The sequence below is a fragment of the Nilaparvata lugens genome, chromosome 6 (assembly GCF_014356525.2).
Source record: "Nilaparvata lugens isolate BPH chromosome 6, ASM1435652v1, whole genome shotgun sequence".
In the NCBI taxonomy this organism is placed as follows: Eukaryota; Metazoa; Arthropoda; class Insecta; order Hemiptera; family Delphacidae; genus Nilaparvata; species Nilaparvata lugens.
Genome location: NC_052509.1, coordinates 27,639,132 through 27,700,260, shown reverse-complemented (window position 1 = coordinate 27,700,260; position 61,129 = coordinate 27,639,132). Strand labels below are relative to the sequence as shown.

Sequence of the window (61,129 nt, the reverse complement as noted above, 5' to 3'; positions counted from 1 at the left end):
TCTGGAACATGGTTTTTCAGTTGCCTAATGAGATAAATCACTCTTGCTCGATATATAATTAATATGAGCTTCCCAAGTCAAATATCTGTCAATGAATATCCCCAGAAATTTTACATCGCTTATTGCATCCACACAATCTAAGCCACCTCTAAGGGTGAAGTGCATGGTCTGAGTTTTATTCTCGTTGAGCATGAAGTCGTTAGCCTTAAACCATGTCGCTGCTTGCATCAGAGTGGACTCAGTTTTAAGACTTTGAAGGTCAGTACATTTATTGAGAAATGTTGTATCATCAGTATACACTATTGAACGGCAATTTAGAACAGCAGGAAGATCATTAATCATAAGAATGAAAAGCAATGGTCCGAGAACTGATCCCTGTGGGACACCGAATTTTACACATGCTACATCTGATCTCTTATCTCCAATACACACCACTTGTCTACGTACCACAAGATAAGTTTTGAATAAGCTAAGATCTGCTCCACAAACGCCATAAAATTTCAATTTATTCAGTAAGAGAGAGTGCACAACACAATCAAAAGCTTTGCTCAGGTCACAAAAGGTCACCTGAGCATATTCTCTATTTTACTGGTAATTAAACTGAGATAATAAACTGAATATTGTTTCAAATACATCAGCGATCACACAAACCACTATTTTGATGATAAAAAACATTGTCTATCACCTTTATCAGCCCATTCGAGTTGCTTCAAGTGGTATTTGAGCATACCACTATCCCATCCCAGTTCAGCAGCCAACTCGATTATTGGAAAACTCAGGGAACCCAGCTTTTCTTTCTTAATTCCTTTGGAGAGTTGTTTGGACACAGCTACAGCTAGAGGCGGACACTGAAAAAAAATCAAGTTAAGTATGAAGGTGGATTAAAAGTTTGAAAATAGTTTCAGGTAGAATAATAGTATATATCTTCATATATTTTTGAGATACTCGACTCGAAGATTTTATCGAATCAACATTTAACTCAAAATATCAATATGGGAATCGGTTGGCTCTTGGCTGATGAGCTATCTCTGGAGTAAGTTCATTCATGCACCTGCTACTTCTGTTGTTAACAGTGACTTCTTGAAGAGCAGACTCCTCTAAATATCATTTATGACATAAAAATAGTTGTTTCCCGGTGGTTTGGAACCCACCTGAAGATGTACGGTTAATTTATTCATCAAATCGTTGATAAAATGATTGCCTGTCATCATTATGTTTAGTAGGACATCTAGAGGCGTACTAAGAACAGAACGAGTTTTGAAATTAGGCAAAAAAATAGCCTACACATAAAATCGTCTTTTTCTAGTGTTCAATGCGTTCTTTCTACAATCAAGTAAATTGAAAATAAAAGGGATGTATATGCTTTGTGAGTTCTCTACATCGTTTATATCTCAAATTTCAAAGAACTACGCTACTAGACTTAAATACGATAATTCTCGAAAATATCTTAATCATGTTAGGATTGATTTTATATTTTAATCCTTATCATAGAAATAGAAAATGTAGCAGCCTTGAGCTACATAATTTGGTCCTAAATCAACCTGTTGAATCGAGCCTGAATGTCTGTATTTGAAAGTAGGGAAAAATCTCTGATTGAAAATGGTGGTCTCATTTGCGCATGATTCAGCCGGGGGTCCAGGGGGAGGAGGCGAGGAGCCCCTGGCTAGATGTAAGGTGAGATTCACCTTGAAATGTTACTTACACTTCTTTCTCTGAAGCCAAGTCTAAACATTAATTCAACTGCCTTCTTCTGCAATTTGAAGATTTGATTGCATAGTGCAGAGCTATCCCAGGATTGAACACCTTGGAACTGTCTGAGGGTAGTCCTATATAGAACTTCCTAGATAGCCTCTCACAAAGAACAATGGATTTCTCCTTGCATTTAAATCTATCATCCACACATATACCTAGGCACCTCTGTTGTTCTGGCTTTAAAAAAAATTGAAACCGGGACCTAAATCTATTTTTTTAAATACTTGAATGCCATTGAGGCCATGGTATTGAAGAGAATTCCCTATCAAGATTCAAGCCCAGCCCATTTGCTGCTAACCAACCAATCAAATGCCGGCGGGTTTGGTCTAGTTGTAAGGAGCATTACAAACTTCGGCCTGCTCGCTCCGCCTGTTTCGTGGGTTCGAATCGGAGAGCAACCGGTCCAAAACTTTTAAATACATCAAAATCGAATCAAATAATTTTATTCACTCCAATCAAATATTAAATAAGTTAATCACTATATTCATTACTATTAAATCAAAAATAATATTACATTAATTATTAGTATGTTTGAACAAATATTACATTTATGCATGATGAGCATTGAGTACTTACCTTCAAGGCGGCCCTACACAGATCCCGTCCACCCTTGTAGGACTGGACCTTGCAGATGGTGTAGCTGTTGGGCAGAGTGGTGATCCACCGCTTGGGATGCAGCTCGAGGTAGCAGAGCAGAGTGGCGATGCTCTCCTCCTTGAGGTCGAGTGCCTCGACCGTGTCGGCGACGGGGAAGGCCACCTCGTGGCGAGTGCAGGCTACGTCGGCACGACAGCGACACGGTACGAACACGCGCTGTAGCAGCTTGCGGATCGTGTGCCGGTCCATCGAGTCCCCAAACACGTGGCGACGCAGTTCGTTCAGGTCGCCGCCCTATGCAGTAGCAACACGTTTCGGTTAACGGCTTTCATATATCCGTACAGACCACAACTGACCCTGAGTTCTGTATTGATGCATGCAATCGTCATATAAAAGGCGTATGATGTACACACTACAACCTGCCCAATAATTCTGTGCCTTCTCAAAAGTGTATGATAATAATATCGAGTGACCTGGCTGGCTCAGGTCTAGTGTAAGAGTTTTTAGGTCGCTCCTGATCAATATCAGGGCCTCTGACATGACCTAACGACTTTTATTAGGCAGTCGGGACCGATGTTATATCGTATCCATCAGAAACACAGAATTGACCCGAAAAAAATATCTTGCCGGGCCGGGATTTTTACCTGGGAACGCTATGATCGTCCTCAATGTACAGAGTCTTTCTAAATGATGGACCCATTTACAAAAATTAGTATATTTATTACAGTAAAAATGCAAAATAGACAACCTTTATACCAATGGAAAGAGAAAGTTTCAAAGTTTTTTTAATACCTTACAAGTGTTCAATGTGGTCTCCGGCTGCTGCACGGCAAACATCTATGCGGTAGCAAACTCGTTCCCTGAAAACTGGAAGTTTGCTCTGGTTCGCCCTCTAAATAAAGTTCCATCACCCAATAAAGTTGAGGATTTTAGACCAATCAGTATTTTACCTGCATTGTCCAAAGTGCTAGAAAGACTCATTCATGCTCAAGTTGTAAAATTTCTAGACAACAATAGTAAGCTTCATAACTTTCAATCAGGCTTCAGAAAATTCCATTCAACTAAGACAGCTCTGCTTCGTGTCACTGATGATATAAGGTTAGCTATGGACCAAAGAAAATGCACCATCCTCACCCTATTTGATTTTTCTAAAGCATTCGATACTGTTGATCATACAGTCCTTCTGAATAAGTTGGCTATTCTTGGTTTCAGTCACAACTCGTTAGTTTGGTTAAAATCCTATCTATTAGGTAGGAAACAATGTCTATCTGTCGGTGACAAAAAGTCAACTTGGAAAAACGTTATGCATGGAGTACCACAAGGTTCAATTTTGGGCCCTCTCCTCTTCACTTTGTATGCTAATGACCTTTCTTCCATTATCCATACAATGGATATAATTCCATATAATTCTCCAGTTTCCATACTTATGCAGACGACCTTCAAATCTATTTAAGCTGTCCCATAACAAAAATTAATGAAACAGTTGGAATAATGAATCAGGATATCAATTCGATAGTGGAATGGACAAAGAAAAATGACCTTAAGCTTAATCCCATCAAAACACAACCCATTATAATTGGATATTCTCGTCTTATAAACAATATTGACCTTGAATCGATTCACAAAATTAGTGTAGACGGTAATGACATTCCTTACTGTAGCTCAGTTAAAAATTTAGGCATTATTATGAATAATACTCTTGACTGGTCAGAACAAGTGGACAAAACTTGTAAAAAGGTATTCTCAGCCATGCATGCATTGAAGAAAATGCACGATATCCTCCCTAGAAACATTAAATTATTATTGGTTCAATCTCTCATCTTCCCACATTTAATGTATTGTAATTCTGTTCTTAACGATATGCAAGTCACTCTGAATGATAAACTACAGCGTTGCCAAAATTATTGTTTACGTTTCGTCTACTCTCTCCAACGCCATGATCATATCACCCCAGCCCACATTGCTAGTTCAACATTAAAGCTTCCCGATCAGAGGTTTTTTCGAATAGTCAAGCTTGTTAGAGATATCTTGAAATACGGTAATCCGAACTATTTTAAAGATGATTTCAAATTTGTCTCTGAAGGTAGGAGGATAGATGCTTCACATACTAGAACCGGAGAAAGTACTTTAAGGATACCCAATCATCGAACTACTATTTTCACAAAATCCTTCTTAGTCAGTGCCTGTCGTGCATGGAATGCACTTCCTGTTTCTATCAGGTCCATCGAGAGCCGAGCGAGCTTCATCCTAACTTTAAAAAAACATCTTTTGGAACAAATGACTGAAACTGTCCGGCCCTAGAACGATCACATGACATCCATCCCCCACCCATCCCACAAATACAAACCTTTACACCATGTTATAGAACGAATTGTATATATATATAAACTCATGTTATTTCAATTATCCACTGCATACTGCTGTATATTACTGAAAGTTGATACCCCTGATCTACTTTCAGCCTACTTCATTTTATTAATCAATTATTTGATCTTATCTACCTATATAATTATTTTACTCTATCAATTTTCTGTTTTTTTCTCTTTAATATTCATATTGATTAAAACTTTTACAATATTTCCATTAATAAATAAATCCTTAGTTTAAATAACGAAATAAACGTTTTGGTAGAGAGTTAGTGGGGAGGATATTTTTAATATTCTTTCCGAAGAATGGACATTGATTTGTCCAAAGCTCCGCCAATTTATGTAGATGCATAACAATATGATTATTATCTATAGTTATTATATTACAAACTGCTTTTTCATATCATATACAGTTCAATAATTATTTTCTTAGTCTATATTATGTAAATTCATCTATAATTTTGCTGTATTGTAAGCTATTGTATATAAGTGTATAAGCCAGTATATATTGTAATCTACATAAATAAAGTACTCAATCAATCCCACACGCGAGAAAGCGTATCTGGTGTTATTGAGTGCACGGCAGCAGTGATACGGTTCCGCAGATCGTGCAGCAGCCGGAGACCATATTGAACACTTGTAAGGTTTAAAAAAAAAACTGAAACTTTCTTTCCATTGGTATAAAATTTGTCCATTTTGCTTTTTTACTTTAATAAATACCAATTTTTGAAAATGGGTCCATCATTTAGAAAGACCCTGTATTAAATGAACCCTATACTATTAAACGAGCAACTTCTGTTTATATGTTTAGATGTTTGGATGTTTAGATGTTTATATGTTTGTATTTCACCGGATCTCGAAAACGGCTCTAACGATTCTCACGAAATTCAGAGCATAGTAGGTTTATTATCATTATAAAGATTCGATTGCACTAAGTCTCATCCCTGGGAAAACTCGCTGAAGGACATTAAAAAAGGATAATTACTATTCATCCTTGGAAAAACAGCTGAATAATAATTATTTCGTCGTCTGTTGGTGATGGAAGTGAGTGAGCGAGTTCATGTGTGTGGGACTGTGTCAAAATTATGACTCAGCTGTTGAACTTTTGTAATCATTCAATTAGGTACTTAGTGCCGGTTGAAAAAAGCCGGGTTATTTTTAATCCTGATTAATTCCAGTAGAACCATCTTTTTGAAATAGTCTTCTCTGATTTGGTTCACGTGAAGTTGGATTGGCTATAAGTTCAGGATAAAGCCCGTTCCACACGTATGTACGAACAAACTTTAGGTCAGTCTGGCATGATAATGCCAAATTTGACAGAGACTGAATTGGACGGTTGCGTCAACACGATTCAAGTTAGTTTGAAAAAATGGTACAGCTATCTTTTTCACAGTTTTGTTGTAGAATGATCTTGAAAACTACTGGAAGCAGATTATTAGCAGAACTGTTGGGTGGGGGAAATTTTAAAAATACCGATTTCATTTTACTAGCTTATATCCCGGGAACTATCAAACCTACGGCAAAACTGTAAGTGATCAAAGTTGTAGGAAATTTACTCATCTAGGCTGTATGAAAAGCAAGGTAATTATCTGAAAAAATTGATTGATCATTGCTGCTTCAATAATTGCTATCTACAGTTGTCAAGTTATTTAGCTCAGTGCTACAAAGGGATTATTTCGAGATATTTGTTTTCAATGACTTGCCTGATGATCGAGAAATAGATGACAGTAAGCTGGCTCGCCATCACGCCCGGCTCTGCCCACTTCTTGCACGTATCTCTCGAATGAGTTCGGAATGTTGTAATGAATGATGCCTCTGATGTCCTGCTTATTGATACCCATGCCAAACGCTATTGTAGCCACTACAATTCTTAGCTTACCTGAAATTAAATCATTTAATATAATCATAAATGCCATAAAAATGCATAATTTGAAAGATATAATATTTTTAGATATATTTAATTAATTTGGATTATATTCAATACTAGCTGGCAGGCTTCCTTCACTCGTTCTATCCGTCTAGCCAGGGGACTTCTCCCCTGGACCCCCGGCTGAAACATCTGGAGATGAGAACAGCAGACTCGCTTCGCTCGCCTGCATTCCATTCAATCACCAGTTGACTGAGACCACTCACGCCGATTTTGGTCGTATCACTGGCGAAATTCTGAATTTTCTTCAATAACATTTTTTCGACTCAAACCTAGCTGAGCCTCTTTACCGAATATCAATGTTTCTTATCCATCAGTTCTCGAAAAACGCAGATTTTGGGCGTATTTTTTTCGTGTAATTTTCAAGTATTTTAACAACAACACATTTTATAACATTGTACACCTTTGCTGAACCTATGTACTAAATTTAAACATTTTCTCCCAATTAGTTATTAAAAATATGAGAAAAGGCAGGTAAAACGTCTGGGGAAGTTGGGGAACGCTAGGAACCGCCGTAAATCTGCCTATCTTGGGCGTAATTTTGAAGTCCTCTGAATTTCTAGACCCTAGCTGAAGTGTTGATTAACTTATGAATCAGTGAGTGAGTGAATGAATGAATCAGTGCTAATTATATATATAAAAATGAATGTCTGTGTGTTTGTTTGTTTAGACTTGGAAACTACTTGACAGAACGGCATGAAACTTTGGGAATATGTTGTGTGAATATTGGGGATGGTTTCTGTCCAGAAATTTTAATAGGGGGGCTAATACTAATAATTTATCGATCCATTTTACAGACCTGTCTTCGTACTTGCCGACAAAGGGGCTAACGTAGAATGGGAAGATGATCATGATTCAAGATCATGTTGTGATAGTATGATTTAGTATCTAAAGTTAGCAGCTGTAATAAACAGGTCACCCGTACTTAGTACTGTAGTTTGGAGTTGAAGTGTAGTTGATTGGTACCAGCTGTAGATAAGCTCTAGATTCTAGAGAAACTAGAAAATGTTGGAAAAATTATTCACCTTATGAAAGAGAGTTGTTCATATTGCATCATTAATTACTGAAGAATGACAGAATAATTTAATTTTTATTTAAATTAGCTTAGCTGACATTCATCCTAAAATGGAAGATGGAAAGGATAAGGAATTCTGGGTGATTCATCGTATATCGCATATTCCCTGTACTATCTATTGGCAATCAACAACTATGAACGCATTAAATTCATCTTTGAAAAACTGACTTAACCCATATTTTTTTTAATTCAACATTTTACTGATAGATTGATTGATTGATAGATTGGAGGGAACATAGAACACTCTTATACTACACCATCCCCCCCCTGTGGGTTGGGGGAGCCCTGAGTTGACCACCTGACTCAGCAATTTGTCACACCAGAATAGGCCCAAGGTATCCCGGCTTGTCGTAGGAGGCGACTAAAGGGACCCCCTTTCCAAAGCTCTTCTTCCCTCTCCCTTCTTCTCTTCTATATGCTTTGGAACTTTCAAATTTCTAGAATGGCACTATTTCCATTGACTTAGCTTTGTGCCATTCTTACTTTATTCTCTCTGTCGGACTCCCTTGGTCATATTCTTCTTCTTTTGCTTTTCCTTTTTTGGTCCTCCAAATTTATTTATTTACTTGAAAATTTACATATTTGAGGGCACCAGGAACTGAACCCCATTATTGCCCTCATAACACACATTGAGCATACAATTTGGTAAACAATACATTAAAATGAAAATAAAATAACTTGACTAATATACTATTGAATTTTTTACAAATTGGGGGTTGGTCGTAGAACTTGAGACTCAACACTGTAAAAAACAAATTTTAAAGAAGCCAAACGGCGATCCTAAGAATGACAGGTCCTGAAGCAACAAATATTCCTGGAGGTAGAACAGTCCCCTATTCGGATCTCCAGGAGGGGACAGTATTGGGAGATGGCATTGTAAGATGCGCAGGGAGGGCAAAAAAGGCAGCCAAAAAAGATCTGAAGCTGGCAACCTGGAATGTTCAGACTATGCTTAGACCAGGTAAAATGATGGAAATCGCAGAGGAAATGACTAAATTTGACTTGGATATTGTGACTCTGCAAGAGATTAGATGGCAGGGCCAAGGCAGAATTGACAAACAGAATTTTACAATGTACTATAGTGGACCAGAAACTAGAACAGGACTGTTCGGAACAGGCTTCATAATAAACAAAAAACTAAAAAAGCACATTTTAGCATTTGACCCTGTATCTGATAGAATTTGTAAATTGAGAATTAAATTTCGCCTCAGAAACATCACAATAATATCTGTACATGCACCCACTGAAGAAAAAAGTAATGATGATAAGGAAGAGTTCTATGACATCCTGAAGAAAACTGTAGAAGAGTCTCCAAAATATGATATGAAACTGATATTAGGAGACTTCAATGCTAAGGTCGGCCAAGAAACTTTCATGGCGGATGTGGCCGGAAAATTTTCATTGCATGAGGTAACAAGTGATAATGGCAGAATGCTGGGACAGTTTGCAGCCTCCTGTAATATGATCATTGAAAGTACTTGCTTCAAACACAAAAGAATCCACCTTGGAACTTGGTCTGTACCGGGAAGTGATCAGGTAAATCAGATTGACCATGTACTAGTTGATAAAAGACATGCATCATCGGTGATTGACGTTAGAACACTAAGAGGACCAAATTGTGAGACAGACCACTTCTTAGTTAGAGTTAAGGTGAGAGAAAGACTGTCTAACCAACAAAGATGTCAGAACAAAAGAAGAGTCCGATGGAATTCTGAAAAATTGAAGGTTACTCAGGAAAGTGAGAGGTACAGACAGAGGTTGGAGGAGAAGCTTGATCAGGGTACTTGGAGACATTCTGTGGAAGATCACTGGAGGGGCATGGAAAGGGCGATAGTGGAAGCTGCTAAAGAAACAATTGGTGAAGAGCCTAAAACGAGAAATGGAGAGTGGTATGATGAGGAGTGCCGAAGGAGAATTGAAAGAAGAAATGAAGACAGGCAAAGAATGCTACAGAGAAGGACAAGACAGAACTATGAAAATTATAGGGACAGCCGACGAGAAGCCAGCAAAACATGTAAACGAAAGAAAAGAGAATCATTAAAAAGACAGCTGGGAAACATTGAAGCCTTGCAAGAGAAGAGAGATGACAGAGCCTTCCATAAGGAAGTGAGAAGCATGACCAAAAGTTACCAGCCAAGATTGAATATTTGCAATGGCAGGGATGGAAATGCTTTGACAGAGGAAGATAGAGGTGTTGGATAGATGGGCGGAATATTTTGAGATTGCACTGAATGAACAACAGAGAAATGAGGATGAAGAAAATAGAACCTTTCTTGGACCGGAAATTAATGTGGAAGAGCCTACTCATGATGAAGTAAAGCGTGCTATTGGACGACTCAATAACAATAGAGCTCCAGGAAATGACCAGATAATAGCTGAGCTGATAAAACATGGTGGAGAACGGCTGAGCAGGGAGCTGCATCAACTGATTTGCCAAGTCTGGAAAGAGGAAGTGATGCCAGGTGATTGGAATGTTGGAATCATTGTCCCCATATATAAGAAAGGAAACAAGAAGGAGTGCTGCAACTACAGAGCCATAACCCTACTGAATCTGGCCTACAAGATATTCCCAATCATATTAATGGACAGAATTTCAATATATGCAGAGGAAATAATAGGTGAATATCAGTGCGGATTAAGAAGAGGGAGGGGAACCTCTGATCAGATATTTACCATGCGACAAGCGTTAGAACGATGTATAGAGTATAACAGGGATGTACATCTGCTGTTTGTGGACTTCAAACAGGCATTTGATTCAATAAATAGAGGACAGCTTGTCAATGCGCTTGAATCATTTGGCATTCCTAAAAAGCTTGTGCGACTGGTGAAGATGAGTCTGGAAGGGTCTACGGCAAGGATAGCAATTGGAGGAAGGAAGAGCAGAGAGATACGCATCACAAATGGAGTAAAGCAAGGCGATGCGCTAGTGGCGGTATTATTCAACCTTGCCTTGCATCATGCTATACAGAACCTGAACCTGGGTGGAAATATATATTTTAGAATGAGCCAGGTAGGAGCATATTCAGATGACGTGGTTTTAATGGCGCGAAATGCTAACTGCATAAGGGAATGCTTTTCCAGCTTAGAAAGCGAGGCACAAAAAATGGGGTTGCAGGTCAATGATGTACAAAATACATGAGAATGTCCGCAGTGAACGCTAGAAGAAGAACAATTGACTTGGAGGTGGGAGAGAGAGTATTTGAAGGGGTGAATGAGTTCAAGTACCTTGACACTATCCTCAATGCTGGAAACAATATGACAGATGAAATTCAGAAACGTATTATGAGTGGGAACAGAGCATACTATATAAATAAGAGACTAATGACATCAGAAGTATTAGGTAAAAAAAGTAAAATGAGGCTTTACAAAACTCTGATCAGACCTATTGTATGCTATGGTTCTGAGTCATGGACAATGACTAAGAAAGACGAAGGGCATTGAGGGTATTTGAGAGGGAATTGTCAGGAAAATTTTGGTGCGGTAAGGGTAGCAGCGGATACATGGAGGAGAAGGAGCAATGCAGAGGTAGAGGAAGCACTGCAGGGTGAGAATATTGTTAGATTTGTCAAGGCCCAGAGAATAAGATGGCTTGGCCATGTGTGGAGAATCGATAATGAGAGGCTTCCAAGAGCGACACTGAATGGAAAAATAGATGGACCTAGAAGGAGAAGTCGTCCAAGAAAGAGATGGATAGATGGTGTGGAGGAGGACCTTAGAGTGATGGGAGTGAGAAACTGGAGAGAGTTGTGTCAGGATCGACCGAGATGGGGGAGAATCGTGGCGGAGGCCAAGGCCCACAGAGGGCTGTAGCGCCATAGGGTATGGTATGTATACTACACCATCATAAACTTGATGCTCCTGTGAATAATTTTATGTGAAATTGGTTTGTTTGCATAGTTTTTTAAATAATATTTTTGTTGTAATTTTTCTCAAATTACATACAGAGTGTTCTGAAAAAAGGTTCCCATAAGTCAGGGCGTGATTCCTCTCATCAAAAGAAGGAAAACGTTCTAATTAACATAGGTCCGAAAAAGATTAGTTCCCAAGTTATACAGGGTGAAAGATTTCGTCTGAATTTCTATGCCCCTGCTGAAATGAAGCCCTACGGGTATTTCGTCACATATCTTGAAAATTACTTTAGCTAAAGGTCTGGAAACGGTTTTATTCAATTTCTTAGTTCATTTTACATAAAGTACGCTGAATTGTAGAACTTAATTAACAGCCAACAAATACCCGTAGGGCTTCATTTCAGCAGGGGCACAGAAATTCAGACGAAATCTTCCACTAACTTAGTAACTAAGCATTTTCGGACCTATTAGAGCTTTTTTTCTTCTTTTGATGTGAGGAATCACGCCCTGACTTATGGGCACCTTCTTTCAGAACATTCTGTATATGATAGATTTTACAAATTGAAGTAATCATTATACATATCTTTATACAATAAGTAAGAATCTATTTAGATTTTCATAATAATCGTATGGCTTTTATTGGTGGGGAGTTCCTGACGGAAGTTCCAATTCGCCTGAATATATTATTTAATACGTCAATGGGCCTCACGACTGTCATACTTAGGCCGGGACCAATAGTTTAGGGTGCCCATCCGATAAAAGTTTTTTTTTTAATAAATATGATATTTTAAATTGAAACGATTATGCAGTTGAAAAGATTATGGTGCCTCAACAAGATTTTAAATAAGGACATGACCGAATTTTTTATTGTTTACTGTATTTTTATATAGACCCTTTATACTTCTATAAATTGATGTGTGATTAAATTGAATTGACGATATTTATCAACTTGGAAAAACTACTTACTTGAACTATTTGAAAGAACTTACCAGTCATGAATGATTCCTGCACCTTCTTCCTTTTGGCGGCTGTTAAACCAGCGTGATAAGGTTCGGCTACCACTGAGATTCTGCCTCTCATTTTATGTGATTCTCTTGCAGCTTCTTCAAACTAAAAAAGGAAGTAGAACTGATTTAGTATGTGTTTATGATACTAAAAATTGGAATTATGATATTTCACATTGGAAAAAATATTCATATGGATAAAAATATTTATTTGACGGTAATAAACCGACACCAGCTTAACTTATTATGATGTTTGTCGCTAGTAATAGTAGATTGATAAGTTAACAGATAAATTGATGAATAAATGAAATAATAATCATCAAATGAATGGATTGAATACCTGTAAACGAGTTCTGATGTAAACAGCGACCCTCTCGCAGTCTTCCCGTCTGGTGCAGTAGATAATAACCGAGTTGGGTACTCCGAACCGATTGCTCTGTAACAGGTCAATAAGTGCGTGGTCTTTGTCCTCGTCATGAGAAATTGTCAGAACCAAATTTTCGGGCAGAGGTTCGTCAGAGATGATTCCGTTGTGACCGTCGAGTACGCCGAGCTCACTAGTCATGCCCGATACCGTTATCTGTGTAGCGGTTGCTGTCAGACCCAGAAACGTTTTCACTCCAAATCGCTCCTTCAGTACCTACACAGAACATTCAATTTGGTAAACTTGAGTCTTAATTTACATCAATAAAACTTCACTTCAAGACGTCCTCTAAGAATGTATAGAAACACAAATCACCTGACATACTAGATATTTTCAAAATATTCAAACTAAAATGATGATCTACCTGTTATTGTATGACAAGAATATACCTGAAATTGCCTGAATTGTATTAAACTCTTACCTTAGTGATAATTTTTAGAGATGTGTCTTCAATCTACTATTGCTTGATAGAAAAGAAAGAAGATTGCAAGAATGAATGGAGAGAAGTTATACTTCTGTAATACTATGTAGGTTTAATAAAAAGTTTGAGAAATATATATGCTTCAATAATATCATCAAAACAAGCTCTCGAGGTGTGAGTTTTTTTCTAGATTACTAAGTATGAAATATGAAGTAAACTATCTCTTCTTTCAGACTAGAGCAGAAGAGCAGATTTAGCGACTCTTACCTTACACAGCATGAGATAGGAAGGTCTGAAGTTGCTCGACCATTGTGAGATACAGTGCGCCTCGTCAATGCAGACAAACGCAATCGGTGGCAAATCCTGGAGCACCTTTCCCAGTCCGCCCGGAAGTCGGTCGTTCGACACTATCATTTCCGGCGAAACGAGAAGCACGTCCATGTCACCGGTTTTCAGCAAGTCTAGAAAGCTCTGTCGTTGCTTAGTTGTCTGATTCATGTGGAAACAGCCGATTTTTATTGGAGCTTTTGACATTGTCACAATCTGAAATGAATTGCAATAACAAATTACTCTCTTGTATCTACTATTACAACCTACTCAATTATTATACGTACATGTAATTTGAAAAATTGAAAGTCAATAACATTCTTGAATGTTTCAATTGTTTGTGTTGGTCGTTTTCGATGTCATTCGACCTTTTAGATTCTAGATTATGTGACCTTCCTGCGAGCAATTTAGCTGAGATAATCGAGTTTCTACAGTACAATACTTGCAAATGCTCAGTGCCAAGCCTCAGGCAAATACATATCTGTAAGATTTCGAGCTATTAACACTGAATTTGATTGATCGATGATGAATTATAATTAACACTTAAATTCACACTCAAACTAGACAAAAGCAAGCCAATTATAATACTGGGTCTTTCTAAATGATGGACCCATTTTCAAAAATTGGTATTTATTAACACGCGAGTGGTCGCACGGACTTGAAGAACGTCAGTGGTCGCGCGTGAGCATTTTGCTCACACTCACCCTTTTGGCTCCCTTGACTATAAACAGTTGGTTTTGACAATGCTCTTTCAATATTTATTAATTTCAAATCTTTTTCAACGTGTTTTATGTTATTATATACTATTTAATAGTATATAATAACATAATACATGGAGGAGATTCCAAAAATAAATACTGCATATTTATTGTTAGAATTTATCATTTTTATGGGATAAAATAATCTACTCATGAATGGAATGGATATACCTTCTTTATTTGACTCATTTTTCGACATCTAGATAGAATAAAAAGATAATGAAAGTTTAAATCAGAAGATGGGATATAAAATAGGAAGATAATACCTATATATTGAAATTAGTCAACGTTCATTCTGTCATCCACAAACTGTTCAAGGTTGTCTTCAGGACAGTCACAGCGAGGATTACATGAGCTGCCAACCTTGGAAAACGAAAATTCCCAAAGATACATACAAAAGTTACAATTGTGCGGCAATTTGCCGCGGGCGCGACTACTCGCGTGTTAAAGTAATAATGCAAAATGGACAACCTTTATACCAATGGAAAGAGAAAGTTTTGTGGCGAATCATCTGATATTTTCCACCTGTTTTCAACTTGCATTAGTTTGTTCATTAATTGTATCAGTTTATTTAATATTTTCTCAGTTCAATTTTGTCATCTCCAAATTAAAACATCTAATCATTCATCCAGTTTTATTTTATCATAAGAAATTCACAAACCAAATTTCCTATAGTTTCAAAGTTTTTTAATACCTTACAAGTGTTCAATGTGGCCTCCGGCTGCTGCACGGCAAACATCAACGCGGTAGCCAAACTCGCCCCACACACACGAGAAAGCGAGGGTCTTCCTAAATGATGAACCCATTTTCAATAATTTTGTAATCATTAAAGTAAAAATGCGAAATGGACAACCTTTATACCAATGGAAAGAGAAAGTTTCAACGTTTTTTTAATACCTTACAAGAGTTCAATATGGTCTCCGGCTGCTGCACGATCTGCGGAACCGTATCACTGCTGCCGTGCACTCAATAACACCAGATACGCTTTCTCCATTGGTATAAAGGTTGACCATTTTTTACTTTAATAAATACCAATTTTTGAAAATGGGTCCATCATTTAGAAAAATCCTGTATTCTATTCCCTTATTCATATCCTAGGCTCGAGATAATAGGTTCAACCATAGCCACTCTATATCCATAAAAGCTTGAAGGCATTACAGTATTCACCTTGAAACATTCTAATTGACCCCTTACATTGTCTGTAAGCTTCGGTACGTGGAAAACATAGAATAAATATAAAAACACCAACTAACCTGATCCTCCATGAGAGAAATAAGAGGTGATATGACAAGCGTTATACACGGTTCTTTCGAGTATTTTCTGAACAGATAAGCGGGCAGCTGATAGCAGAGACTCTTGCCGGAGCCTGTAGACAGGGTGACCAGCGTTGAGAGGCCACACATGATGCGCATCACTGCCTCCTCTTGTCCTCTGCGGAAGCTGCTATGGCCAAACTGCTCAAGTCCTTGCATTACAGACAATGGAGTATCTAAAAATTAATAACATGTTTGAAAAAATAAATCTCATCAATTCCAAAAACATAATAATTAATTTGAAATACAAATAAGGAAATTGAAAACCTTATACTTAAAATAAATTGGAGAAATACTGTAATTAAAAATATAATACATTGCGACATTTCTTCTTCCTTTGACTTTGTTACAATCTCACTTAAAGAACGGTCGGCTTTCCCGTAACACAATATTTTGTGTATAACACCCTGTTCTTTCCATCCTCTTTCCTCCAGCCTCTTTCTCTCAATAATCAGATTTCATTTTATACGTCCATCTCATCCTTTGTCTCCCTTGTCCTTTCATACCAACTAAATTCCTGGAATTCTTTCCATCCTCTTTCCTCCAGCCTCTTTCTCTCAATAATCAGATTTCATTTTATACGTCCATCTCATCCTTTGTCTTCCTTGTCCTTTCATACCAACTAAATTCCTGCGCCCTCCATCTCAGACTTTTCTCCTCACATCTACACACATGAGTGTGACCAAAACACCTCATTCTTTTCTTACATTACCTTACCAGACGAGTAAATTTCACCGTGCCTCTGAAAATGCATTTTTAACCGAACACGTCTTGCTAAACTGCACACCCATCTCAGCCTTCCCATCCATCCCATATTTTGTAACTTTCACTTCATATCACAGTCTCTATGGAATGAGCCAGATTCCAGACCCATAAAACCATTCTTAGGTTATTCATTCATGTTTTTGTGAATTTTTCAAGTTTCTTAATATTTTTGTAAAATACAATCTAATACTTGATACAATACATTAATTAAAATGCATTGTATCAAGTATCAGATATGTATTTTCAAGCATTAGGAAACTTTATTTTGCAATCGACCCTCCATTCATAAAGCATTCTCCCTTTTACAGCACTCACCAGCACTAAACACTGAATCACAGAGCACTAAACCACTCATCCTTCTACAATTCAGTGATCCATTATTACATCATGGTGTGACAAAATAATTGAGACGGGAAACAAAAGCACACAAAACAAATAGATCGAAAACAAAACATCGATTATAAAACAAGTAGTATAAAAATATAATTTAAGTTACCTGGAATGGTTCCATCGTCATTGAGTTTGAAAAGAGGTGGTGCGCTTTGTTTAACATCAGGTTTGCCAACTGGTTTCTTCTCAATATTTTCGGCATTCTCTTCAGTAACAGGTTCTTGAGGCGCCTCATCGTCTATACCCTCTTGGGAAGCAGAAGAAGTTCCTTGATCCTAAAGGAAATTACAATGAATATGTAGTGAAACTAAATCGCACTTCAATTGCTTCAAATAGATATTTACAATACATAGAAATTTAATTGAAATTCAATCAATTCAGTACATTGAAATTCATGGCACAAATAACAGTGCAAGTCTTCCTTAAACGTTGAGAAAGTGAAACAATCAAATAAATTAAAGTTGCTCAGTAATTTTAGCAGTGATATGCGATTGAAAATAATTGAGTTAAAAAAACGTTCTTACAAACTAAACTGTTTTACTCGCATATACTCTAATTATCTGATAACGCTCTTAATTGTCGAAATCTTAGTAAACAGTATACTGTGAGGCGGCGTTCACATCAGCACAATATGCGATATATTGCAGAGAAAAGAGAAATATTTATCTTGAAGATAAATAGAAAGGAAGGATCATACTGCATTCGATTTGTCGTGTACTCTGCGATAAGAATGTGGAGAACAAAGAGTCATTATTCATTTATGAATCTAAACAGTTCAATGTGAACTCGCTCCAGTATAGTATGCAAATTATCACGTGTACCGCTAGCATGCAGCACTCGGTGCGAGCTCTTCTGTACTCTTGAGTCTGAATGAACCGCGTTCCTCTACATTTCGAGTATCTGTATGTGCGTGTTGCGAAAGATATATTGCGTATCGCGCCGATGTAAACCCTGCCTTAGATATATTTTTCTACAATAAATGATCTGATTTATTGTTTGCATTAAAAATTGATAAGACTAAATGATTGTCTCATTATTGAATAATTAACTCTTATTTCATATTTTTAATTACATGAATACAAGTTTCATAAATCATATACAAACAATGTTATGTAGGCTATGCAATAGTCAGCGTTTGCTGGGGTATCCTTCATTAGTCCAGTCAATATAGACATAAAAAGGGGGTGTGTTTGTGATATACATATTGTGCTTGTATATTGTAGTTCTGATTTTTTAAAATATTATTTGGATACATCAGAGAAGTCCAGAACCAATTTCTTCAAGCTAAATTTCCTTGTGCTAGATACAGGATGACCAAAAAGCTCGTATTTTCAATTCATTTTCACAATTCATATTGACATTGATATTTCGCACAATGATATAAGTTTATTAGATTATGTTCTATGAGAATCACCCGTTAGATGCACTTTATCTCAGTATTTCCTAGAGGAGAGGCGCGCATAAGGACACCTCAAGGATCAAAATTTCAAACATTCATAACTTTTGACACAATACTCGGATCTCATTGTACTACACTTCATTCTTTTTGGCCTGTCGAGGCGGTTCAAAATTATGTATCAGTGAAATTTGGTCGAAAAATGGAAAATTTATTGTTGAGAGTACTTCAACCCGCATTTCATTATACAGAAAAATGACCTTTTTCTATATTCAAAGCTATCTCGGTAACCAGTTATGTGATTCAAGATGGATTTTAGGCAGCTAAACTCGTAGAGCATGAATTTATCTACAATTTGGAATCAATCTTGAGTTTATATGATATATCAGACTCGTTTTAGAAACTCTTAATTAACAGTGGAATCACGAAAAAAAAATCGCCATTTTAAAAATCTACTGTAACTTTCAAATGATATTGGAATCGAAAGTATTATTAATTTATTGGAGTGGGAAGAGGAGGAAGATTTTTATATCCTCCCAAGATTTGGAAATTTTATCTTAGGTATTTCACAAGATATGCAGCTTTGAATATAGAAATTGGCCATTTTTCTGTATTGGAATATGGGCTTGAGTGCACTCAACAAAACATTTTTCATTTTTGGACCGAATTTGACTTATGCAGGGTGTCCACTGAATTAGGCTCAGAAAATTCCCGTATATTTCACGATTTTCCCCGTTTTCCTCACTGGTTAAAACACATGATTAATATGTAAAAATATAGGTTGTTGTTTTATGGGGTTACTTAGAAGTGGGGTCAATTTGGAAAAATATATATTTAAAAAAAGATTTGTACTGGTGTTTATGAGAAACAATAAATTCTATTCTATTCTATATAATATTCTTAAATAACAATTTCAAAAGTGCACAATTATGTTTTTCATCAAAATGTAGCACCATTATATGATTATAACTATTTCGAATAATAAAAAAGGCAATTTAGATTCAATTCATTTTATTCAAAAAACTTTATACATTACATAGTATGTAAAAACAAAGACGATACATTAGTTTGTAACATTAATATGAAAAACAAGTAAAAAGTAAATGAATAACTCCATGCTTGGACGACAAGTCCGTGTGCATGGAGGAGTCTTCTGACAATCGATAAGAAAAATTATAACTATACTTTAATGACACTAGATACAATAAAAAATCTAGTAACTAAAAACTTAATAATAGAATAAGAAATTGAAAATTATTTGATGTATCGATTAAATGGTTTATTAATAATGTAAGTTAAGATTTCTAAGATTGATACTCGTTGCAGCACACAAACCTCTGGTTTTGCTGGCAACGCCTATAAGCTAATTTTGAGAAGAATTATTATTTATTTCATGTTAATGTTTAAATTAAGTTTTTAATTGTGTTTTGTTTTGAAAAAATTGTATTGTATTATGGCAAATAAAGAATTTGAATTGAATAAGCAAAAAATAAGGTTCAACTAAGTGACGAACGAAAAAAAAAAATTAAATTAATTTGCGGCATTTAAGGTATCATACAATCAAAATATAAGTAAAAAGTACAGTATCTGTGGTTGAAGGAGAAGAAAAAACTGAACAACCCCAATTATAGGTAAGGACGAACTATTAGGACGGGCTATTACAGCTAGACATAAGGAGACCGCAACAGAGCCTCTGCAGCCGCCGGGCCAATACTGAGAAGCCACCTGCTCACTCCACGCTTATAGATGGCGATGCTACACCCCTCACCAATTTATAGAATTTCTGGAGGAGCATTACGATAAAGCCAATGGGCCAAATGGAAACAGTTTGATAATTGCATTGAGTTTTCGAGACGAGGGATTTGGATGTTAATATTTAATCTATTTATGTTAGGATAATTATGCTGAATTTCTGTGAATAGGGAATTGGTTTTTTTTTTATAAAAATTAAAAGGTTTTTAATGAAGAGCTGTTTAATATTCAAAACTGGAAATTCGAGGAACAACAAATGAGTAGGGTATCTGTTATTTTTCAAAAGAAGCGTTTTAATGAGTGATCTTTGTGAAACTGCAAGGGGCTGCAATACATTGGATGAGGCACCCCCCCCCCCCCCACGCCAAGATGCCATATTCGAGCAGGGACTGAAAATAAGCATGATAAACGTTCCTACAGTGACCGGCACCCAGGACTTGCCCTAGCTGACCAAATGCGTAGTTCAGCTTTCACAGCCGGTGCCTAAGGTACTGCACATGAGCCCCCCAGCTCAGCTTATGATTGAATACAATACCCAGATACCTATACTGTTCAACTTGTTCAATAGGCAGCCACAGATAGCAGACAATGGATTGCCACATGAATGCAACCTGAGCTCAATTGGTCCTGGGCTGTTACGTTGGAAAACTGGGAGGCACTTAGTTTTTTTAATATTAATTGACAGGACATTGTTGTCAAACCAGTCCTTCAGCTTGACGAGATCGGTGGATGCTTGATTGAAACATTCATTCCAAGTTGAACCCACTGAGACCAGGGCAGTATCATCGGCAAAAAGAAACAACTGACCCTGTAGGTTCAACCTTGATATGTTGTTGATATAAACAAGAAAGAGTAAAGGCCCCAAAGTACTCCCCTGGATTACACCATAATCCACTGTCTTGAGGTCACTGTCCACCCCATTCAATGAAACTTTCTGTTGTCTATTTTCAAGATAGCTTTTGAACCAGTTGATTGTGGTATCTTCAGCTCCTATTGCTTCAAGTTTAGTGATAAGTTTACTCCTGTCAATTGAGTCGAAAGCCTTGGCTAAATCCAAAAATGTGATTAGTACTTGCTCACCTCCTGATTTTGATGTTACACATTTTGTTATTTCAAATAAAGCATCAGAGGTATTTTTAGAGCATCTGAAACCAAACTGTTTGTTTGAGATTATGTTATTGACGTTTAAAAAATCACTGAATTTTAACACACTTTTCTAGAATTTTAGCCAAGACAATCAAAAGAGAAATAGGTCTAAAATTACTAACAGAGGATTTCGAACCAGATTTAAAGATGGGAATCACCTTAGCAATTTTGAATGGTTCTGGAAATTTCCCAGATGAAATGCTGAGGTTCATCACATACAGGAGCGGGAATAGTAGCTCATGCACACTCTCCTTAAGCAGTTGAGTAGGGATGGCATCCCAACCTGCCGCAGAGCAACCCTTCCTACCGGCCACTACTCTCAGCAGATCACGCCCGGTAACAGGTTGCAGCGCAAACACAGCTTCATTGGCGTAGTCAGAGTCTCTAATCTCAGAGGGCCCTGAGGGATGAATTGCTGCTGCCAAATGTTCACCCACAGAAGCAAAATATCTATTAAATTTTTCAGAGACTTCTTTTGTTCTAGAAGGGGAAATAGGACCGCCATCAATGAAAGCACTGATTAGGAAATGATCCTTTGTCTTGGGACGACCAGAGACCTCACTGACAACAGACCAAAATTTTCGGGGATCTCCTTCTGCTGAATCTAATTTATTTTTGTAGTATGTGAATGAATTTTGCTCTCTTAGTAGATGAGTGGAGGGTGTTTCTATAGCGGATGTATTTTTCTCTTAGATTAATATTGAAAGGTTGGTTGTGGGACTGCTTCCTGAGTTTGTCTCTTTTACGAATTGAGTGAACAAGAGATTGTGTGATCCAAGGTTTAAGTCTTGAGATCCTCGCATTGGTTACGATATCTACAGTGTTTGATGCGATAATTGTTTGTAGAGTGTTAATTAAGTTCATTGCTGACATATCTACATCTCTGATTTGTGATAGCATTTTTAATATTGGCCCAATTGGGCATACTTTTGACCTCCCTCTGTGCAGCTCTCTCTCTCTCTCTGATGAGAGTGGAGAATGAGACAAGTGGCAAAGTGGTCGGTCACTGCTGACTCTATCACAACAGATTTCGCACTAAACTTAGTTGTTATTAATTTTAGAAAAATATGATCTATACAGCTATTGCTATCTGGCCTAGTTATGTTTTCGATGCAAGGAATTAAATTTGCCTCACAAAGGGTATCTAAATAATCATCACGTAAAGTATTTGGATTAGTTTGTAATAGATCGCAATTAATATCTCCTGCAAACATGCATAATTTATTACGAAAAGTATCGTTGTTGTAGTAGGAAGAGAGACCCCCGACAAACATCGGAAAGTTGGAATTCGGACTACGGTACACAGCCAAAAGATCGCATTCGACTCCCTCCCAACTAAAAGTAAGAGATAAGCTTGTGGCAACTCCGCCCAGCATCAGCTGGCTGCAATCAACTGATAAGCTGCTATCAATGTAGATAACAATTCCGTCGCTATTATTCAAACTGTTGTAGGATCGGAATAGAGTATAGCCTGGAATATTATTTAAGTCACTATCATCTTTAAGCCAGACCTCGGTGAGAATGATACAATGGATTTTGAGTTTAAGACTGCACAAAAAACTAAAAAACTAAAAAGGAATCAATATTTTTATTAAAACTACGAATATTTTGATGAACCACCCTAAACGCCGCAGTATTATCATGATCAATACTTGCAAAGTCACTTACATCGTTACATGTTAAATATTCAACTAAAGGAACATCATAAGCATCCTGCGTAGGAATCATTATCTTACAAATAAAAAAAAACAAAGAAAAAACATGAGTAACGGACGTTTGCCTCACCTTGTGCAAGTTGAGAATGAAAAAGAGATGTTGCTTAAAGTATGAAAAACTGACAAGTAATTATCTAATACTGATATTTGCATTCGAGTATGCGTATATGACATAGAGATTTAATTATATAATGAGCTTTACATTCAGTATAAATATGAATCATAGGAATGGTAGTGAAAACTGGGATAGTAATGGATAAATTAGTACGATAAGTTAAAAGATGAAAATAGCAATAAAATTAGAACCTAACCAGAAAAATCATAATATCTCTCAAGTGCGAGCTCAGTCCTTCTTTAACATTGTTTGTTCTTATATTCATTTGTTGAATAAACAAAAAAAATTTTTTTTTTGGCAGTAACACAATGTATACAGTAAATATCAAGAATCAACTCTGGAATTTATTTTTGAAGAGGACGAAAATGTGTAAAAGACGATTATGAACTAGATATAAAATTTATATAAACACATTATATACAGGATGATTCATAATTATGGTAAAATAATTTAATACGTGATAGTAGAGGTAAAAATAAGAAAAAAAGTTCCTATAAACATAAATCCATAAACGCTTCATTAACGAGCTATACAGGATGAAAGATTTCGCCCGGAATTCAGTTCCTCTGGTGAAATACACCGATGCTGAATTGTTTGGGGACTAGTTTTTGAAAAACTTATGGTGGATTCATATGGGAAAATGTCTGAAAAATTGAATAAAACTAGTCCGGAAGCTGTAGTGTGAGTAGTTTTCGAGAAAAAAGTTGAAATATGCAAAACATCTAAGTAGAAAAACACAGACTTCTAAGTTTGATGCCCAATAACTTTCTTCAATGAATTCCAGTAAACGAATAATTTTTTTGCAATAAAAATTGTAGAGAATTTAATTCTGAAAAGAATCTTGTAAGCTGTGTGAACTAAATTTGAATAAAAGTTAAATAAAATGTATTCTTATGTAGTTCATTACACCACAAAAATTTGCTGTCTTATGAGAGAACTAATAACTCTTATAGGTTGTAGCTGATTGCAAATAAAACATGCATTCAAATAACAGCTGTTCCGAAACAGCTGATTCATTTTGTTCTAAATAAGAGAATATTTGAAAGAAATTATCAGCTGAGAATTATTTTCAGAAATATTTTTGCTCACTGTTGCACAAAACAACAAACTGTAAGATAGGCTTACTATAGCCGCGCTGTGTATTTTGTTTAATCTATTAACCAGTTATTTGTAACCATTTCACTTTGCTTTTGTGTTAAGTGTTAGATTTTTGAAAAATGGCAGGTAATTTCAGACATTATTCATACTCCGAATCAGCTGACATGCATTTAATGTATGGGATGGGACACTGTAATACTGTAGTGCTGAAGCACAACGTTTGTATCAAGAGAACTTTCCTAACCGAGTATGTCCAAGTTCAAGATTTTTGGCCACTATTCATCAACGTCTGTCAGAAACAGGCTCTTTGATGTCCAAAGAGCCCATTTATGCAGGCAGACCACGATCTACTATGACTGTTGAGTTAGAAGTTCTTCATGAAATTTATGAACATCCAGAGAAGAGCAGGAGAGAATTGTTAGTGCAGTTTTATGTCAATCAATCTATTATTTGGAGGATACTAAAAGAGCAACAATAACATCCATACCACCTCCAGAAAGTTCATACTCTATTGCCACAAGACTGTATTCCCCGTGCTGGCATTTGCCGATGGTTTTTAGAAAAAACTTGTTAACCCACACTTTTCAACAACCATTCTATTTACTGACGAGGCACACTTTACAAGAACAGCTATCGTTAACGTCCACAACCAACATATTTGGGCAGCTGAGAATCCTCATGCCATCAATCCTAATCGTCCACAACATCAGTTTTCAGAAAACATTTGGGCAGGAATCATAGAGATCATCTACTTCTGTTCGAGCTTCCTCGCAGGTTTAATGGCATAATCTACTTAAACTTTTTGAGAGAGGAGCTATTTATCTTACTTGAAGATGTACCTCTTCAGTTGCACCAAAACATTTGGTTTATGCAAGATGGAGCTCCAGCACACTTCAGTGTTGCTGTTCGTGAACACCTGAATCACAGCTTTCCAAATCAATGGATAGGCAGAGGTGGGCCAGTACCATGGCCAGCTAGGTCACCACACTTAAATCCTTTGAATTTTTATCTTGGGAACACTTGAAAACCTTAGTTTACAATACTCCGATTGATATCATTGAATAAATCCGATTAAGGATTTTGAATGGAATAGAAATGATAAAGCAGACTCCTGAAATATTTGAACGGGTCCGACAATCCATGAGAAGAAGTCTGAACATATGCATTAAGAACAACGGAGGTCACTTTGGACATCGTCTTTAATCTTTTGGTATAAGTTTAATGTCATTTAGATATGTTACTTTCATATAAAAATAAAACTCTCAATAAAAAACCAAATATTTTATTTGCAATCAGCTACAACCTATGAGTTATTAGTTCTCTCCTCATGAAACAGCAAATTTTTGTGGTGTAATGTACTACATAAGAATACATTTTATTGAACTTTTATTCAAATTGAGTTTACACAGCTTACATGATTCTTTTCAGAATTAAATTCTCTTCAATTTGTATTGAGAAAAATTATTTGTTTACTGGTCATTAAAGAAAGTTATTGGGCATCAAACTTAGAAGTCTGTGTTTTTCTACTTAGATGTTTTGCATATTTCAACTTTTTTCTCGAAAACTACTCACACTACAGCTTCCGGACTAGTTTTATTCAATTTTTCAGACATTTTTCCATATGAATCCACCATAAGTTTTTCAAAAACTAGTCCCCAAAAAATTCAGCATCGGTGTATTTCACCAGAGGAACTGAATTCCGGGGCGAAATCTTTCATCCTGTATAGCTCGCTAATGAAGCGTTTATGGATATATGTTTATAGGAACTTTTTTCTTATTTTTACCTCTACTATCACGTATTAAATTATTTTACCATAATTATGAATCACCCTGTATAAATGTAATCTCATTTATTATACTGTATAGTGAGATAATCGGTACCAGCTGAATAGTGAGTTTATAATGAGATAATAGAGACTTGTAATATTAAAAGTTGGGCATCTCAGAGCTTTGCCCTATGTTTAAAGTATTATAAAAATGGGAAACAATATTATTATTCATGAAGAACATTGTAGCATACATAATATGGTAAGAGAAAAAAATATATATATATATTTATAATATGAAGGAGAGAATAAGACAAAAATTCTTTATAATTGGAAAAAAATAAATAAAGAAACTAACTGTAGTAATTAGCGTATGAAAATTTATTCCAATTTGGATCCCCTATATAGCTGGTTATATTGTATAGCGCATTGTTATAGTAATCTGCTTAATTTAGAAATAGAGTTGCTGTTAGAATAATTACTTGAAAATGTGGGACAATCAATTAGAATATAATATTATTAATATTATATTAGATGATCAATTAGAATATAATGAAGATATAAAGTCTTTAACACGAACAAGTCCTTTTCTATGAATGTAGGAAGCAATTAGCATATCTTTCCTCATCAAAAGTGTTTATTAGAGGCACAATATTATCGTGGGGAAAAAATGAAATATCAAATATGAGGATTGGTAAAGGGAATGAGTTGTGTGGTCGATAGAAAGCAGAGATAGGGGGAGAAGTTAATTAATAATTGAAGAAGTTTTGGGCAATAGCCTGTTTTCCTTTTGCGACTACTGTATTGTTTACTCTAGACAATAAATAAATAAATCGTGTGACATAAATAATGTTAATATAATAATTGTAATAGGTAGCTGTAGAGAAGAATGTTCATATTCAAGGAAAAAAAAATATTCATACAAAGTTAGAATAGCGTGAGTGAAACTAATCGAAGTCATAACATAGCATTCATTTCTCAGATATACAGTATCTCACTTGCAACTCTAGAAAGATTACATTATCCTTGACTTTAATTTGTTTGATGAGAAGTATGTTATTTTGAAAAATTTTAATGTTATATATTTGTTGTAAAATCGAAAGGTGCTTTACATCGTGTTCATCCAGGGTATTTCAAGAGATAAATTTGAGAACTGGTGAAATCAAAAGTACATTGAGGATATAATTTGGGTACGGTACTTATTTACTGTTTGTTTGATTGCTTGTTGTTCAAAAGAAAGAAAACTCTTCCTATTTCTACTTTCCAGCTTATAATAAAAATAATAAATTCGTTAAAATGGGCTAGGAAGAAGACAAGGAAGCGGGCGACAGGATAAAATTGTGAAAAAGAATGATGAGGGGAACATTAAAGTCGAATATAATTCACTGTTCACTTACTCACTCACTGCTTCCACCGTCGCCGTTTTTGCTGCCCTTACCGTCATTGTCGGCCTCACCGTCATTGTTAGTCTCACCGTCGTTGTTGTCTTCACCGGTCGGTTTTGGATTTTGAGAGGCCATCATCCTCTCCTCCAGTTGGTCCAGTGATGTAATTCGGAATAATGGACTGGTTTAGCTCTTCCTGGCTAGGACTCTACCCTCGCTGACCCAGACGGCCGCCAAGTCTCCATTCCTCATGTGAGCTCCGGCTTTATTGAAAATTGCGCTTGTGTGTTGCGCCAGATGCTCGTTGATATATATTTGGTGATCGGGAAAGCGATTATTGAGCTCACTGGCGAAGAGAGATTTTCTATCTCTTCTCGCGAAATTCACTCTCCCTTTGTTAGGCGGGACACAAAGTTTACTACTATTGTAAGCGGATTACTATTGTTTTTGTTTCTGATAGGCAATCTATGACATGCTGAAACGTCGTATCTTTCGAATTTCACGTTGAGTAGGAATGCAAGCTTTTGCAATATGTTAAGAATATTTTCACCTTTAGTACTAGGTACACCGGAGATTATTATATTGTTCTTCCTAGTTTGCTGCTTATTTTATTTATTTATTCTTATGGCTTTTATCGGCAGAGAGATCCTTTCGGATGTTCTGCCTTGTCGTATTACCCAATGTCATTTCCTATCAACACTCAAGTTTATAGGTTATGTATTGGGTTCTTCATGTTTTCTCACTAAAAATTTGCACTTTCACTTCCTGAGTTTCTATTTTAAAAATTTTAAAATCAAGAAAACTATTTTCAAACACAAAATCTCATTTAAAAAGCAGAACTATAAATATTTTGATGATAGTATTGAACTGAAAATTTCACATTAAAATTTTTTCCATGGCAACCAAATATGTTAATAATAATAATAAGTTTGCTGCTGTAAATCTGCGATATCTTGCTTTAATACTTTCACTTCGTTGGATAGGCGCGTATTTTCTAGTATTATTTTATTAATGTTAGTAATGTTTTCAATGCAATTAGTTTCAATATTACTGTATTTAGCTTTCAAGTCACTGATGTCACTAACCACCGTATTTAATGTTTTGTTTATTTTATCTAGTTTGTCATTGTTCTCTTTCCGAAAAGCCTTAATTAGTTCCGTGAGAGAATTTGAATCGTCTGTTTCGGAATCAAGACGGGTAGAACATTTGTCGCACTTCCAATTTTTTCGTTAACTTGATTTTTTATTAGGATCACTTAAAGTAGAATCAACGCAAGTTGGGTGGAAAGAACTATTACACCCATTACCAGTACATTTAAAACTATCCTTTGCTGGAACTGCACTGTTGGACTTTTTGCACGTATCCATGATTTTAAATGCACACAAACCAGAAATTGAGAATGTAATATAACAAACTGAAATTATTAACAACTGAAAATTGAAATCTGTTAAATTGTTAACGACCACGTTAAAGCACGGTGAAGCAAACGCCTGCTGGTTAGAAAGATAACGATAAGCTACTCGAAACTAGATGCTTTCTCATCGGCTGCCCGATTAGGACTGAAAGTCGATTACTAAGTGATTACTAAGAAGAAAAAACGAAACTCCCTAACCTACCCATTACCCTTTAAAACATTATAGTCCAGTTACTACCGGTTTATACATTGGTATTTGCAATATACTGTATATTGTAGTTCTGATTTTTCAATATATTGTTTGGGTACATTATAGAAGTCTAGAACTAATTTTTCCTGCAAAATTTCCAATATCTTCCAATTGCCACAATTTAAATTTATAATTCAAAATCCCTCTGGGCGTAATTTTGTGCGCTCTTTGGTTTCAGGTTGAAGAGCGGTTTCTGAAACCAAAGAGCGCACAAAATTACGCCCAAAGGGATTTTAATTATACATTTGAATTGTGGCAAACAGAAGATATTGTTGATTGAAAACTAAAATTTATTATTTTGTTGAAATTTTACTCGTTTTTGTAGCTCAGAACACATTAGATATAGAGAGCTCCAAGTGATTTAGTGTTATTCAGAATTTTATAATCTGAAAAAAGTCTAGAGCAAATTTAACTGTCCGACGACTGGATTTGGCGGAAATAAGCTGAAAACTAGAAAATGAACCGAAAATACGATGTGTTTGGGCCATTCTGTATCTAGCACAAGGAAATTTACATGCAAAAATTGGTTCTGGACTTCTCTTATGTATCCAAACAATATATTATTGAAAAATCAGAGCTACAATATTATATTGAAAGCACACCCCCTTTTTCATGTCTTTATTGACTGGACTAATATTAAACAGAACATTTTAGGTTCTGAAAAACATATGTGTGATTTGATTTACTATCAATAATTTCAACATCGATAATACCTACACCAGATATGGAACTATACTTCAAATGGATATAAAGGTATTTCCACACATGCCGAACCGAACCTCGAACAGCGTAGGGAATCGTACAATCTGCCGTGCAGCGAACATTGGCCATATGTTTCATAATGTTAACACTCAGCTGTTAAACAACCGCCGCGCAGTTCTCTGAACCGTTCGTCGTCCCACTAGCCACTCTTTTAACCGTTCTCCACGCCGTTCGCCGAACGATGAACTTTTCAGCCAATCAGAGCGCTCGATTAAAATTGGCCGTGCAGCTTGCGGTCCAATTTTGGCTATCCATCACAAGTGGAAAACATGTGAATACTTTCGCGAACATTAATACAGTACAGGCCTCTTCTCATAATCTATATTTTGAACAATTCATTGTCATAAATAATTTCTGAAAAATTAATGACTGGATAAATTTCAATATTAAAATATTGTTGACTAAGAACTCAGTATCATGACAATTATTCCCTTTTAGAATTATGTTCATTTTGTTATTTTTGAACTAATAATTAATTTCACCAACTAACCATAAGTTGACTGGAATAGATTCTGTAATTTTCATATCCTATTTATTTTAATAAATACTACAGCATATAATAACTCACAAAAAGTGATACCTTTATAAATATTTTCCACTTGCCATCGATTTTTGTAGGTAAGAACATTGCTAATTGTTATTTCACGAAAAAGTGGGTAGAGTTGAATAATTTCCCCCAAAAGGTGGTTTGGCAACCCAATAAAAATTACTTAGGTGGATAGGACCTTTTTAGGCTCACCAATCTATACTATAATAAAGTAAAGAACTGGCTTATATTAGTACGGGATAGGAAAATTATGTTTGACGTATCATCACGTCTGAACTACTGGACTGATCAACTTGAAATTTTGCATATAGTCTCTTAATTAACCGAGGATGGTTATAGGCCTGTTTTAAATTCTTCAAATTTCCATTAAGTCAAGTTTTAAAATAGACCCTTGCAGAGCACGGGTTACCTGCTAGTCAATAATAAAGTTTTTATCAAGGAATAAGGGAGTGCTATTTCCATCGATTTGCAACATTCAGAACAGTAGGCTACTGAACTGTACTCTGCCACTACCTATCATAGCCATAGTCATCTGTCACTACCTAGTCATAGTGAATTAGTGTGACGTCAGCACAGGTAGGGCTCCTTCACCATTAAAAACACTAGCTGATATAGATCAGCTGAAATCAACCAATTGCTTTATGGCTTTGTTTACAGAGGAAGTGACTCTGCACGACACCCCACAGCGTTTTCGGCCGACTGTACAGTGCGTCAGTCAGTCTATCAGTGACATGACTTAATGACTTAAACAAGAAAGGGGCTGAAAAAATTATCTATATATATATAAATTAAAACAGGAGACACGATATAAATAGATTGAAAACACTTAAAAACTTACATTAGAAATGGGGAAATTTTCGGAGACTGTGTCTCCTTTCTCAAGTTATATATATATATTAAAACAGGAGACACAAGACAGAAATAGATTGAAAACACTTAAAAACTTACACTAGAAATGGGGAAATTTTAGGAGACTGTGTCACCTTTCTCAACCGAGCACAGAGTCGTTGAGAAAGGAGACACAGTCTCCGAAAATTTCCCCATTTCTAATGTAAGTTTTTAAGTGTTTTCAATCTATTTCTGTCTTGTGTCTCCTGTTTTAATATATATATATATAACTTGAGAAAGGAGACACAGTCTCCGAAAATTTCCCCATTTCTAATGTAAGTTTTCAAGTGTTTCCAATCTATTAATGTATTGTATTGTTGTAATTCATTCTGTTTTATTTGTTGTATGTAAGTTCAGGTTGACTAAATATTATAACAATTTTGAGATTTTTGAGAGCTGAGCTAACAATTAATTAATATCATGATAATTTTAACTGTTAAGTAAATTCTGTAAGAAAATTTAACAGTGTAATAAAATGATAAGTGAATTTAATTGTTAAGTGAACATAACGTTCACTGATATATGTATATTTATATTTGAATTTACATATAAAGAAAAATAAAAATCTCAGTACCCTTTTTGAAATATTCTATCACAACATGTTTCCATGTTGCCAAGGAAAATGGCATCAATGTCCGAAACATGTTGTGATAGAATATTTCAAAAAGGGTAATGAGATTTTTATTTTTCTTTATATTTATATTACAAGTAGCCCTATACAGAAAAGAGTTGAATTTACATGTTTTGTAAATGGTATGGTACCTTGTCAAGCAGCCTCTTTGAGGTTCGCTGAAGGTAGCTTATTTATTCAATAAACGTTTTTCTATTCTATTCTATGAAACTTTGGGAATATGTTGTGTGAATATTGGTGATGGTTTCTGACCAGACATTTTATCAGTGGTGCTAATAATAATTATTTATTTATCCATTTTCCAGACCTATCTTTTCGAAATTTTCAGCAGATGAAAACAGTTTATTCAATATGTTGCTTCTATGAAATGACCCTCATCAAAACCGGATAAGCAAGGTGGATAATATTAATTTTTCGTGATAGGTTATTATAACTACTCTAGATACTTTTGTTACCAAATATATTTTAATATCCTAGAGCCTGTTTGATTGAATTCTCCAATTGGTTTTAATTTATTTAGTACCTATCGATTCAATGGATGATCAATTATTGATTCACAAGAAAGTATGATAAGAGAATCCAAATCAAATAATATTCTAATCATGTTTAGAAGAAAATCAGTGATTGGAACATTATTAGGTCTTGAAATTATTTCAAATATCATTGACACTAGGGAAACTGATGATTTGAAGCCGAAATTAGTAAAATAAATCAACAGTACAGATGTTTCATTATTAAAATTGAAAAAGTTTCACCACTGGACAGCATTTTATTGTTTGAATTCGCTGAGCGGTTCGCTGCACGGCGCGCTGCGCAGCGAATTGCACGGTTCGCTGCGCTGTTCGAGGTTCGGTTCGGCATGAGTGGACATACCTAATGAATATCGAAAGAAACCTCCTCGTTCGATAGAGCCTATCGATACACGGCACCGATAAAACGCCGTATCGATACACCAACCTGGATCATCACTAATGAACCACTCATCCACTGGCTAAATTTCAACTCTGCCCTCAATTAATATACAATTAGCTAGTTGACGGACGTGTCAAAAAATTCCCGTATCTCGACAAAATTCCCGTACATTTCCCGCCTAAATGAAATTCACGTACAATTCCCGGATTTCCCCGCCGCGTGGACACCCTGTTATGATGCATGATTTTGGACCGCCTTGACGAGCCGAGAAGAATGGAGTGTAGTACGATGGAATCTGAGTATTGTGTCAAAAGTTTTGTTTGAAATTTTGATCCTTGAGGTATCCTTATGCGAGCCTCTTTACTAGGAAATACTGAAATGAAGTGCATCTAACGGGTGATTCTCATAGAACATAATCTAATGAACTTATATCATTGTGCGAAATATCAATGTGACGACAATTTAGTTGGTGATGATGGTTGAAGCTAAAAATGAGGAGTTTTTCACAATACAAGGAGCATTGTTGTCAGGTGTGCCTGTAAATCTATATGAGATTGAATCTACCTGATCTCAGATTGTAGAGCACAAAAATACGCCCAGAGGGAAATTCTATAAATTGGTGAGGGGTGTAGCATCGCCATCTATAAGCGTGGAGTGAGCAGGTGGCTTCTCAGTATTGGCCCGGCGGCTGCAGAGGCTCTGTTGCGGTCTCCTTATGTCTAGCTGTAATAGCCCGTCCTAATAGTTCGTCCTTACCTATAATTGGGGTTGTTCAGTTTTTTCTTCTCCTTCAACCACAGATACTGTACTTTTTATTTATATTTTGATTGTATGATACCTTAAATGCCGCAAATTAATTTAATATTTTTTTTTCGTTCGTCACTTAGTTGAACCTTATTTTTTGCTTATTCAATTCAAATTCTTTATTTGCCATAATACAATACAATTTTTCAAAACAAAACACAATTAAAAACTTAATTTAAACATTAACATGAAATAAATAATAATTCTTCTCAAAATTAGCTTATAGGCGTTGCCAGCAAAACCAGAGGTTTGTGTGCTGCAACGAGTATCAATCTTAGAAATCTTAACTTACAAAATTAATAAACCATTTAATCGATACATCAAATAATTTTCAATTTCTTATTCTATTATTAAGTTTTTAGTTACTAGATTTTTTATTGTATCTAGTGTCATTAAAGTATAGTTATAATTTTTCTTATCGATTGTCAGAAGACTCCTCCATGCACACGGACTTGTCGTCCAAGCATGGAGTTATTCATTTACTTTTTACTTGTTTTTCATATTAATGTTACAAACTAATGTATCGTCTTTGTTTTTACATACTATGTAATGTATAAAGTTTTTTGAATAAAATGAATTGAATCTAAATTGCCTTTTTTTATTATTCGAAATAGTTATAATCATATAATGGTGCTACATTTTGATGAAAAACATAATTGTGCACTTTTGAAATTGTTATTTAAGAATATTATATAGAATAGAATAGAATTTATTGTTTCTCATAAACACCAGTACAAATCTTTTTTTAAATATATATTTTTCCAAATTGACCCCACTTCTAAGTAACCCCATAAAACAACAACCTATATTTTTACATATTAATCATGTGTTTTAACCAGTGAGGAAAACGGGGAAAATCGTGAAATATACGGGAATTTTCTGAGCCTAATTCAGTGGACACCCTGCATAAGTCAAATTCGGTCTAAAAATGAAAAATGTTTTGTTGAGTGCACTCAAGCCCATATTCCAATACAGAAAAATGGCCAATTTCTATATTCAAAGCTGCATATCTTGTGAAATACCTAAGATAAAATTTCCAAATCTTGGGAGGATATAAAAATCTTCCTCCTCTTCCCACTCCAATAGATTAATAATACTTTCGATTCCAATATCATTTGAAAGTTACAGTAGATTTTTAAAATGGCGATTTTTTTTTCGTGATTCCACTGTTAATTAAGAGTTTCTAAAACGAGTCTGATATATCATATAAACTCAAGATTGATTCCAAATTGTAGATAAATTCATGCTCTACGAGCTTAGCTGCCTAAAATCCATCTTGAATGACATAACTGGTTACCGAGATAGCTTTGAATATAGAAAAAGGTCATTTTTCTGTATAATGAAATGCGGGTTGAAGTACTCTCAACAATAAATTTTCCATTTTTCGACCAAATTTCACTTATACATTTTGAACCGCATTGACAAGCTGAAAAGAATAAAGTGTAGTACAATGAGATCCGAGTATTGTGTCAAAAGTTTTGTTTGAAATTTTGATCCTTGAGGTGTCCTTATGCGCGCCTCTTTACTAGGAAATACTGTAGTATTGTATGTATAGTAATGAAGTGCATCTAACGGGTGATTCTCATAGAACATAATCTAATGAACTTATACCATTGTGCGAAATATCAATATGACGACAATTTAGTTGGTGATGATGGTTGAAGCTAAAAATGAAGAGTTTTTCACAATACAAGGAGCATTGTTGTCAGGTGTGCCTGTAAATCTATATGAGATAGAGCGCTCTACCTGATCTCAGATTGTAGAGCACAAAAATATGCCCAGAGGGATTTTGAATTAAACATCTAAATGGTAACAATAGGAAGATATTGTTGATCAAAAACTAGAATTCATAAAAATTGATTTTTTTCTTTAAATCTCACTCATATTTGAAAAATTATAATTCAGTACTCATTAGAGAGAGAGTGCCGAATGATATCATTTTATTCAGAATTTTTTAATCTAGAAAAAGGCGGTATTAAATATTTCTGTCCGATTAATATAACGGATTTGGCGGAAATAGCTGAAAACTGGAAAATTAACTGAAGATACGAGCTTTTTGGGCCACCTGTATCTAGTGTATATATTGCAAGCACCAATGTATATAGTGACTGGACTAGCATAATGATAAAATGAGTTTAGTTTCTTCTTTTTTCCATTCGAGTAGATTTTTCAATCATTGTAGAGCCATACTTCCTTGAAAACATTCTTCAATCGATCCCACTCCTTCCGTTATCTTGCAACACGTTGCTCCGCCGCACACTCTTCTAAATTCTTGGTCCCATTTATAAGGAGGCCGTCTTCTGCTTCTTCTGAAGGTGAGTGGATACCAGTCGAAGATCCTCTTTGCCCATCTTCCATCAGTTGTCCTTACAATTTGCCAGCCCAATTCCATGTTCTCTCTATTATTATCTTTGCCACATCTTCCATTCTTGTTTGTCTTGTTTGACTTCTTATCCAAGATTTTTTTCTGCCTGTTCGCTTCACGCCTAACATAATTCTCTTCATCTCTCTCACAGTAGTTCTGAGTTTTCTAATGATTTTTCGTTGAGTGTACGTTTCGCTGCCATACAGCATTGCTGGCAGAATATTTGTCCGTACCAACTTCCTCTTGCTATCCATACCGATTCTAGAACTTAGTAGTTAGTTATACTTTTTGAACATAGACCAGCCTATCGCAGCTCTCCTCGTAATTTCGCCCCGGTAAATGAAGTGATCTACTTCCTCTATTTTTCCTTCTCCAATTTCCAATGCTCTCTCCATCCCTCCACTATTGAATATCACAATTTTTGAATTATCAAAATAGAATTTCATATCAATTTTTTTTCGTTTCTTGAACCATAATAATTAATCGAATCATTCCTAATTATTTTGCTAGTTAATGATGAAGTGCTCTTTGGAATTGAAATTTGTACAAGAAATATAATGGAATAAAAAAAATGAACAAACAGTATAAACATTGTGGTGATCTGAATCGATCTATGAGAAATAGGAACTGAAAGAATAAAAAATGTCATTCCATTCCAACTAAAACGAAACAATGTCTGTGTTTGTATTAGAACTTACTTACGAAGCGCTACAGCCCTGCGTGGACCTTGGCCTCCTCAACTATTCGCCTCCAATCATCTCTCTGACATGCCTGCCTCTTCCAATTCCTCACTCCTAAGCGTGTCAGATCTTTCTCCACATCTTGCAGCCAGCGTGTTCTAGGGCGGCCTCTTCTTCTCGTTCCTTCCATTCTCCCAGAAAGCATCTGTCTCTGCATTCTGTTCTCCTCCATTCTCTGTACATGACCTAGCCAGCTAATTCTTCTGGATTTTATATAACTTACTATATCTTTCCCTTGTAAAAAGGTGTTAATTAGAAGTGCTGAGTGGATAATGCATACTGAGAAAGTCATGAATAGTCCAGACCAGCCTGGCGACTTTGATGCTTTTGACACCGGAATCTCGTTTTATTTTTATTAAAGAATGAAAACCTTGTATCATAGTAAAAAGCAGTTCTATACTTTGTATTATTATATGAATATTGATTAACATAATTATGGCTTTTCGATTTTAGTCGCTGAGCTGAATCCTCAGTCGTAAAACTATGGACCAAGCGCGAGCTTTTGCTTTCAATGTCGTATACCGTCGACACAAACTTCAGCTTTTTTGTTGTTCGATTTTTTGCCGTTCTTATGAATTCTGTTGAATCAAACATAATGATATTTAACAAGTTGCGCTGAACCTGGTAGAATTTTTAGAACGGTAAAAATCAATTTTACGGGAATCGATATCCATGTAACTGGATTTAGAAGATCAATATGATAATGTGTTCTATCATAATTTAATAATTATCACAGAAATGTTTAAGTGAAAACGTTGGGCGCAAACTTACTTCCATGGGGAGACAAATAAATTTATGAAAAGCTTGATAGCTTGAATCTGGATATCTGTTACACGTTTTTAGTTCAATACATAACATGTCTTAGAACAATTTTTAATCTGTTTTGTCAATCGGCAGGAAAAAGTTGGTTTTTCAAATTTATCTTACTCCCTTATTTTTGGGTATTTTCAGAAATCAAGATAAATATCCCACCAAATTTCCTACACGAATACAGTGTAAGTTGTATTATAATAGCTACAGTACATACGTACTGTATAGTACAGTACCTATTCGTTTTTATCGTATAATTATATGATAATAGAAAGCTTTATTAAAAACAGCCATAACTTCCTTGTTTTCGGATATTTTCGAAAACGGGACTTACGCTTTCAAGAATTTGGGGTCGCTAAATCCAAATCAGAATCTTTCTATCTTCATTTCCAAGAAAGATAGATTTTGAGAAAAAGTGATGACCGGAGAGACGTAGAATCACCATGTGAAATCTAGTATCTCGATCCAAACGGGTTTCTGCTTGCCTCGAGGGGAGAAGACGTGACAAAAGGAGGTTCCTGGCTCGGGATCACCATGTGAAAGAGACGATTGGACTTCGACAAAAACCGTGAACACTGTTCAGTGTTCAAGTTGCACGTCTCCTATCGTGTGAAAGAGGCCTACCAGGCCGGACAATTCACCACGCTACGACTGTGGGGCAGGAATTTGGAACTGGAACTGGTTTCTGGTACAGAATCTGTCAAAACTCTCCCCATGGAACGCGGAACTTTTTACCTGATAAATTGTGAATCGGACAATTAACCACATTCCATGTACACAGAACGGGCCCATTGTAATCGCTAATAAATATGTGACATTTCTAGAAAAATGATGAAAAATTGATTGAGTTACTGATTTTTATTCATACCTCTGTAGTGGTAGAACTTCCAGCCAGATTGGTTTTGCTCTTTTTGGGACACATTCGATCAGCAACTGCTCTCGCCAGCTCTTCTGCTTCCTCCAGAGATGGAAAAGGACATTCATCTTCCATTTCGTCGAATTCTTCCTTTGGAATCAGTTTGTCCAAGCCTGGGAAACGATTTTGCCAATGGAGAATGTTACTAAAAGATTACCGTATGCAAAATAGGACTCTGGACTAGTAGCCTACTATTAAAATTAATTTTTAGACAAAAAATGAAAAACAAAAACAATTTAATTCATAAAATATTTTTATACACCTAGCCACAAGTCCCATTTCTGTAAAAATTTCATGAGCTCCGTCCCATCTATGCAAAGTTTGATTTCAGATTCTCTATTATCAGGCTTCAGATACAATTTAAACGAAAAATTTCTAGTGGAAAAGATTCAGCATGAGAATCTCTACAACTAATGTTCAGTAACATTTTCACCTAAAATTAAAAATAAGCTCGAAATTCGAGAAAATGTGATTATCCAATTTCAAACTGTTGGCAACTGTTGATTCTATTAAATGATTCACTATGAAGAGATAGCAGACCTCGTGTGTCTCCAGCGTTATTGCCCTGTCACCAGCTGGCTCAAATCTTTGAATAGTAGACTTGAGATGCGCGGGAACACTAGCGTCAGGTTATCAATTTTCATAACGGCAAGGAAAGTTGTGTGAGTGCGCCACACCAGATTTTTATTGAAGGTCATAGAAGGTTAAACCTACTGAAGAATCAAAACGGATTCAGACAATCAGAGCCTGCGCGTGCTAAGGTGATTAACCTCCCATGGACATTATAATCAGAAAAAATCTGGTGTGGTACACTCACACAACTTTCCTTGCTCATATTTGAAACTACGATCAAACTTCTGTATATGTGTATATATAATTATTGTTTTCAGAGTACTTTTTCCTTAGTGTAAATTGTGAAATTCGATTATTTTTTTAGTCGTATTTTTTTTAAAGTCGTCAAAACAGCTGTTCTACAGACGAAATATCTCGACTATGTGTTCTTTTTATGAACTGCGCTACCTACCTACCTCATGCACGAGAAGGAGGTTACTAAGTACATTTCTCAAGGATGGGGTGGACCCCCCATTAGTTTCCCAGAGAGGAGAATCATGCCAGTTGATAGAGCTGATAAAAAGCTATCCATTTAATAAATTTGAACAAAATCGTTAGAGCCGTTTTCGAGAAAACCGTGGAAAACATGGGTTTTTTGGTGATTATCCGCCATTTTTCTTTAAAATATTACGGAGCTCCTGCAATTTTCCCAGAAATGAGACTAAAGTCAGTTAATAGGGCTTATGAATAGCTATCCATGGTATAAATTTGAAGAAAATCGTTAGAGCCGTTTTCGAGAAAACCGTTTAGTGATTATCCGCCATTTTTCTCAAAAATATTACGGAGCTCCTGCAATTTTCCCAGAAATGAGACTCATGTCAGTTGATAGGGCTTATAAATAGCTATCCATGGTATAAATTTGAAGAAAATCGTTAACGCCGTTTTCGAGAAAACCGTGAAAAACATGGTTTTTTAGTGATTATCCGCCATTTTTCTCAAAAATATTACGGAGCTCCTGCAATTTTCCCAGAAATAAGACTCAGGTCAGTTGATAGGGCTTATAAATAGCTATCCATGGTATAAATTTGAAGAAAATCGTTGGAGCCGTTTTCGAGAAAACCGTGAAAAACATGGTTTTTTAGTAATTATCCGCCATTTTGGACTGAATTTTATTGAATTTCTTGTTGTCGGATCCTCGTCGTATAAGGACCTTGAGTTTAAAATTTCAAGTCAATCGGTCAATTAGGAATTGAGATATCGTGTTCACAGACATACACACACACACATACACACACACAGACCAATACCCAAAAACCATGTTTTTGGACTCAGGGGACCTTGAAACGTATAGAAAACTTGAAATAAGGGTACCTTAATTTTTTTTGGAAAGCAATACTTTCCTTACCTATGGTAATAGGGCAAGGAAACTCATAAACATATTAACATAACTAGAAATTATTTTCTGTTATTTAACTAGATATGATTTTCTTGTAAGAGTTTACAAGAGGTTGTTGATGACATAACCGAAACCTGTGTGTCATCAGCTTTATAATAATATGAATAGTTTTGATTTTGATACAGTTAAGCAGTTCATCAGATACAAATTTCAATAGATTATTGCAATTATAAAACCTTGAAGAATATTATGAAGTTGAAAATTATTATTATGAATAATGGAAATGACTTACCTCTTATACAGTTCCTTGCAAAATGACCATTGTCTCCACATTTCGAACATTTCAGGTAGGCTGATGCATCTTCTCCATTACCAGCAGACGCCATTTGACTTTTCTTCTTTTTCCATTGTTGCTTTTTATACTTTGAGAAATTCAAGTTTTTCTTACCACGTACAAAAACTTTTTTCTGAATATTAATACGCACAAAGTTCTCATTGGCCTTGCCGCTGGCAACTTTCTTACGCAATATAGCTTCTTTCCTCTCATTATCAGACATATTGAATGTCTTTTTATTGTCAAGTTTGTTACTTTTCTTACTAGGCTCAACATTATGACTAGATTCAACAGTACTGGATTTATCTACCGTGTGTTCCATCCGAATTCTTTTCAAAGCTTGTTCAATATTGTTGTCTGATTTGTACCTTTGGAGAGAACGTTTCTTGGTCAGTATGGGTAAGCTGAAAATATTTTGTGAGTTTTCTGTATCGCTATTACAGACTAGATCATCGTCACTTTCATTGGCTACTTGAGTATTGCTGCATGATGCAGTCAAGGCGATCGGTGGAGAATCGTTGGCCTTTTCATCATCCAAATAACAGTTCTGGGACGTTGAAGCGGTCGGGAATGCAGGATTGCCGATAACTGACTCGCCGGAATCGATTCCAGAGTCGAAACTATTCGAAACACTTAGCTTGTTGTGAGCGTTTGTTCTTTCAAGCCAGCCTTTATCAAAAGATCGAGGCGTCAATGAAATATTCTTGCAACTCTTCATTGAGGTTGGCGGTAGAATATTTGTTGGTTGCATATTGATGGGAGTGGATTTGATGAGAACTTTGACTTTCTCATCAAATAAATTGAAAACAGAGACTGGCTCTTCAGATGATTGATGTCTGCTTACATTTGGAGACTCGCAATTTTCAAATTCGGTTTTATTGGGAGTGAGCACGATATCCTTAGCTTCATCAGAAATGTTCAACGTATCGTTTAATTTTTCCTCCACACCGTTAGTTTTGTACAAAACTTCTGTTTTCGCAGCAGATGAGCTTTCATTCTTTTTCTTCTTCAATGACTTTCTAGGATTCCTCTTGTTCAATGTGAAGTTTTTAAATAATTTATCAGAGAAAGAATAAGATACTGAGGCCTTGGACTTGTTTGGTTGTTTACTTTCAATACTCTTTTTGCTCAAATGATCTCCCCATACATTCTTACTATTCACCTCATATTCAACACTAACACGCGACTCGACCTTCCCATCATCCTTAACAGAGGACTCTTTCTCAGCAATTTCAACAGGTTTATTTGCCAGGTGACTCTCAACATTTTCTTTGTTATTTTTCAGTTGTTCACTGCCGAGGACTGACACACTAGCCTCATTTAATAATACGTTGAAACAGCTGTTGTCAATTGTTTCCGACAAATTGATGTCACACGATGATTTATCTAAATTTGATAAGCTAGCTGAGCTCGAATCCAGAGAGAAACAATCCTGAGCGTCTTCGTCAATGTTAATACTATTCTCGAGTACTTGGGTCTTCAATTTCCAATAGATTCTATAAGCTTCTTTGATTTTTGAAGGAGCAGCTTTAATGTCAGCCTGTAAAAGAAAAGATATTACATTTATCAGAGAAGGATTAAAAAGTATTTCTTCAATTAAAATCATGACTCAAATTCTTGTATAACAACTATAGTTGTTAAGTTGTGAAATTTATATACATACTGTAGCATGAGCTGAAAAATGAGTAAATTTACTGGGATATCATTAGCTAAGGCTAGACTTATATACAAAAAAATATAAGGAGTTACATGAGACACAAGAATGTTTGGACAAAACAAGTATATACAGGATGGCCACCCATTTTAAAATAAAAAATTCATGAGTAATTCCCGGTTTTCCAGAATATTTCAAATTTTCCAGGTAGAGTAACCGCGGTACTTGAGGATCAAGATACATTCGTGAAGAATTTATTATGGAAATCTTCAGTTTCATCTTACATGACGAATTGCGAATAGGATATTTAAATTTCCAAATATATTGATAATTTTTGACATGACAAGAATATCGATGTATTTAAATATGTTTTTTTTAGTTTAGGTTGTTCAAAAACATTTCCAATAATTATTGCTAGCCATCAAGTATTTTTTTATTTGAGTTTTTTTTGTTACTGTACACTTTTTTACTGAATTAATTGAAATTTATGAAAAATTCTTGAGTAATTGGAAAAATTCATGAGGAATTCACGGTGTTTTTCCCGGTTAGTAAAATCATGAGGAATTGAAGGTTCTCCCGGGTTTCCTGGTGGGTGGCCACCCTGATATAGAAATGAATAAAAGAGTTTAGATGGTTTCTCATACAAAACTGTATGAGAAGATTCCTCATAATTGTCAAAATTTCGATAAGTAGGCTATCTTAAACAAATCCCGCATCTGCTATGAGAATCAAATAAAATAAAACCCAAATAAAATGAACTTTTAAAAATGTTTTGTGAATAATACGGCTATTTTTTGTCAAGAAGAAACTAGATAACTTAAATGAGTGAGATTCAGATGTACAGAAATTTGATACATATGTATACATTTGAAATTATAATAAATCTTCCATCTTCTTCCATTGAAAATTCATAGAAATAGCTTAAGCACGTACTTGAATGAAAATAAAATTAATTCTTTGAAAAAAGAATTCCTTGGCATTCTAAAAATGAGGCCTATTGTCCAATTATGAAAGAAAAATTAGAGGCTAATTTAATCATGAATCTACACTTGGGCCAAAAAATTGGCTCTTTGGGTAAGAACTTCAATCAGAGTCGCTGGTCAAAATTTAAGGCTTCCTAAGATTCACATTTTCGTTATTATTTAGTTATGTTGTGTTTCCATTAGAAAATTTATTACAAGTTCGAAGTGATACTTGGTCAAATTTTCCTATCTCTGAATTTTACATATTAAATACTAGCAGGTAACCCATGCTACGTAAAGGTTTAATTAAAAATGTAACAAACTGAAAACTTGAACTACTGAGATCTTAAAGAATTTAAAATGGGCCCATAACCATCCTCGAGAAATAAAGAATCTATATGCGAAATTCTATGTAAATCAGTCCAGTAGTTCAGACGTGATGATGCGTCATTCTTGAATTTCCTATCCCGTACATGTAAAAGCCAATTCTTTTCTTTATTATTTTTAGATCATTATTTTTAACAATTTTTTTGTCATTTTCAATAAGATTTAACATTAAGAAAACATAAAAAATAATAAATTCCCAGGACCCGGGTATCCAAATATACAATGTCGTGATCAAGGACAGGTCTTCCTGGATGGATTGTGTCAAGTAATTAAAAACATAAGCCTGAACTATAGCCAGCGTCACAGTCCAGCAAAGTTTTCATCAAAAAATCTTCTAACTTCTAACTGCTAGAAGCTCTTTCCAATGAGTTCTTGAATAGGATTGACTGGGCGCGCCCTAACTGAGTTTTGCAGGTAGTTGAACATTCGCACAGTTAATACCGGAAAATTGTCCTTTACTTGTATTTGTCCTCCTGACAGTCTGATGGCTGAGGAGTCGTCATTATTTTTTTCACGGCGGGTGATTTCCTCCATGAGCATGTTGAAATGTATTATGCTCTTCAACATACTCTGATACTGCATAGTAGGTTCGGGCCAATAAGCCCTTTGACAGTTGGCAGGCGACGGCACGGTACAATACATCAATTTTAACCCTCTCTTGAGTTTCATGTGAAAGTGAATGCACTTCAACTCTTCCGGTAAATAAGAGAGAAGTAAGAATTATTTATTCACGTAAGTTACAATACATTCTGGTTTATACACGAACTTACAATAAATTACAGTATAGCAGCTAATTATGCAACAAATTTCACATATTATGAAAACTTATTAATTGCAATGAAAATTGAATGCAACATTAGAATATTGATAATATAGTATTGTAATGTAATTACATAAATCGGCGGTGTTTCAACAATGAATAAATGATAATTTCAATGAATAAATATACACCCCAAATTATATGTGTTGGGGTATAAGTAATTAGTTACTTATTGCGTGTTATAATTACTATTTACAAACTTCATTCACTGATATGGGATTAAAGTTTTTTAATAAAATTAGTAAAAATTTATAATACAAACAAAATTATGAAATTAGTAGATAAATATTAATGTTCTATTAAGGATAATAATAAGAAAGTTAATTTTTAGAAAAATGAAAAACAGTAAAGAAAAGAATGAAGAATAAATAGTTTCAATATTTACAGTCTAACTAAATTTTCACAATTTTCCACTCCAATATCAACCAACCAGGAAAATAAACTTTTCTTGAACCTGTGTCTATTGAATTCTTCCCTAATGTAACTTGGTATTGAATTGTAAATCTTTGGTCCCAAATATATGTAGTTTCTTTGCCCAAATGTAGTGTTCATCCTTGGCACTATTGAATTCCTGTTTCTCTGCCTTGTTTGATGGTTATGATCTGCCAGTATTATGTGTTCGTTGTTTCTCCTCATTCGCGTGATGATAGCCTGAATGTAGAGTTGTCTTACACTTTACTGTCCTTGAAAAGAATGTTCGTGGGGAATTAATTCTCCTTGAAGCCTATTATTTTTAGTATTCGTTTTTGAAGTTTATAGAGAGGTTCAACATGTATGAAATTCGTAGCTCCCCAGATAATTATGACGTATCTTAAAATTGATTGCACTAAAGAAAAATAAACCGTTTTTAATGTCTCATAGTTGAGGATTTTACGGAGTTGATAGAATTTGTAGAAAAGCTTCCTGATCCGGGTAATTGATAGATTAATGTGCTTGTCCCATTTGAATTTGTAATCCACTATTGTTCCTGAATATTTCATTTCATTGACTTATTGAATTGAAGGGCAATCACACGGGTTGTTGGTGCTTCCACAGTGATGCAGGATTATTGAAGAATCCGGTGGTCTCGTCCGTTCTGTCAGAGAAAAGGCTGAAAATTTCGTTTTTGTTGCATTTACTGTAAGCAAATTTTCTTTCAACTCAAATGTGCAGATGTTTTTCCTGACATGTAGGAACGATGACAGTACGTAAGGCCATGAATTGTGAATAAAACATACATACTATACTGTACATATTGATATATAAACAATAATGCTCCGAATTAAACTGCTATTTGGGAATATATATAAAAATTGTTGAATACGCCTAAATTTTATAATGATTTTACTATCCTTAGTCCGAAGAATCCACTAATAACAGAAAAAACCTACATCGTCAAAACCAATGATGGATAATGATCTTTTTAAAAAACTTTTTGAGGAGTTTGAAACCCGCATGACTGCTAAGTTCGATAAACTCGCACAGGAATTTTCGTCAGTAAAAAGTGTATTGGACAAAGTGTCTGCAGATAACGAGAAACTTAGAAATCAATTAAATGATCTCACTACCTCTAATAAAATATAGTTGAAACGCGTAGTTGATCTCGAGGATAGGAGCAGAAGAAATAACCTAGAATTCAAGGGACTCAAGTATGACGTAAAGACATTGAACTCAGTGTCGGTTGTGAAAAACGTTTGTGTAAATTATCTGGGATCAAGGCCAGATGTGTGGATAAATCGTGCTCATCCTCTCGGGGCATCAAGAGAAGGTGGTCCATTGATAGCGCATTTTCCCGATGATAGTGACGTCGAACACATTCTCAATAATACCAAGAAGCTCAAAGGGACCGGTTGTTACGTGAATAAAGACTTTTCAAAGGAGACAAGGAAAACCAGATCGAGACTTTTTGCGGTAAGGAAGGAGATATTGAAGGTACTTCCTCAAGAGAGAGTTCGAGTTCTTCATGATTGCCTGAGCGTAAGTGGAGTTTTTTTTGGAATGGATGAGAATGGAAAGTTAACATTCGGGAACTAGGATGCGGATCAGAAATTGCGGGAGGTGCTGGGAAATCACGCAGAGACGGTACTGCAGAGAGCTTATGAGAGAGCAACAGGAGCGAGGCGACGACGCTGCAACGTGTGGGCAACAGTGAGGCGTTGCCGTCAGTCATCATCAGGACAATCACGCTATTCAGTTAAGTGTTATGGTCTTCAATGTTAAAGGCTTAAAGGGTAAGCCATATTCCGAATTGTTTAGTTTTTTAATGGGGTTCGATTGTTTTGTTTTGTTGGAAACGCATCTTGAACTGGGAGACCATATAGTTTATGAAAATTATTTGAAGTTTTATTTTTTCAGCTGGGAATTCGCATTAAGAGATGCTCACTTTGGTATGGCGAAAATGAGAATAGAATAGAATAGAATAGAATAGAATAGAATAGAAAAAACGTTTATTGAATAAATAAGCTACCTTAAGCGAACCTCAAAGAGGCTGCTTGACAAGGTACTATTATACAAAACATGTAAAACATGAGAGATTATAATTACAACTAGTTTTTTGAACGGTAGACATGTAATCAAATTTTTAAAGCAAGATATTTATGTGGTCCCAGTTTATGTAAGCGATGGCTTACAAGCTGAATGGGATTTTGATTATTATGCACTGTATGATTTTTTAAGCTCGTGGGGTGATACTAATAATCTTATTGTGATGGGTGATATGAATGGGAGAATTGGAAATTCTCAGAATCTACCTCCAGAGTTGAGTTTAGATAATATCGCTGTGAGTCATATCCGAAAGATAGTGTCATTAATGCAAAAGGTAGAAAGATCATAGATCTCTGCGAAGATTTTAACTTGTTAATATTAAATGGAAGAGTTAGGGGTGACACTGATGGTAAATATACTTTAATAAATGCAAGGGGAGCTTCAGTAATTTATGTTGCATAACATTAGATCGGTCAAAAGTAGTTAAAGAATTTAGTATTTTACCTGCAATGTTTTCAGATCATATGCCTATTGTTTTGAATATATATAGTGATAAGTTAGAATTCAATGATAACTTGCTACCGTTATTACCGAAATTGACATGGGGAAAACTAGATGATAGTGGTTATGCTAAAAGGCTTGCTGGGAGAGTCGTAAAATAGTTTTTCTACCAGGAAACATAGATGCAGCAAATAATTTATTGACAAAATTAATAGCTGATTCAGCAAGCGGCTCAATATCGCAGAGAGGAAATAAGACTGGTGTCAGGAAAAATGTATGGTTTGATAGAGAATGTGAAAGATACAGAGATCGCGTGTTTGCTTTTCTCGAATTATTTAGAAAAACTAATTCTAAGCAAGTGAAGAACGATTACACGTTAAAGTTAAAGGAATATACGTTGTTATGTAAGAGGAAGAAAGAAGCTTATTGGGCCGAAATTAAGGAACTAAAAACTGTAAGTGATTTTAAGAAATTTTGGGAGCTGGCTCGGTTTTTCAGGGAGGGAAAACTTACGCGAAGTGGAAATATTAGTCCAGAACAATGGATACAGCACTTTAGACAGCTGTATACACCTGTTAGATGTAGTGGACCGATATCGTGGGTTGAGCCTCTTGTTATCCACGATTCATTAGACAAGCCAATCGAGATAACAGAAATAGATTTCGCTCGAGACAATAAAGCACCAGGTGTTTATAGAATACCGGCTGAGTTTTTTTAAAAAAGCGCCAATAGAATTCCGACAGCTATTGTGCATGTTTTTTAACCGTATATTTCGTTTTCTTGAGGTACCGGAGTCATTCACGAAATCGATAATTTCCATTGTATAAGAAAAATGATCCCAATAATCCTGAGAGCTACAGAGCGATTTCATTTACAAATGCAATTTACAAAATATTTGTAAGTATCTTGTTGACAAGATTGGAGAAGTGGATTTATGGTCGAGAAGTCATAAGTGAGAATCAAGCAGGTTTTTGAAAAGGATACTCAGCAATTGATAGCATTTATATTCTTTTCAACGTAATTAAACATTCTCTATCCATGTGTAAAAGATTATACTGTTTCTTCGTCGATTATAAGGCAGCGTTTGATTCAGTAGAGAGAGAAGCACTCTTTTATATACTGGCCGAGATAGGAGTTTCAAGTAAATTTGTTAATTTAATAAGTGCGCAAAATCATCGATATGGTTCAAGGAGGGGCGTCAAACTGAAGATATAAGTATTGAAAGCGGATTAAAGCAGGGCTGTCTGATGTCTCCACGTTTGTTCTCCGCATTTATTTATAATATTTGCGATATTTTGGGAGGGGGAATCAGGACAGGAGATATGAAATTGAACGCTCTTCTTTATGCAGATGATCTTGTAATCATTTCCGACAATGTTACTGAAATAAAGAGAATGATCGATAGACTATACTTATTGTAATCGTTGGAATCTAGTTATTAATATGGATAAATGAAAGATGATGGTTTTTAGAAATGGAGGAAAGCTGTGTAAAAGGGAAAAGTGGAAGTATGGAGATGAACCTGTAGAAATTGTGAAGGAATATAAGTATTTAGGTTTAGTTTAAACATCAACTCTGTCTTTATCAGCACATTTCAAGCAAAAACTAAGTACAGCAAAATTTGGAATTCAGAGTTTGTGAAATAAATTGATAGCAAATGACGATGTGACTGTTTCAACAAAATGGCAAGTTTTCAATGCAGTTAGTATCTACGGTTACTTATGCAGCTCAGGTGTGGGGTTATCAGGAGAGAAACGATCTGGAAATATTCCACAGATTTTTTATTAAGCGTCTCTACTGGTTACCTAGGAATACTACAAATTATATATTGTATTTGGAGACTGATGTAAAAGAAATGTATCTCCAAACTTTAAGAATGAACAGAGATTATGTTTTGAAAACAATAACGTTATCAGATAACAGGTTTCCCAAAAAAAATTACAATTACGATGGCTCAAAGTAAGTTTGGATGGTGCAAGGAGTGGAGAATGCTGTTTGGTTTGAATGATATTAATTGGGTGGACTCAGTGACTCAGTATGATGTATGGAAATTGAAAAGCTCGGATGTAATTAATAAGATTGAAGAAAAGTGGACAAGAGATTTATGGAATAAAGCTGAAAATGCTCATTATCACTCAATCTATGCTGAGCTCAGACTGGAGAATAATCAAATGAATAAAAATTGCATAAATGATAAGAATAAGAGACGGCTCATTAGCAATATATTCAAAGCAAGAAGATCCTTATTGCCATTAAATTTCAGACCGGGTAGGGAGGAGGCTAATACAATATGTTCTTTGTGCAATAGTGGTGGAAGAGAAGATATTTATCATGTTATAGGCCGCTGTAAGGTATTGGGAGAGCAAAGGAAAAATTGGTTACAGCACCAAGTACTGGGAGAAGAAGTAGTGCGGAGATATCTCAACGGGGAAGACTGGGTGCGGTTGGAGGGGTATTTAAGATCAGCGGGAACATATAATTTTCTTATTCATGAATACAATTTTTAAAGTGTAAAATAGTTTGTTTATATTCTTAACCTAGGCTTGTCGGTAATATATTGTATTTATTGATGTTTCCCTAAAGCTTATCTTGTAAACGAGAATAAATTATTGGTTTTTCAATTATAGTTGAATAATAGTTCATGGTAATAGAATGCTTATAACTAGAGTAGATACCGGAATCAATTGCTGAAATTTATCAAACTTTTTTATTTTGATTAGATACGAGATAACTTACTATTATCTTTGTCTACCAACTCTGGCTGACGGCTTCGGCCATGCCTAATGAATTTTTCTCAACCATAGAATAATACTGCGTGTTACTTCATTGGATAAAGTGTTAATATTATTCGATGTAATTGTGTATTGAGAACAATAAAATTCTTTTCTATTCTATTCTATCCTTAGAAGGTAGTAATTGCAAAAAAGACAATCCAATCTTCTCTAAATACAATAAAAATTATGAATACCGAGTTTTTGGTTATTTATTCAAGACCCTTTCATATTCACCTACACACTGGGTAGCCCAGTCAGTTTACCTGGCCCACATCACTATGTAAAGCTATTAACTTAATATTTTGCCTATTTATTATTTGCAGCAAATGATTTAATAGGTAACTTTATTGTATTAGAGTCACAGGTGTTAGTGTTACAAGTAATAAGAGTACAAATACCTTATAAAGGTATTCTAATAAAAGGAATACGCCTATATCCTATTATATTAAGCGAGCAATTTCTGTATATATCTGGTTATTTATGTTTTACGGATCTCGAAAACTGCTCTAACGATTTTTACGAAATTTGGAACATAGTAGGTTTATGATATAAAGATTCGATTGAACAAGGTCTCATTCTTTGGAAAACCCGCTGAACGACATTAAAAGGATAATTCATCCTTGGAAAACAGATGATAATTCGTCGTCTCTCGATAACAGAAGATATGGTGTTGATGGAGCCGTCCTGAGAACAATGCAGGATTACCTTTCTGGACGTACCCAGGTGGTTACTCTGGATGGAGCCACGTCTGAGGCACTACAAGTGAACCATGGAGTTCCCCAAGGATCTATTCTGGGCCCTCTTCTTTTCCTGATCTTCATAAACGATCTCAGCATGGATGGAAAAGCATTATTGTTTGCGGATGACACCACTCTTGTTGCCCAGGATGAAGATCCCCAATTGGCCATCCTCAGGTCTGCCCAGCTGCTTGAAGAGGCCAGTTCGTGGTTTGGAGCAAATAGACTGTGCATAACCAGACTAAGACGCAGAACATGTTATGCACTCTGAGACGCAGACCGCCTTCCTTTGGCGAGCCGGAGGTTAAGCTGCTTGGTTTTTGGATAGACGCATCACTGACTTACCTGATGCGCAAGTTGAGGAGCATTGTGCCAAGAAGCTACCTGGTGACTGCGTACCATGCTTTGTTCCACAGTCATATTAAGTATGAGATTGTGCTGTGGGGACATGTGGGTTGTTGTGAGAGGATTCTGCTTCTTCAAAAAAAGGTGATCCGCATCATTACATTCTCGTCATACCTGGAGAATTGACGGCCACTGTTCAAAGAACTACGGATCCTCACAGTCTTCAGTCAGTACCTGCTTACCTCGTTATTGCTTCTAAAAGAATAGCTACATAAATTTCAAGTGAGTGGCCAGGCTCATGATTATTCTACTAGAAGACGTGATGATATAAACCTGCCACAATTGCGATTGGCCAGATCACACAAGAGTTTTCCAATTCGCACCCTGAAAATATTCAACAGGCTCCCATTGGGTCTCCGCGAATTGGAAGATAAAAAAATTAAAAATGTGCTTCGAGATAAACTCCTCAAACTTCCACTCTATTCCTTGAGTGAAGAGGAGATCAGTCGTTTTATTTGTCTCTTTGACATGCCATCTTGATAGTTTGTGTAAATTTTATGAACGTTTGTGTTTTTAATTTCTTTTGACGAAATCTATCCAGTGTAAAGACTGGTCATGGATGGGAAGAGAATTGAATTGCGTGTGCCTGTGTGGGAGAGAGACAGAATTATTTCCAGCTGTGTAAATTTCAGCGAAAAATTTGATCTAGCTACAAAATGTTTAATCGATTTGATCAACATAATCTGATTTGTTGACATGACATGATAATCCTCCTAAACTAGATTATATTATAATTTTCAAAGTTAATCATTATTTGACAATTTTAAGTGATTAGTGATTGTTATTTTGTTATTCAATTTGGTTTGTATATAATCTAAATTATAATTCTTTTGTTTTCAAATGTTTGAACAGAAAATTGAACCTGAATTCAAGTGTATGGAACATAACCTACTTTCTGGACTACTCATAGTGTATGAATCAAAATTCGGGAAAAACAGTTTTGGGCTGTGCCTGTTAGTACTTCCCCAATCATTTTAAAGAAATGTGTTCGATTTATCAAAAGTCAATAAATAAATAGCGAGCGAAGCTCGGTGCCCCGATATTGAAGGTGTATTGACACCTAAGGAGAGGTCCACTTTATTGTGTTGATATTGATCATAATAAGCTCTAGTTACTAAGAAAATCAATTGCATGTTTTATTTTAGTTGTCATTAATGTTTGATGAAGCCTTGTTAATACATCAAAAGGTTTCTCTTTCGTTTTAATTTAGTTCAATTTATCAAACATTAATCGTTTAAAACTCAAATGGATCACCTCTTGAAGCCTAAAGTTTTGGATTTGGACGCAAACTCGGCCACAGCTCAAACGGAATGGGAACATTGGCACAAAACGTTTATAAATCTCATTTCAACAATACAAACGACGGATGCAGAAAAACTAAAAATACTAGTCAATTTTATATCTTCAGCAGTATTCGAACGAATAAGTCACTGTGGTACGTATACCGATGCTCTTAGTTCATTACAAAATATTTGCACGTCATGAACTTCAAACTAAAAAACAACAACCAGGCCAATCTATTGATCAATTTATTGAAGAACTGATGCTTTTAGGCAAAAAAATGTAAATTCAAGGCAGTAACAGCAGAACAGAATCATGATGATTGTCTAAGAGATGCTTTTATAAGTGGTTTGCTGTCTCCAGACATTCGACAACGTCTCTTGGAATCAAAATCTTTAGATTTCTATGAAATAGTAGACCACGCTAGAACTCTGGAAGGATCTGATGATCCATTGATCCAGAAGCTCCATTTGTTGTAGAAACCGGTGCATCAAATGTTGCTATTGCTGCTACTCTATCACAATTGGGCAAACCTGTTGCTTTCTTCTCCCGAACCCTCTCAGCAACAGAACGGCATCATCCGGCAATAGAAAAAGAAGCTTGTGCCATAGTTGAAGCCGTTCGTAAATGGCGCCACTTTCTTCTAATGCGAAACTTCCAACTTATCACAGATCAAAGATCAGTCGCATTCATATTTTCCAAACATCACCAGAAAGAAATTAAAAATGAAAAAATCCGTCGCTGGCGCTTAGAACTCTCCTGTTTCACATATGACATCACCTACCTCCCTGGAAAAGAGAATGTAACAGCAGATGCTTTATTCCGAATGTGCGCTAACGTAACAAATAGAATACAAAACCTCCAGAGATACCATGAAACACTCTGTCATCCAGGTACAGCCCGATTTTATCACTGGATAAAAAGTAAAAATCTGCCATTCTCCCTTAATGAAGTACGACAGGCCTTAAATCAATGCAGAGTGTGTGCTGAAATAAAATAGAAATTTTACAGCCACAAAGGAACTCTTATCAAAGCTACATCACCATTTGAACGCCTCAAATTAGACTTCAAGGGCCCGATACCTTCAAAAACCAGAAATCATTACATTCTGACAGTGATTGATGAATAGGCTACTCTAGGTACCCTCTAGCTATACCTTGCCCTGATATGTCTTCCACAACTGTTATTAAGGCCTTGGAAAGTATATTTTTTATGTTTGGAACACCAGCTTATATTCACTCAGACCAAGGACCACCTTTCATGTCTCAAGAACTCAAGAGCTACTTAACAATGAATGGGATTGCTTGTAGCAGAACAACACCCTATAATCCAAGAGGGAATGGGCAAGCTGAAAGATACAACGGGATAATATGGAAAACAGTTCAATTGACTCTAAAATCTAGAAAACTGCCAATCACACACTGGGAGGACTGCCTACAAGAAGCACTCCATGCGATCAGGTCCCTACTATGTACAGCCACCAACGAAACTCCACACAAAAGAATATTCCGGTTTCCTAGACGAACAGGAAATGGCGGATCAACTCCATCTTGGCTCATCTCACCAGGACCCGTATTACTCAGAAAGCACGTGAGAACATCGAAGTATGACCCGCTTGTTGAAGAGGTTACTCTGCTTCAAGGAAATGGTGAATACGCTCACGTACAATTTCCAGATGAGAGAGAAAAGACAGTGTCCACGAGGGATCTAGCTCTGACTGTGGCCATAGTCAGCTCGGAAGAAGTAGAAGAGCCGCCATCATTTCCAGATCCTTCCAGAGTTCAAGAGCCAGAGTCGGAATCAAAGTCAGAAGGGTATTCCGGAATTGTATCCCCAGACATCCAAGGAACGGAGGATCCGCATTCAGTTCAAGAGCCTGATGTTAGTAAAGCTAACGGAAATCGAAGAAGCACAAGGACAAAATGGCTTCCAACTTAATTTAAAGGACTATGAAGATTCATTCTCCTAGGTGGAATGAATGTGATGATATTGATCATATGATCTAGTTACTAAGAAAATCAATTGCATGTTTTATTTTAGTTGTCATTAATGTTTGATAAAGCCTTGTTAATACATCAAAAGGTTTCTCTTTCGTTTTAATTTAGTTCAGTTATAATGACAGTATTTGATTAGCAATGGTATTGCTTTCCGTGTCTATCGTTTAACAAAGCAGAAAGAACTATCTCTTACACGCTTTGCTCCGTTGCCAGATCGTCTTTTAACAATGTAGAATTAATAATCAATCAACAACATGTTTCATCTTGATCATTAGGCCTAACTAAAAAATTATTATAACCATGGTCCTTTACCAAATAAAACTGTAGATTTTGACGATATAAGTATGTTTTTATTTCATTAACTGAAGAGGTTAAAAGCTATGCAATACAGGTGGCTAATTCATAAGTTAATTTGAATTACCTAGTACAAAATCAACGTATCAACAAAAAAATTAAGAATATTGTTTATTCAAATAAAAAATACCATGTACCTTGACATAATAGGTATAATTTTTTTTTCAAGAGCTAACTTGGTTATCTGGATACAAGAAAAAAATTATAATTGCATTAATACATACCTTGGAGGGTGCTATTCCATTTTCTTTTATAAAATCACTCTCCCATTTTTTTACTTTAAATTTGCATTTCAAATATTTCAAGTTCATGGCAGTGTCATCCATGTCGCGTTGAATGTTCACAAATTACAATTCAGTTACTGTCACTGAGCAAAGTAGGAGTAATACAACAGTGTTCAATTCCAATATAGATAAAGAAATGTAAGTTGATTGTGAATAAACCTTCTTTCTAATAATAGCGTAATTATTTATGCCAACCATGAAACTTTCATCTAAAATGTAAACATCTATACTAAATTATTCCACACTCTGCAAACTTCTTGATTCTTGTTTTCATTACATGTTTACATTTCATTTTACTGATTTCAAGGATAGATTTGTAGGTTATGAAAGGCGGGAACGTAATGACCGTTGATAGAAAATAGGTCTAATAGGAATAATCCTTTTTTTCCAAATGTGTTCAAATGTGAGAAATTACATTATTGGAATACATTTCTGTCGATTGAGTAATTCAATTTTATTCAACAAGATTCAACCAAATTTCCAATATATAAGGACTTTAAAGAAGCTTTTCTTAACCTTTACCATCTTCACCATTTTCAACAGATATTTTTAGATTGCTCGAATAAAGAGTAGATATCAGTATTATCTGTGAAGTGTACTTGAAGTAAGATGTTATTGATTCCTTTGTTTTAGATTGCTTGTTGATGTATAGTGAGATTGTTTTTGTATAGCTCTGAGATTAGATATAATTTTTCGCCACCGGTAATTTCAAGAAACCTGAAAAATCGCACGGAAACTCATTTAAAAGTTGTTGTGAGTAAAAGTTCATCTTATGAGTAGAAAATATTGGCACACAAAACTCAGTATGAAAGACTATTGACTCAGCAAAAGAGATATTCCCATTGACTTTAGAAAGTTATTTAAGTGCGTTCAAATAATGACTGTTTAAAGCCAATATATTTTTGTTGCATTGATGCATGTGAAGAAGAATAATGAACAAATGTAAAGGAGAAAATGAGGTCCACCACTACAATACATGGTCGGCAGTCAGCAGGGAACCTGGAAGTACTACGAACACGATAATCAAGCATTCAGAAGAGCTTCCAGATAGCGGCATTGTAGATCTTCAACAGACTTTCCACCGAAGTTCAGGAAATGCAACTTAAGAGATTCGAGAAAGCCCTGAAAACCTAACTTCTTGAGCGGCCCTTGTACTTTCTCAATGAACTGGATGAAGAGACTCTTACTGAGATCTTTCTCAAGAATTGTTGCAACAGAGTAAAGGTGAAAGACCACTTTCACGAGATCCTTGATACAGTGATTTGCTGTCCCTGACATTGATGGTCTTCCTGATCGTCTTGCATCCGTGACAGTGACACTCCCTGTTGTTATTAATTTTGAATGGAAATTTTCAACATTTTTTGCATCCAGTGTTGCATGGAGATGGATCCCTCATTCACGTGTTCATGGAGCACTCCACCACCTTCATCACAAAGTAGAAGGAATCAGAGAGAAAATTCTTACCGACTATATTGTTTTGCCTAATAAGCAGTATCAACTTATACCAGTGGAAAGAGCTTGTATATGCAAATTACGATTTCTTTCTGAGCTGGATTAGTGCTGTAGTAGGGGCACTTAGTGGGGAGTCATTGGTATCCTACACTTCCCTCTCCAACAAACCAGTTCAGCAAAACAACTGCTGGCAGCATCTTGAGGCTTGAGGCATGCATGTCATTGTTCTGCTACATAAACTAGACATTCATTTTTCTTATTCTAATCACTTGCTACTCTCAACTCTCCAGATTGCATGAGCACTATGTCTCCAATGACAAAGTGGATTAATTTTTATTTGTAATCAACAAGAACAAGAAAACAATAAGTGAATCAGTGGTCAGATAAACTATTGTCCATTATAAAAATGTAGCATAATCCAAACTTTATTAGGCCTAACAGTAATTGATGGAGCCTCATTTAATCATTGATGAAAAATAAATCTGGAGGGAACTCATTATCAGATTTACTCATTACACAAATGTGTAATACAATTGTCAATTGACCTGTTTATCTATACATTCATAGATATAATATAATTCCCAACTTATCATGAATCATATTGGAAAAGGAACAACAGCTATTATGTTGATATCAGCAGCATGAAATACTACTGAGAGGGAAATTATGGAGTACTGCAGTATCACACAGAGAATATATTTTCCTTTTTCCTCTCTGAGAAGTTACTGTACTAGTGTGCGATTCACTGTATGGTGTGTGTGTGTGTGCACTTTATAAAATTGAAAAGACAGCAGAGCAAGCCAATCTACTAGTAATTGGATAATTGCCAATTGTGACTTGTTTTTATTTTGTTGAATGTGGATGTGGAATGACAACAGTGGAGCAAGGGGTGGAGGTGACAGAGTACTTCAACTGTTGGAGGGCTATTTCTGAATTAGCGGGGAAGGCCTATCAATGGTACTGATCACTCATAGGGAATTGAAGAACTAACTGTTAGTCACCCACTTTACCCCCCTCCACACTCACTCCACACTGCTGGTCACCCATTTAGCTCAACATTAGATGCATCCTCTGCTTTCTTCTCTGTGCCTTCATACTCCCATTACAGATCCCCAGACCTAACAAGCTGCTATTTTGGCTTGTCCTTCCTCAGTCAAGAGAGGGGGAATTTTAAACTGAATCAAATGAAAATTGATGTTAGACACAATCCCAAGGAGTGCTCTAACAAATGTAGTTCTAACAAAATTGGTTCATAAAGAAATTTTACCTGTATAAAAATAGGGAATGATTCATTAGCCACTCGGTATTAGAGTGATTGAACCATATCATTTTAAGCCTATTCGTCCATTATCATTCATTTCAGCTGATTATAAAAATAGTGTTGTGTGGTTCTTGTGTATTACCCTACAAGGGGCACAGTGTATTTGTTCCAGCTTCCACAGTATGGTATCTCCAAAACAACATATCTTTAATGAATGCTGGTAGGGCCTCCCAGTGGTGCACCTGGATACCCAAGTGTGGGATGGAGACCTGCACTTGGGGAACTAAATCAAATACAAGCCATAGTGGATCGGTAATAGCCGCCAAGCCATAAAAAGGGTTGTGGTGGGCGGAACAAGTGTGAAACTCCTAAACAACTTATGAGCTCCCGGTCCAAAAAGGGCGGGGTTGGTGAATGTTGGATATTGACAGTATTCATGTCAATATTGTATTGGTGTTATACAGAGTGCACATAGTTATTTTGGCAGCCAAAATATCCATTGGATCTCCCAGCTCTGTTATCATGGACAATTCGAGAATCAGTTCTTTTCAGAACTACTATATTATGAGAAGACTTAGCCCTGGCATAAAAATATGCCACTTAATGTAAACTGAGAACACTTGAACATTGAGGGTATAAGCAGAGCTAAAAGCAAGTGTGTATCAAAACTGATGCTGGAGCTAGGTGTGGATTTTATAGCACTGCAGGAGACTTACACAGAAACACAAGAACAGCTTTGTTCAAGAGGGCATATTCCCGGCTATAATTAATATCCCGGCTATAATATTCCCGACTTAATTGGTGCTACCTATCACAAATCCTATGGAACAGCAACTTATATAAGAAGTACTCTGGAGGAAGTTGAACTCATCTCAGAGAGTCAGGATGATAATATTCACCTGGTTGAGATTAAAATAAAAGATCTCACTATAGTGAATGTGTACAAACCTCCAGCTTCAGATTGGCCAAGCCAAGTTCTACCAAAATTTGATCATCCATATATGTTTGTTGGAGATTTCAACAGTCATCATGACATGTCGAACTATGCCCGAAATAACAGCTGTGGCTTATCACTTGTTGAATGGTCAGAATACAATAATATGTATCTGGTTTTCGATGCCAAAGACTAAGCCAATCTTCTGGTGACAAATGATTTTTTTGGAGAAGGCTTAGTTGTTGAAATTGTGCTAGGCCCTGAGGTCTGCAGATTTTTATCTGATCAATAATGTGATCCTAATTCTAGTGGTTTGAGGGTCTTGGAATTAAAAACATAGATATGTGGTTGACTGACTGCTCTTATAATAACGAGAATAATGTAGAAAATATTACAAAATAAATCTTTACATGGATAATCTAATAATCAATCTGTCTTTAAGAGACCAACAAAACATGTCTTTAAGAGACCAAATTTACGGGGGCACATCTGATATTGTAGTGGGGGGTATCAAGTACTTTTCTAAGATCTGTCGTCCTCGAGTCTGGTGTCCAGAGGGTGATGGATGAGGATGAAGGGTGATGGCCTCCAGGCATCGGGCTAATGGCATCAGATCGAAGATCATCTTTCAGCCCCACGTGGCAAGGTCAGATATCCGATATCACCGGCCATCTCCGTCGGCAAATTCGTAAGCCCTCATTCGACAGCAAGGCATATTTACATCTCGATCCTTGAATGAGTATTCAAGAATACACACACACACACTCACACAAAAAAAAACCTGCAACACAAGTCACAACTACTTAGTAATGCTAAAATGAATAACATACTAATTGTATTCAATGAATGATTTCTCAAGAAATCATCTAATGAATACAATACATACAATTTACATTAAATATAAAATCAAAATCTGTAGAAAAAATTATAGGTTTTAATTGTAGAATTCGAAATCTAAGTTACAGTTGCAGTTGATGTACAACCAGTGAGTATTTCAAACTTTACTCACAATTATTACAAAGTTCCAGAGATATAAATGACTTTATCAATAAAACAAAGAGTAGGAAGATACTTCATTCAGTATCACTTTCTTGTACATTAGGATATCATCATACATTTCAGATGTAAGACTACAAAATTGAGTAAAATAAATTTTTAAATAATTGAAAAATTAATTAAATTAATTGAATAATTGTTAAATCAGGGGTTGTTAACAAGTAAAATTATCAAAATAAGACAATACAACAATACTATAAAATATTCATTACTCACCCTTAAATGGGTTTTCGACTGTCACTAATCCATAGCCTACAATAATAATAAAGTGCAGCAGTCAACCGCTCTGAATGGAAATTAACTATGCCATTAATAATTTAATAAAAGGATTAGCGATTTTAAAACTGATGGGATAAATGATTCCCAATAATATAATTTTAGTCTCCAGGAGAGAATAAAAAACTGTCTGGAAGAGACATTATTCAATCAGGCCAATAAATAATTAAGCTCAGAAAACATGTCTGGACTCTACAGAATATAAAAGCGGTCTCCTGTTCAGGTCTCCAAGTCGACTGAATCAGGCTCAAAAAAAAAGGTATCAGAGCTGGCAATGTAGCCAAAAGAAAATTACCAATTACAAAGGATGTGGTGGGGACGACAATAAATTTCCCTCAATAGAACGAGAAAGGAATACAACTAACAAAGACAGAATACAGGAAAATTCCCTCAATCAAAGTAGAAGACTCAGCAATAGTATGGACATTCAACTGATTTTTTATGATGATTTTGTGTCTACAAAAATTCTAAGTACTCTAGGAAACGTTGGAAAAGAATAGAGGAAACATTAGAATTTAAGTATGTAATGTACTGACTTACATCATGCAACTACTCTGATACCGTGGGAATAACAATGCTAATCCAGCACTCTAATAAAATTTTATCTTGGAAAAGTTATAATTTAAAAAAAAAAATTAGTTCCAGCACAAGACAGAGGCTCCTTCTGATCAGCTGCATGGGGTAGAGACTACAACCCTGATCTATGCTTCATCAGCAAGAATAGTTTGGTACAACCACTGCCTGCAGTGAGATATGTTTTATCTGATTTTCCTCATAGCCAACACAGGCCTGTCCTTATAGACACTGGTATCCAGATACCTCTCATAAGATCAGTCAACTGGCCAAGGTGGAACTTATCTAAGGCAAACT

The 61,129-nt window shown here is 35.7% G+C and overlaps 1 protein-coding gene across 1 annotated transcript; it reads right to left on the bottom strand.

Annotated features, from left to right (window-relative positions):
- Positions 1-685: 685 nt before the first annotated feature.
- On the bottom strand, positions 686-55,609 carry LOC111062323 (ATP-dependent DNA helicase Q4; the record flags this gene model as incomplete). The annotated part of the gene is given in 11 exon segments (XM_039430581.1): positions 686-848; positions 2,329-2,643; positions 6,419-6,594; positions 12,555-12,675; positions 12,910-13,209; positions 13,682-13,957; positions 15,753-15,988; positions 17,074-17,242; positions 38,332-38,492; positions 40,620-42,201; positions 55,221-55,609. Coding segments are annotated over 11 exon segments (3,601 nt in total), but the record flags the coding sequence as incomplete, so codon positions are not given.
- Between the last annotated feature and the right edge of the window lie 5,520 nt (positions 55,610-61,129).